General features: G+C 39.7%; 4 protein-coding genes across 4 annotated transcripts; all 4 read right to left on the reverse strand.

The window, feature by feature from the left end:
* Positions 1 to 31392: 31392 nt before the first annotated feature.
* drd5a (dopamine receptor D5a) lies at positions 31393 to 32778 on the reverse strand. The gene has a single exon (XM_030766334.1). The coding sequence runs from the start codon at positions 32776 to 32778 to the stop codon at positions 31393 to 31395; it is 1386 nt and encodes a 461-aa protein (XP_030622194.1).
* Positions 32779 to 38695: 5917 nt separating this feature from the next.
* otop1 (otopetrin 1) lies at positions 38696 to 45126 on the reverse strand. The gene is made up of 6 exons (XM_030766845.1): positions 44757 to 45126; positions 44409 to 44545; positions 43104 to 43162; positions 42388 to 42518; positions 39332 to 40248; positions 38696 to 38866 (listed from the first exon to the last, which is right to left on the reverse strand). Exons 1-6 carry the CDS (start codon positions 45124 to 45126, stop codon positions 38696 to 38698), a joined length of 1785 nt encoding a protein of 594 aa, XP_030622705.1.
* A 2370-nt stretch (positions 45127 to 47496) lies between these two features.
* Positions 47497 to 51812, reverse strand: tmem128 (transmembrane protein 128). Its single transcript, XM_030766445.1, has 5 exons — positions 51695 to 51812; positions 50487 to 50610; positions 48765 to 48926; positions 48135 to 48245; positions 47497 to 47625 (listed from the first exon to the last, which is right to left on the reverse strand). The coding sequence occupies exons 1-4, from the start codon at positions 51810 to 51812 to the stop codon at positions 48146 to 48148; spliced, it is 504 nt and encodes a 167-aa protein (XP_030622305.1). The 3' UTR covers positions 47497 to 47625; positions 48135 to 48145.
* Positions 51813 to 55225: 3413 nt separating this feature from the next.
* lyar (Ly1 antibody reactive homolog (mouse)) lies at positions 55226 to 59374 on the reverse strand. The gene is made up of 8 exons (XM_030766626.1): positions 59253 to 59374; positions 59028 to 59142; positions 58800 to 58907; positions 58525 to 58608; positions 57915 to 58296; positions 57664 to 57732; positions 56002 to 56087; positions 55226 to 55695 (listed from the first exon to the last, which is right to left on the reverse strand). Exons 1-8 carry the CDS (start codon positions 59372 to 59374, stop codon positions 55558 to 55560), a joined length of 1104 nt encoding a protein of 367 aa, XP_030622486.1. The 3' UTR covers positions 55226 to 55557.
* Positions 59375 to 59799: the final 425 nt, after the last annotated feature.

The following is a 59799-nucleotide window of genomic DNA, read 5'->3' on the forward strand; positions in this document are numbered from 1 at the left end:
TTACACATTGCTGAAAACTGGGTAAACCTTTTTTGAAATTCAAAAAACAGCTCAGTCAACACAAACTGGTCAATGGAGTCTAATGTTACCATGATGTATTGTGCAGCTGGTGAATCATCAAATAAACACACAGAGCAGGTTTACTAGGGCTTGAAAACCAAACCATTTGGATTATCTCCTCCTGCCTTAATCTCCTGAAACACATCTATCATAAAAACCATGAATGAAGAAATTCCATTGTGGTATTGTAGAGGTAACTGACATATTTCTCTTAAATCTCCTTGAAACTACATGTTGTCCGAGGGAGCAGTGCCAACTGTTGCATTAGTATGATACAGGCTATGAAATGATTCAAACTGGAAACTGCCCAGGAGATGCAGATGTGTCAGGACAGCTCGATGAATCAAAGGATGCATGGTTATAGTTAAATGTCATATAATTATCACCAGTTTGGTGGGGGTGGGGGGTAACTGTGGAAACACATTTCTATAAAGTATGAATTGGAGTGTGCATTTGTAGAGTGTTAAAAGTGCTAAAAATATAACACCACCACCATGACCAACAACAACAACAACAATAAAAATAGCAATATTAATAAAAATAATAATAGTAATAATAACGCTAATGAAAATAATAATAATAATGCGCACAACATCTTTCAGATTATCTGTAATCTGGTTGTGTACTTTCCCTCTGATGTAGTCACTGAACTCAGCTGGCATTGCTTACATAAACAACGCTGATATATTTAGTATGTCTTCAGGGCCCTGCACTGCAGGACTCCATGTCAGCACAGTACACACAGGTTACTTATGGCTCACACCTTCTATATGGCATAACAGTATCTCAGCATCTCATGATTTTGCATTGGACAGTCAGTACAGATAACTCAATGTGTTTGCCCTCAGAGATTTAACTCTGAAATGATCCAGCTCAGCTGAGCGCACTCCATACCAACCCAGGACTGCTTAATGCATTGTCCCGCAGGGCAGCTGTCAGAGCAGGAACAATATTGTTACTCTCCAAAGTAATGACCCAAAGCCGTACTCCATTACCAAACTTAGTGCTTACTTAATAACACATGTGCACTGAGAATGAAATTACATTTGTGAGCTGCTAGCTTTACAAGCTGTGCCTGATGCCTAAAAAAAAATAATGTACTTTACCTTCATTCCTGGTATCTGAATCAAACTTAATTTCTTAAATGCCACCAAATGAGCCATTATATTGCTGGTCAGGCTATATGGAAAATAACCTGTGCGAAGCAGAGTGAAGGAGGTGGGACTTTGGTTTAGGGGAGGGGGAGGTAAACCTTGTTATGTGGAACTGCGCGCACACACGCACACACACACACACACACACACACACACACACACACACACATACAATTCAAGTTCATCTGTCTAACCTTTCTAATGATCTGAATATTAAATCTACAGTAAATCAGACATTCATGTGTGTGCACATGCACGTGTGTGTGTGCGCGTGTTTGTGTGTGTGTGAGTGTGTGTGTTTAAAAATGGTTGGAGTAAAAGCCTACATGAAACACTTGAGCTGCTCAGGTAGAGCTTTTCCTGCTCCTGGTTTTAGTGAAACTCTCTCTGTGTAAAGACTTGGTCTTGCTTTCGACTGTGTACATTCTATTCCATAATATTAATGAGTGTATCAGGAGATAGCAGCAGTTCTCCCCCAGGGTGTACCTGGTAATGAGGGCCAAATGGGAGCCATTAGGTGAAATGACTGCAGGTGAGGGGCATGGCAGTTAAATTACTCTTTTTTTTTTGTTCGGCTGGCATGAAATATGGTGAGAAAGACAGAAAGATGAGAAGAACAGAATAAACGTTTTTCTTTTGTTCCAGCCGCATTTGCCTCTTATTTCAGTAAAGTGTGTAGCTCAGATATCCTCCCATTTCACTAGGGAAGGTGTTACAAAACATCTCTAAAAACATCTTGGGCTCTGCTGACAGATCTACAGACAGTTACCCTAAGTTCAACAAACTCTTTGAAGTTCAGAAAGGGTTTGAAGTCAGAAGGACCAACAATGGGGGATGGTCAGTTTGAGATCCAGTAAATGTCTAAAAAGTGTCTAAAAGTGTCTGGTGTTTAATATAGTGACATTAAGTTATAAAATGTTATGTTCTGTCAGCAAGGGCCTGGTGCAGTCTATTCTTAAGCACTGAATACTAAGTCTCTCCATAAATGCATCAACTTGTGTTTGCTGATTGTTTTTAAGGATTTGAAGTACACTCTAAGTGTGTGATTTCTGCCAGAGTGAGGCCGCCTGTCGCACAAAATCATTCTCACCAGTGTAGTCATCATTCACGCTCTAGTGATTTTCAGTCAAAAAGGAGCCGATATCATATTCACATATCAGATCCGATTTACCCAGTCCTAAGTGCGTCTCTCTATCGATTTCGGTATAATTTGGCAGCATTAAGAGGATTGAGGGACAGACAGATGAAGTATCTGTTGACAGAATAAAAACCTGCTCTAGAACAGAGCGGACTTGCTCTCTAACACTGCTGTCAGTCATCTGTATGCAGATGGAGAGATTACACAATCAGACAGCTTCCCTTTCCTCTCGCAAGAACTCTTACTGTATTTCTCCTCTCTCTCTCTCTCTCTCTCTCTCTCTCTCTCTCTCTCTCTCTCTCTCATTCTCATTCTGAGGTAGGTAGATTGTAATGGGGATTAACTCAATGACCAATTAAATTAATGATATGGACCCTCATCTGCTTAAGGAATGTAATCTATACAGATCCACTGAACTAAGCTCATCTCTTTTAGACCAAAGTAGTGCAAGTAGTACAGCGTCTTACCTGACCTCAGAATTTGAAAACTATTTTTTAAAGTTTTCGTACAGAATTTTTTTTTTAAATGTACTGTGAACCACATGAATTGTCAAGTGTTATGTCCATATTTCTGAACATCAGTCCCAACTTCTGTGCAGTGTTCTGTGCAAATGTTCAAAATGATTAATGCAGACCCTTTATAGCTAAAAAAAAAAAAAAAAAAGCTTATAAATTATGAGTGAGATCATTTTAACTGAGCAAATTGTTTCAACTGTCATCCTATGACCGGTTCACTGTAGTAGTCTTTCTGGACTGTACTTCTAAAATATTGCATTTTTTAGGTTTTCCATGGAAATTATGTTTAAATATTTCCCCCTTTTTCAGATTTAAGGTTCCCAGCTCATTATACATTTGAAAACTTTTTCATGAAAGTGAATTTCATACGATCTGGAAAGGAATCTAAATCCCACTTGTATTTTATGACCTTAAATAAGAGAACGTTATTAAAACATTACAGATTTATAGAATAATGTTCTATATTGGCATTTCTGGGCACTGTGCATATTTAAAGGCTTGACTGCTGAAGAGAGCAGTGCCCACGCAATGCATCTAATACCATTCCAGTATGTATTGAGACAATACAAATCAAATGTCCTTTTGTGCCACCACCTGCTCCTCTGTGACCTAACTCCGTAACCTCGGAAATTACAGTTGTCATTGCACCTGATTCCAATATGCATCTCGTCCCCCACACAAAGTCCTGCTGTATAATGCCTACACACAGTTGATGACTAGACCTCCCTTGTGGTCTCTTGTTCATGCTATAATATCATCCTGTCCACTTTTTCATTCATTTCCCTCTCTCTCTCTCTCTCTCTCTCTCTCTCTCTCTCTCTCTCTCTCTCTCTCTCTCACTCTCTCTCTCTTTCTGAGCATCAGTAATCTGAACTACAAATCCCATAGCATAATAATCCATCAGTCTCTCAGAAGTTGACTGACTGTGAAGAACTCACCTCATAATCAATGTATGTGTGTTTCAGTAGGCTCTAACGACCACCATGTGGGTTACAGTGTGGATTAATCATCTTCACATCTCCCATGGTGAAGTTCTGTCTGTGTGATCATTAATGTGAAAGAAGTGTCGCTGGATTCTGACAGATATGAGTGAGTGTTGACTTTAATGACACTGTCCAGATCTCAGTCGAAGTCTCCTTCAGGTCTAATGGCACACATGTGCCCCACTCATTCTCTCAGTATCATCTCATCCTGTAACACCTGCTAGCTCCTATCCACCACCATGGTCTGTGACATGTTATCAACCACCAGCAATGCATGTTCCATGTTAATCACTAACATCTGACAGACTTTCCTACCAGTTCAGTGATCCATGTTCTAAGTGCTGTAGCCAGTGAGACCGAGGAGCATGACTTTAAAGTAAATATACTGTCTGTCAGTAGGTTCGCTTAATCTACATTCTTTCAGTATTTAAAATGTCATTAGGTGTTTGTTGATGTGGTGCTGATTGCTTGTAAAGTTTAGGGAGAATTTCATCAAGTTAGGATGGAGTACGAGTCTGTGTAAACATGTATGTAATATTTAGAAAGGATGTTTTAGCGTAACTTCTCTCTGTGTGCAGTTAAAAGATGTTTCTGTATGTGCTGTATGAATTTCTGAACCGTACTCTGTCCTCCATCCTCAGACTGAATGACAGCAAACATTGTGGTATCTGTCACGATTTAGATGTGTCAATTAACTTGAAGCCACTGTCATGATGGTCCTTGAGCTGAACTCTGTTACAGTTTGTCATGCGGACCACCAATTCGTCAGGTCATGATGACTTGGTCAGGAGGGAAAAATAGAAAAGGGTCCTTGAGTTTAGCTCAGATTGAAGAATATAACAAAAAAATATATATTGATTCTACAGCCTTACAAACTACTTACACATTTTTGTTTACTATTTTATTTTACACTCACGCTCACATTCACTGATTCTTTGAGCTTTATGGATCTCTTAATCTAAATTTATCAGAAGAGTTTCACCCTTTTTGCACTTCAATTTCACTTGGATCAAAGAATCTAACAAAATACTTATTGGATCTACAACCTTGTTGTCCTTGCACAGACATGTACCATCACTGCCGTCTCCCATTTTTCAGTCAGACATGGACAATTATGATAAGGTTAACCTGTTGCATGGAACGTAACAGAAAAATGACTTGGACCATGTGAGACACTGGACGTTTCTGGTGTGACTGTTGTCACTTGATAGATTGGAATTGGACTGTGTCAACTGTGTGTTCAAAACTGGCGAAAACTGGACCAGAAATGATGTGTGTGTTCATGCTGCATTACACACGTGTGATTTGTGTCACGTGTGAGGGGGAAAAATCAGAATTGACTCATTTTTTTAGTTGCAGTGTGAATGCTAATCGTGGAGAAAGGATTTTGTATTGTAAATTCCCTTGAGTTCCTCGTCCTCAGTGTGAAACCCCACTGTGTCATACATGCAAATACAAATACGGCTGTTTTCCTACATTTCTATACATAAATTTCACACCCAGTAGGGAATGGACTATTCCAAGGACCCAGCACTGACAGAGGGCCCTCACAGAACACTATTAATAACACCATTAAGATATGGGAGGCCCAATACTATATTCTTTCATAGGGGCCCAAAATTTCTAGCGACGCCCCTGCTTCAGTCATGCAGTGTTGTGAAAAAGTATTTGTCGCCTTCTTCCACATCGACGTGAAAGATTGATATTGAATTATAGGAAGAGTATGGTTGCGGTCATCACAGCTAAAGGTGGTGCCGCCAGTTCAAGTGTAAAAGGTAATTAAGGGGGCAATTATTTTTGCTTATTAAACTTTGTTTACTAAATAAATGAAATAATAACAAAATAAATGTGCAATTTGTTCAGTCAGGTTTCCTTGAACTAGTATTAGATTGTGTCCAAAGTCCTGAAAGGATCCAGTGTGACAAATATGCAATGACAGAGGAAATCAAGAGGGCGTCAGATCATTTTTCACAGCACTATAGATGCAAAAATGCTGAATCACTAAATGTACATGTGAGCTAACATGGCTAAATGGTCACATGGTATTGACTCAGCTGATTGTGTCACCTTATAAAGTTATCCAACATTACTGGGAGGTCTCACTCTGAATCTTCACTCCAGAAAACCATTCCCAAAGACTTACCATCATCCTTATCGTTTCTCTCTCTCTCTCTCTCTCTCTCTCTCTCTCTCTCTCTCTGTTTCTTACCTAAAGGGAAGATATGTGAAACTTTTATGAAATGCTTCAGTCCCTTTTTCATTATGATCCTACTATTTATCACTGTCCAGCCTAGCACCCCCCCCCCCCCCACCCCCAGTTTTACCTAAGGATCAGATTGAAGTTTAGAATTTCGCTTGTGCTGATTCCATCAGTCCTCTGAACATATGAAAGAGATTACTCTTTTTTTTTTTCATGCTTAATATTTTATGGTCAGTCATTGATCCTTTGAACTTTATCTATGCTTTAATGTAGATGTTCAGAAGAGCTCCTCTCTTTTGGCACTTAACACATTTGTGCCAGTGCTCGCTGTGGAGAAGAACTTGAAGTAGAAGAGACAGTGTAATAAAGCGAATAGAACCTGAAGCAGAAGAGATGGGGTAAGAAAGTGAAAAAAGTGAAAAAAAAAGCCTAAGACCTCTGAGATAGAAGACTAGGAGCCATTGCTTTGGTCTGACTGATATGGAGGTCAGGTCAACAATCCATCTTTTAAAGTGAAAGATGTTTGTTCAGTGCCATCGATTGAAGATTTATGATTTAAGCTGAAGATGTGCATACCTCAGGTGGATGACCTCAGGCAAACACTGCTCTCATTTACTCTTTTATTTCTTTTCCCTGAGAAACTTAAACTTAAACTTGATTATCCTGTATTCTTTAACATCTCTTGCCTCATTTTTTTCTGTCTTGTGCTCGTTCCCCTAATTTTTCTCTCACTTTTCCTCGTTACCTGGCATCTCTGACCCCCTCTCTCTCTCTCTCTCTCTCTCTCTCTCTCTCTCTCCTATTCACTGGCTCGCTCTCACCTAAGGGTGAGAAGGAATGAGGTGAATCATCCAATCACGTCTGATGTTGCTTAGAGAGATGACGTTGAATACTGATGAACGTAGGGCTGAAGTGGCCCATGCTGCCTGCTCTTGTCCACAGGGTCTCTTTGCAATGATACATCCCACATATGTAGTCAAGCTATAATGTCCTGCAGTTTGGTGAAGTATGATATGTCCACTCATTCACACAGAACTGAAATCTACAGCATTCTTTGGAGCGACCAGGCACACAGATAAACTAAGAAATAAGAAATGAACATTGATATGTGTGTACGGTAAAGAAAGAATGAAAGAAAGAAAGGAGTATTTATACAGAACAGAACTAGAATAGACTAACCATAGACCAAAGATTTCATTAACAAAGTGAATTAAGAAACCAGGGAGTGTTTAAACAAACCTAACGGAATATCCAGGAGAGGGGGGAGTAGTAGAGGTAGAGGTGCTTTATTTGTCACACACACACACACACACACTGAGCAGTGAAATGAAGCCTCTGCATTTAACCCGTCCTAACACCAGTGAGCACACACACACTAGAGCAGTGAGACACACACACTAGAGCAGTGAGACACACACTATGAGCGAGGAGCAGTGGGCAGCTAACACCGCCGGCGCCCAGGGACCGACTCCAGGTCCTTATGCCAGCGCCTTGGTCAAGGTCACTTACAGGAGTACTAATCCTAGCATGCATGTCTTTGTGGAGAGAGAGAACCAGGGCGCGATACCCGTTCAAAGTGGTTCCCCATTGTTTTCAACGTCAAAATTACTCTCTGCAGCACTCAAAATATGAGGGTAATGACTAACTATTCATAAATGTGACTGTACATAATTATATTTGTGGCACCACAAAGAACATTATTGATCAAATGCAGTAATAATTACTCATACATCAGAGTGGACTAGGCTATGTTAACAGTGCTCAAAATCAATATTAGAAAGCAATTATTATTACATTACACTGTTGAATGGAAAACATTGCGTATCCACAGAAGAGTCAAAAATGAGTTGAACAATAGCCAGTTTACAAAACAAAGGTTTATATTGGCACCACATCACAAACTGTCAAAGGTTCATCTTGGCCAGTGTGTTATCATGAAGCATGACTGTCCCCAACAGACATAAACATTAAAGTGTCTGTTTACAGAGTTAACAGCATGATATTTACTGAAGCTCAAAACAGTAAACAGCAAGCTGTCAAAAGACTTTAATCAGAGACCAGACACATTGAGATGTTCTGTCCTGTCCACCCTATTGCAACTGGGACATTAAAGCCACACTTAGAATTACACAACTACACTGTGCAATGTTATTTATTTGTTGCCGTTGTTGTTGTTTGTTTGTTAGTTTGTTTGTTTGTTTGTTTTTTAACAAAGCAGTAAGACGGTCATATTTTGCATGCAAAACAGAAAAAATATTGAAAATATATTGAGCCAAACATGGTAGGATTATGTTTCATAAATAAATCATCTGACCACTGTGCATCTGCTTTTTTTTCTAAAATTACAATATGCTGCAAACACAATCTGAATAATATGCATCATATATAGTGAAAAGTGTTTTATTCATGATGAGTGCAGTTTAATGCATAAGCATACCTGACATTCTGTGTCTATCCATTACAGAATACAATCTGGACTGTCCACAAATAGTATGATTCTGTGTCTATCTATAACAGAACACAACTTAGATTCTACACAAATAATAATCTTGACCTCGTTACTCTGGCTTGGATTTACAAATTTTTATCATTTGTAAATCACTGTCATAAATCCATTGAGACAGCATACACTGGAAGCAAAGTATTTTACTGACGAAACCAGAGTACACAAACCAGAACAAAAGAGACTGGAATAGAGCTGAACAAGACCAAGAATCATTCAGAAGCAAGGAAACCATGGCTCAGTCGTTCATGAAAACAGAGTGAAGACTTTGCCAGGGACAAATGAAACGGAAGGGTAGATATACACAGAGAGTGGAAAGGGTAATCAAGAGAAACTGAGTGTAGACAAGGCTGATTTGACCTTGGAAACATCTCTCATAGACTGTCAGAGGAGACGGTGAATACAGAGGTGTGACAACCACATAGCTAGCTAAACTTAGCTCCTGTAACCAGTCTGCAACATGGGAATAAATGTGTGTTTGTGATTACGAAAACGACTGGCTTAACTAATGCCACAATATCACACAAGACCAATTCAAAAAAAAGAAAAACTCTGTTCAGCTGTCAGACATAATAATACCTGATTGATTTGGTCTGTATGATAAATTAAAATAGTTCATACTGTTGTCACAACTATTTGAACGTCCATGTTTGCAAAAGGCGGTAGCCCAAATGTTACTGAAGGAGCTGGCTTGTAGAGGGAAAATAGACAGATTACCAAGGGTTTATTTTAAAACTTCAAAGTGAAGACATGGTCAGCTAATGCCTTAAATGTCAGACAAAGATATAGTTTTAAGAGAATTTGAGAAGTAGGAACTGAAAGCAAGACACACTATAGTAACCTACATCAACATTTACAATCACCCTGACGTTGATAAAACTAAAGTACCAGCAAATCATATCACAAAGCCCAGTGAAATAGTCTGTGTGATATTCAAATTATTTAGAGACAGTCCCTTCTATTACTGTTGATCCAGCACATAAAAGATTTTGAATGCTCTCATGTTTCATCAGAGAGGTACAGGACAAGTTGTAGGCTCTCTTCATACTAACACGATCCCATCAGAGAACATGTTTTATTTGACATACATGTTCAGATGGTCCTTTCAAGCTCACAGGCTTGGCATGAGATACGCTGCCCTCAGGCCAACTGGCATAGTCCAGTTAATCGGTGCAGTCCAGTTCATATCAGACGCAGGACTGGAAAGTGACGCGTAATGATGTGTGTGACCAAAAATAAATAGGTAACTAGAACACACATGAAGCTCATTAGCATTTTATTCGAGTTTTGAGTTTGGCTGAATAAAGTTTAGATACCGAATGTGATGTGCTTCGTTCAACGCTTTGGGAGCAGGCACGTAGAGAGGATCAGACGGGGTCGGCGAGCTGATGGGAAAAGTCTGGGCTGACATTCAGATCCAGATGTGGCAGAGATGCTGAGGGAGGATGGGGATGACGTCATCAACGTAAATGTGCCTTTTTATGGTGACTGCAGAAAGAGGGATTTCAGCCCAAAGTAGGGTATGGGTGAAGTGGGTGGGCATACTATGAGACGGTTTGACTGGGCTTGTCACTGATTTTGACGTTTTGTCTTTGTACCATCATGTATTTGCATACAAAGACAAAAATAAGGTATTAAAAAATATGACTGAAGAGAAGTACACTCCCATGCAGAAATCACATTCTGAAGACACTGCAAAGAATATAACATGTTCCAGATAAGTACTGGAACAATAGGCTGCTAAATGCATGTGGTGCAGATCAGCTAATTACCAGTGCTGAAGATTAATAGCGTCCAGACTAATAAGATACAGATACATACAATGTTGTAGTGTACAAAGAGCAAAGTGATTAAAGTAATAAATAAAAGGTAAGTCCCAGTTTAAGAGCAATCCTGATATATTCAAGTGATCAGATATATTTAGTGTTCTGGTAGTCCTGATGTGCAAAGAGCAGAGTGTTAAGAGTCCGGTAGCACCTCCTGTATTGCTTCTGTACACACCAGGGTTGAATAAGTGTGTTGTTAAAGGTTCTCTTTAGCTGAGCTACCATGTTGTTTAGGGGGGTGGGAGGCATTGTCCAGGATCACCAGCAGTTTTGCCCGCATTCTGTCCTCCACCAGCTCCTCCAGTGTGACCAGCTGGGATCCAATGACAGACCCAGCCCTCTTTATGAGCTTACTCAGTCTGTTGGCATCCCTTGTTGTGACGCCTTCTCCCTAGCACACTACAGCATAGAAGAACAACAAACTGATAAACCATGTGGAGCGTCTTGTTGCGTACATTGAAGGACCTGAGCCCTCTCAGGAAGTAAAGCCGGCTCAGGCCCTTCTTGTAGATGGCCTCGGAGTTGGTGGACCATTCCAGCTCGTCATCCAGTTGAACGCCCAGGTACTTGTAGGACTTGACGATCTCCTCATCACTCCCACTGATGCAGACCGGAGAAGGTGGGGTCTTCTTCTTCCTGAAATCCACCACGATCTCCTTTGTTTTGACCACATTCAGCTGCAGGTGGTTTTCCCCACACCACTTAACAAAGCGGTCCACCAGACCCCTGTACTCCCCCTCCTGCCCACTCTTCACACACCCCACAATGACAGTGTCATCAGAGAATTTCTGCAGATGACAGGATTCGGAGTTGTACTTGAGGTCCGACGTGTAGATGGCGAACAGGAAGGGAGATAGCACAGCTCCCTGAGGGGCCCCGATGTTACTCACCAGAAGCGAAGACACACAGCTCTGTAATCTCACAAGCTGTGGTCCACCTGTCAGGTAGCCCTCAATCCATGCGACCATGGGGGCATCCACCTGCATGTCCTCCAGGTTATTCTTCAGCATAAATGGAAAAGAAAAACTGTGAAAAGTGTAATCTTAAATTGAGGTATTTTCATTTTTAAACCAGTGAAATATGGCCATATTTGAAAAGAATATTAAGTAGCATATTAAGCCCCTATACATATGGGATGCTTGGCATGTAACAGATTGTCTAATAGATATTCAGTAGCATTATAAAATGAGTAATAGTGCTTGAGTGGTATAACGTTATAAAGAATGTTTGAGTGACATTGTTAAAAGTATAGTTATAAATTCAATAACGTCTTAAAGATAATGATCTCATAATGCATAAAAAATAATGTCATAGTGTATTAATGTTATATTAATCTGTGAGAACTGTATGAACGGCTCTTTAAGCTTTCTGAAGTCTGTACTGTGCTGTGAACTGTTTGGTGAAACAGTTTGTTCTCTAGAGAATGTGATCTTCAGTCTATTGCTGAGGTTAAAACCATGCCTCTCATTGCACACACGCTCAGTGTCCTCTGAACTTATAAATTAGATGAGAACAAAAACAACAGATTTAGTATTTACCAGATGAGAAAAATAGGGGAAAGATATACGGAGGAGAAAAGGATGAAAGTAACAGGTGGTACATTTTGAAATTTATTTTGTCTGGCACATTGTTTCTCTTGCCCCATGGGGAAAAGTGCAACCGTGCAAAAGCGGCTTTACCCAGATTGCTTTTCACGTTCTTTTTCAACTTCACGTATTCTGCTTTCCTGCTTCATGCTGAGGTCTTGTTTCCTCTAGTGCTTTTTGTGTGGCCAACATCATTCCAAAAATTGTTGGGGTTTTTTTTTGTATCTTCTTTAAAATTTAAAAATTAAAAGTGTAAAAGTTAAGCGCGCGCGTGTGTGTGTGCGTGTGTGTGCACGCAGCACGCATGTGTGCTGTGTCTTAATTCTTTTATCTCTGCATACACAAACACAAGCTCATAAAAATTCTAGATGACAAGTTGACAATACTCAGGGGTAGCAACACTGTGCTGATTTCACTAATGAAATGATAATGCTATCGAACACATGTTTTAATATCTCTCTCAGCAGGAGACAGTTCCTCTCTCGCTCTCCCTCTCTCTCTCTCTCTCTCTGTGCATGCATGTCTGTGTGTGTGTGTGTGTGTGTGTGTGAGTGTGTGTGTGTGTGTGTGTGTGTTTGTGTGCTGCTTAGTGCTCTGAGGTCTTTAATCACTTCACTGTTGAGGTAGTCAGACTCTTTGACTCAGCAGGAGTTTAAAACAAACCTCACAGGCATTCAGACACCGTGTGTTTGAATGCCTGTAACAACTCCTTAACATCTCTTTTAATCCTCAGACAGTCCCTTTTTCAGTACTGACTGAGATTTTTTTGTTTTTTAGGCATTAAATTACATCATTTTCTCTATTATGGCACTGATCTGGCCAAAACCAAGACACCAAAAATGAACTGCTCTAAATCGCTGCTTGTGTTTTGCCTCTCATAGAATACTGTTCATCTGTACAACTGTTTCTAGTGGAATAAAAAGTAAAAGAAGGTCGTAATGTATCCTGAAGTATAAGTTCCATACTGGTTTAATCATGTTCAGTTCAGGGATTTGGAGGCAATGAAAGGTATTTTACTATTACTTCATTGAAAGCAAAGATGAATGAGGGCAGTGTGTAGATGGGGTGTCATCATCTTGTAATGTAGGAATATCAGGAAGAAATACCACAGAGTGTACGTGGAGGCCTAAAATCATTTTTTACTCCTTGGCTACAGGGTAATAATCTGACTCAATGACTCTCATGAGATGGGTGCCCACACTATAAAATACCCAGCACTTTATTTAACAAGTGGGAGCAGGCAGAGTGGGTAAAAGGGTTCTTCTGGGCTCCTCTGGTTTTCTTCAAACATAAACCTATTCAGATGTTGGAAAAACTTGTGAAAGGAAACTTATCTGACCATATCACTTTCTTTCACTGCTTAGAAGTCCAAGGTTTGATCTCAGTTTTAATTTTTGCACTGGTTTTGGTTACAAAAGGTTTACAAATGGCAGTTTCAGCATAATTACCAGCAGTGTGCAGGCCATGTATTTTCATTCTGCTGGTCATTTCTGGGCTTTTTTTCCCCAGCCCTGTTAATTCGCTGAAATCATAAATTTAGTTTCAATACAGCCAAATACATCACAGAGGACGTCCTGGACTTCTCCCTCCCCTTGAAAAGGAATGTTTAAATGTGACTTCCTGTGTGCTAGATTCAGATAAGTTCCGTAAATAGGTTTAATTGGCCAAAGGATGTTTTAAAACATTGTTTTGTAAACCAAACCATGTGGAAGTATATCTATTGAGGAAGGTCATTTTTAACACCACATTAGCACAACATTTTTACTTACCCGTCTTCACATACATGCTGTAAACACGTATCAAACAAAAGAGTTTGATATTAGCTTTTCACCTAATAGGCAAAAGCTTATCCATCTTTTTGGTATTATATTCATGTATTAAAACAACTCCCAGAGATGAAAGTGGTGGTATGTTTAGCATGTGATGGGTGAGTTATACATAATAACAACTGACATACAGTACTTAGATAGAAACACGGAGAATATTGGTTAATTATACTGATTCTTATCTGAAAGCTAGTTTAACAGTAGCAAATATGGTACGTCAACATTAACTCTGTCGAAACATTGTGTGCTTAAAGGTTAATGGATATCAGGGTTTTCTTGTGCTCTTTCTCTTAGCTTGTTTGGGTTTGTTACTCTGGAGTTTATCAGCTGTAGAAAATAGAAAGCTAAAGTAGGCTGTGAAATGCACCCCCTTTTGTTTTATGTCCTCTTAGTCCCGTCCTTCCCAAAACCCCTTAGTCAGAAGTGGTGATTAATCAGCACAGGGGGGAAAGTTTTGAGCTCTCACATTGAGTTTTATTGGGTCCTGTAGGGTCAGTATCCTGCACCAAGTATCTCTAATCCATGACTTATCCAATCTCTTTATTAGCTATTTAGGATCTATAACAAATCAGTACTTGTGATCCAGATCGACACAAGACAGGGAGGTGGAGTAGAGAGAGCAAACATCCTTTGTCTCTATCCCTAATTATTGTCTGCTGGGGTCTGTGGACAGAGAGAGCGAGAGAGAGAGAGAGAGAGAGAGAGAGAGAGTCAATATGGTTGTACAGGCCGTCCTAATCAGAGGAGAAGCATACACACAACAGCAGTTATAATTAATCCAGTGACTCTGACGGTGTCCAATAAAAATGAACTACGGTTCACTTGAGATGCTGAAACTGCCATGATAGGAGTTTTACCCTCCAGTTGTCTTGATTGAATTCATAGACTTTATTGAACTTGTGTACCCTTTTTGGTTACTCTTGAATATCAGGGCTTTGTTACGGAGAGAAAGAGAGTCATAAATAACTCCCATTCTCACCCTGCCAACGTACAAACATGACCAACACCATACAGGCCTCATCTCCACTACACTCAGTCTTCCCAGCTGATCATTTCCCTATGCTGAACATGTTAAACATAAGTTAGTTACTATTAAGAAATTAATTTAATGTTTTAATTCGAGCTGTCAAACGATTAAAATAATTAACCGCATGAGTTTGTGTAGTTAATTGTGATTAATCTCACATTTTTTATCTGCTCAAATTTTACCCTAATGAAAGATTATTCAAGTGCAATATGTCTTTAAGCGAGTGGGCAAAATATGCCTCATCCAAATGTATCTATTATTTTCCAGCAATTCACAGAATTCACAGAAGTTAAGACAACTCAAAATCAAGCTGCCAACATTATTAGTCTTCTCAATACAAACAATCACATTCATTAACTCCACCCAACAGCAGGATGGACATTCTGGATTTTATGCATTTTGACCGATTCCAAAATTTTAAATACTACTCTTAAATATTGCAGATATGCTTTTCCTATTCCTTTGCACCGAGCCAGTTGCTTAGATGCACAAGTCTGGTTACATTTTCAGATGATGAGGCAGCTCACTTACTGTACAATATGCCCAGAGATGGAAAACAATCTCTCAGAAGGCACTGATGTGATACGGGACTTAGTCAGCTAGCCAGCTAACCCAGCTTAGCTTGAACTACAGGCGATTCAAAGGGTCATATTAGGATTTGCGTTAACGGTGTTAAAAAAAATAATTGACGTAAAAAAAAAATTGTGTTAACGTGTTAACTTTGACAGCCCTAGTTTTAATGGATGCAATGACTACCATTTGCTCAAAAGTCAATATTAATATTTTTTTACACTTGACGCTCTTCAGAGTATGGTTTAAGACAGGAGGAAGAAAAACAACACAAGTTGTTTTAGGTCAACATCTCTTAACGGTGATCTTCAAGGAACTGGCAGGATTCCACTGTTAGTTCTCTTTTTACCATATACCTAAGATCACTGAGATGTGCAGTGTGTAAAGAGCAAGGGTCACGGACACAGAGAGAGAGAGCTGTGATCTACAGAAAGTGAGTGTGTATACGTGTACGTGTGTGTATACGTGTGTTAGGGGACTGTGAGGATTTGGGGATAGCAAGATGTACCTCGCTTACATATGATGTATCTGTATGCTAACGGCACCAAGTAAAACTGAAATGATGGCAAACAGAGAAAATTTTATAATGGAAAATCAACAGCCACAAATTTGCTTTATATCTGTTGCCCTGCTGCCTGGGACTCTGTGAGCCTCATTCCGTTTGTGCAGGTTTATTTTCTGCCAGTGTGACTTTGAGTGGTACTGACATTGTTATCGTGTCTAAGGAGCAGTAACTGGATGCAGAAGAGCTGTAGTCGGTACATGGATGTCTCTCGTGTCCTGACTAATGGGAGCAGCTCTAAATACAGACAGAGGGAGTGGAGTGTTTAAAACAGGATGGGCACAGGTGGGCCTCCCTCTGATATCCCTACAGGCCAGTGCTTGAACCTCTTTTGCTCCTCTTTCTTTCCTCCTTACAACGTATATAGGACAGTGTAGTCTGGAGGAGAGGAGAGGAGAAGAGAGGAGACAGTTTGGTCTCCTGCATGTTTTGAGAAAATCTGCTCAGAAATAATTGGGATGTGGGCTGGTGGTTTTCTTAAATAGCATAACTAGTAACTAGGGCTGAAAAATTACAAGACCCAGCTGCGTGTTTGTGTGTGTGTGTGTGTGTGTGTGTGTGTGTGTGTGTGTGTGTGTGTGTGTGTGTGTGTTTGTGTGTGTGTGTGTGTGTGAGAAATATACTGGAGTACAAATACAGTTTCAGTATGAAAATATATTGCGCATTCCAGTGATATTCTGCTGTCTCAATGTACATGAAACAAAATGGAGTTCAAAAGGACTGTTGATTCCTTATTGTACCCAGATGTATCGACTGTCTGGTCTTAAGCAAAATAATCCTTTTTTTGAAATCAAAGTAATTCCAAATCACAAATGATGCTCTTATTTATGATATTAATTTCTCTTTGAAGTTTTTGTCCTTACCTAAATTTTCTCTTTTAGTTTTATTATTTTTTTTTTTTATTTGACATAGATTCTTGAAAAACAGCTGTATTTGAGAAGGGCTGTGGACTAATTATCTATGAGTCACGAGTCAGCTGGTTTACAGCCTCAGATCATATGAATGGGCAGAGCACTCAAATAACAAACACACTCAACGTCAACACAGTCAGACAGTGTGGGAGTATTTTACAAAGAGAGCTCATTAATCCCAGCCTTTCTTATTTAATTAATTTCGAGATCCAATATCACTACTGTTTTTAACATGGAGTTTATTCGACAGCCCAACTATAAACCAGTTCTTGTTAAATCCTAACCATAACCTTAAATCCTATACCTAGTACGGATTTTGAACTCTTACTTTAAAAACTAAACCTAATGCTAAACCCTTACACATGCTAAAGCAGGAGCTTTGGTGCACTTTGAATACATTCAGTTCTCAGCCTAAATTTCATGAAGTTGGTAATCACTTTTTAATGTGTAGTCGCTGCTGTCTCTCCTTTCACAAAACCCAGAGGGTAATTCTGCTATGAAATAGTGTGCATAGCTTGCCAATCAAAAGACTGGAAGAAAAAAAAAACCTCACTGGTATCTTTTGATTTACGGTAATGCCATGTATATGTGGGAATCAAAAATACATATATGCATTAATAAATACATAAATATAGAGATTTGGATAGGGTCAGAAGTGTGGTATTTTTGCCTGTGTGCTTAAATTAATTTTTTATTCTTTCCTTTGCTTTTCTATTTATTTATTTTGTCTTGATTCTAGGGTTTGATTGTTATGTATGTTTGTTTGTTTGTCTGTCTGTCTGTCTGTCTGTTTGTCTGCTTGTTTGTTTTTGGCCTCTAACTTTGAGTTCTCCATAACCATGCTTACCACTCATTTTGCAGTCTCTAATATCTTGTATGTTGTTCACAGGAGTTTGCATCAATGGTCTCGTTTAGTCACTGGACAGATCATGTGATTGTATTATAAATATGTCAATAACATTTGTTCTTGCCCCTTCCAGGCACATTCTGCTGACTAAACTGTAGACTAGCAATTCAACAGCTTGCACATTTAATCCATTGATAGCGGGTACAATCAGATTATCATCTAAAGAGATTTAGGGCGATATACCTGAGAGACTGGTGCTAACAATACCCATGCTATAAACCCAAACCATATCTTATGTCTAGCTACACACGGCTACACATCTCACACCTGCACTCAAAATACATCTCTCCTCAAATCTAATTCTACCCACGGGAAAGCATGTATTTCATAAATCACCTTCTTACAAAAACTACAACCTGAGATCATTTCAGCTATACCTGCATACAACCCAACACATAATATATTCACTTACTCAGTGTCACAGATATGTCCACAGAGAGGAACTTGGAACAGCCCAAGCTAAATGAATATGTACCAAACCAGAGTGGGATCTAACAAGATTGCCTGATGATCCTGACCACATCTGCTAAAATTCAGGTACAGGGTTCACATCATGACTCCTCCCAGTTCCCATCATTCTACCCAATAGATCAGTGGCAGCAGACGGTGTGGGAACACATGATTAGCTATTTCCATCCAGTCTGTGTCTCTGATTTCTTTGAATTTGTCTGCTAGAGCTGTTTGATAAATCATCTGATTGTATGAAACCTGGACATGAAGTTGAACAAATGCCAGCACTCACAGATGACCCCAGGACTTCAACCACAGAACATCAAAGTCAATACGATATCTAATCGACATACATCGTGCAATATAGACATCAAAAGCACATCAAAGTTATTCTACGTCAGATAGTAATTACAAGGAGGGTTTGGAAAATGTAACTGACCTTCAGAGCTTCCTTTCCACAAAGTCTGCCTTTGATTTGACACTCCTTGAACGTGTTGTTCACGTTTAGTAGGAGTTGAATTAACAGCGTGTTTTTATGCTACGCTAAAAAGGTGTGTATCGTTTCAGCAATCACGTGTTTGCCAGACTAATACCATGTGTGGCATAATCTCTTTATAATGATTCATCTCTCTCAAGTTTCAGTTCCATGCTGCTGCAAAAACTATAAAGCTGTCTCAGTTTTAATAATTGGCTATCGAAGGCAAATATATTCAGTATCATAAAGCAGATTATATATGATATATATTTATATGTATGGATAATTTCTTTTATGTGCAATAAGTGATTTGTTTGACTTTATTGACCTGGGCCAGATGTACAGCACTGAGGCTCCACTTACTGTATTTATTTTACATATATTCTTCACTCCTACAACTTTTCAGCATTTCATAGCCCAGAAAGGCTCAAGGAGGTTATGAAATATGCATAAGATAAGAAAAGTAGCTAATCGAACTTAAAATGCTGATAGGAGAGCAGGGTGATATCAGCAGTGATTTTCTGTCAATCTGTGACTCAGCATCAAATAAGGAATATATGTGTTAGTTATGTATTTCTCAGCTGCGAAAAAAAGAGTTAGTGAGAGAAGGAGAGAGAGAGAGAGAGAGAGAGAGAGAGAGAGAGAGAGAGAGAGAAGAAGAAATGTCCTTCTCTATTACCAGTCCATTTAAAGCACCCAGCGTGAAGGAAAAAGTATGAGCGAGAGAGAGGGGGGGGGGGGGGGGCTGAAAACATGAAAGGAGAAACAGGCACACTGCTCCTCTGAACCTCACATTTCCTCTGTCTCTTCACACTGTTTGATTTTCAAGCTAACTTTCATCAAATTTTGGAAAGATCAAGGCTTAAAGTTAGAATAAAGAGTATAATAGCTTATTCTTCTTATGAATTAATTTTATTGCTATTCATCACTGAGATCATTGAAGGGAATAATATGATTTATCAGACCCTCCAGTCCTCTTTGTCAGACAAATGTTGAACAGTTCATAAAATATGTAGTAATGAAAATGTTTCATAAAGAGAGACATTCCATGCACAATGATGATTTCTTCTGTATCATTCACTGATTTTTGTCAGAAAGAAATCTACATATCAGCCATAGATATCAAATAACCCTGTTATCAAAGCCGTGTCATAGTACCCATATCCACATATTTTATTTACTCTCACACTCACACACACACACACACACACACACACACACACACACACACAGAGTTTAGTTTTGTATTGTATTTTCTATTGTATTTTGTATTGCATTTTCAATGCAGTGATATGCTGTGGGATGTCATTTCATAGTTGTGAATTCTGCCTAAAGGGTGAAAAAGCATGAACCTCTCTATCCACAGTTCTCCACTGATCCTGAGAAGCCTACATTGATAGTGAGAGACCTTTGCACCAACAGACTCTGCTGAGGTAAATTAAACTTCAGGTCTAGCAAACTCCTTTGTTATTATATTGACACTTGTCTGACAGAAAGCCTTCCTTACAAACCTACACTCTACACATCACTCAAGCCATTGCGCCACACTTTAATGGTGCTAAATGTTTGATCACAGGATACACACACAGAGAGAGAGAGAGAGAGAGAGAGAGAGAAAGAGAGAGAGAGAGAGAGAGAGAGTAAAAACAGAGAAGGAGGAGTGAAAGAAGAGATGTCTGATTGACCTGGCTGTACAATAGGGTAGTATGTGACACATAGCCTGTCATGTGATGGGAAAAGAAAGAGAGACTAGACTTGAACAGAGAGAAGAGAAGAGAAGAGAAGAGAAGAGAAGAGAAGAGAAGAGAAGAGAAGAGAAGAGAAGAGAAGAGAAGAGAAGAGAAGAGAAATCCCCTGTCTGTTGGTCTGTCTGTGTTAAACTATGTACAGATCTATTTATTGAAGTAGAAATGTGTATGTAATCATACATATATTTATATAGGCATGTGTGAGTAAACATTTTCCAGTAACTGCCTGTAATTTGTCTTCTCTTGCAATTTCTCATTTAATGAATTACATCAGACAACATTTTCAATAAGTTGATTCAATGTGGAAAGGATTTATTTAGCCTTTCATTTAAAGCAAAATCAATCAATCAATCAATAAATATATACATAAATAAAACTTTATGTTGTATTGTACTCTTCATATTACAGCTTCACCATGCCTGGGCTGTTCCATGTTGTGTTGTAGGAGAAATGATGATTTGTAGACTTACAGATCTGTTCTGGACTCAGAGTAGTGCTCTGAAACTCAAAAGTACTCCCATACAACTCAGACAATAGAGGAAAAAACTGTAGGCCAGACTGGTACTGTTTATGCAATGATAGACCTTTCTTCTACAGCAAAAAGTACCCTGTTATGCCCCCCCCCCTTCCCAACAAGGGTATCCACTCATTTCCCAAGAGCTGTACTGCTCATTTTTCAAAGTCTGTACAACTCTATCTGGGCTGTGGTGAGACTATCTGTATTGTTTACACGCTACACATCTTCAGATGCCGTTTCAGGGGCTCCCTTTTTACAGGGCCACAACATAAGATTCAGTTTCACAAAGGAAGAACAAAAAGCCTTCAGTTACCTGAAGCAGAGTCCGGTCCTGCTCTCTACAGCTCACATTCCCACACCTGATACTGGAGGACTAGAGATCAGCTATGCAAGTTAACCAACCAGTCAGAAGCACCAATCACATAGAACACTCGAGGATTCATAGGACTGACATTCTAGAATAGGGACCATCCTACAGCTGATCGGAAAACAGTCCTTAGCTTGACCAGCATGACTATAAAAAACTGACAAATACCTGTCAGACAGGGCAGACTGAATAGCATGAAATAAACAGATTACAGACTGTATCAACAAATAAATGAACAATTCAGTTCCATTATGAACATCTGCTTTAAGGAGATATTCAGAATGTGTTGATTGGCTGGGAAATGAATGTCACAGCCATTGGCATCAGGTATCGAGACTGAAGACATACCAGTTTTTGTGGAACAAATGCGATTTTGAGTAATTCTTCATATTATGAAGAACGTATTTTATCTACCTGACTGTTTAAGTTTAGGGATGAAGAATGGATTTAATTTCTTCTCATTTAAAGCAATGTTCTGTTGTTGGTGCTGCAGAGTTGTAGTGATATGAGCTGTGTCATGAAGGATTGTAAAATGAAGCAGATCTGTTTGTTTTTGTGTAATCTTTATTTTTAGCTTTTGTTTTGTGCACATTTCCCACTGTAACCTGCATTATCAAAAAGCAAGCTATTTTTCAGTCTCTTTAATAACTTACAACATTTAATTCAAACGAACTTAAGCTTCAGTTTAAGGGGTATCCTGCCAAACATCTGTAACAAAAATCTGCTCATGGTGTGTTTAGATAAAACAACCTTTTTTCCTTTTTTAAACTTCATTTTATATAAGCTTATTTGTTAATAATTCTAATAGGATCACCTCAGAGAAGGTAAGGAGTGCAGAGGGGGTATATTCACACAACAACCAGAGGACTACATTCTTAAATAAACATACAATCGCTCCTGAAACCATTTCACACCCAAAACACTCACTGCACTGGTCAGACCAGGTGATGCACCCTGGGTGCTTGACAGAGAACTAAAACCACAGAGTTTTAAAACTACAAACAAACTTCCAAAAGCAACAAGACAAATCCTGATTTATTGGCAGGATAACAGTGGATTTTATGCCAGGTCAAATGTTCATGGAGGTGTGTGACTAACTAAACAGGTCATAAAAAGTTTCCATGTGTAGAGTATAATTTCACAGGAAGCAAGGTATCTGATACCTTCCTGCCTGACTGATAGCCCTGTTCTCTGTTATGCTGTCAATAATTAGATCCCACGGCTGTTCACAACACCTACTTCTACTCTCTCTCTCTCTCACACACACACACACACACACACAAAGGCAGACACACACAGACACACACACATGCAGGCACACACACACACACACACAGACACACACACACACACACACACACACACACACACACACACAGGTACACACACGCACGGAAATCTAAAGCTGTGCTGAAGGACCACAACCATTTTAAGACACTATAAAGGTAATCTGAGCAAACTACACTTCAGACCATGAAGTACGACCAAGTCTAGTTCTGGATAGCAGGTCAGTGACTGCTTAGCTAATGGATAATAGTGTAGAAGACCATTTTACTGATGCATCTTATTCTAAGCCAGCGATAAATTAAACTCCGCTTTCCCAACTGAAGTAAACAAAAGAACAAGCCACTGTACTTGAGAACTGGAAGTCTAAAGTGTCTTAATGGGAAAGCACTTTCCCAGCTTTGCTTTCCCAATAATGACAATGTATCTGATCAGCTTGTCTCAGCTGTTAGCGGAGCCTGACATTTTTCATGACTGTGCAAAACTGGAGAAAGGCCTTACTTAGTTATTTTAAGTTAATGAGACATGTATATTTAGAAAGAATAGCATTATGAATCGTGGATGAAAACTGCAATATCATTTCTTTTCTAGGTTAGGTTACATGCTGATTTGGCAGATATTTGCTGGTAATTTGATGATACCAAAACATTTAGTGGCATGCTGAATCGTTCTCTTTTTAGTGACACACTGAAATAGATAACAGATGAAACATTACATGTAAGAAAATTCATACATGCAAGAGAACAAAAGGAGGTCATAAAGGTGTGAACCTTTGCGTAATTCGGGACTATAAACAGTGCTGAAGAGGCACATCTGTATCCCTTCCCCAGATCTGTTTTCAAAGGAAAAGACGGTTTCTTTCTTATGAACAAAACAGAATGAAACAGGCATTGTTCCCTGAGGGAGCACCTCAACAAGCAAATCATATTAATCTTTTCCTAGTTCTGAATCACTGTGCTTTACTCTAAAATTACTGAGCAGAGACAGAACAAAGATCATATCACACATTCTTTCTCTTAATGTTCGCTGTGCGTTGTGTTAACCAACACTGTAGCACAGCTGTGTGCACACAAAAAAAATCCCACAAAAAAACAAAAACAGCATTCTCTGTGCTCCTCCCCCACACACACACAAACACAAACGCAAATACAAACACAAATACAAGCACAAACACAAGCACAGACACACACTTATGAGACATGCCTGTCACTGATGGGCTTTTCCACTGAAAAGAGCCATAGAATGAAGACCAATGTGAAAAGAAGAATACTGGAAAAACCCGATCAATGCCTCTGTCATCACCATGACAACAAATGTGCAGAAGGTGACAGATCACCTTATTCATGACCTTATGCCTTTCTTTTTGACCTCAGACCCTTCACCTGTCAGGCTTCAGCTTTCCCAGATCAGACTGCTTATAAGACAATCCCATATCCATTAACACGTTGCTTCTTACCAGTCCAAACCGCAAAGTGTGATTATTCTTGATTATTATAATTAGTATTATTATTGTTAGTAGTAGTAGTAGTGGTAGTAGTAGTAATAGTAGTAATGTTGTTGATATTGTTGTTGTTGTTGTTGTTGTTGTTGTTAACACTATCAGAATAGTTAACTGACATGCTGCTTTGGATTTGGAGGACTGAAATGCATAACTACTTTCTTAAGACAGTAAATTACCTTGAAACACCCAGTTTTCTAAAAAACAGAATTTTAAAGCTGATTATACTTGAATGACCTGAGACATGAGAACCTAAATCGCAACCTGATTTTCATGGTTTGGCCCCTGTATGTGCTTCACTTATGAAGCACTGAGAGGCCGAAAGGCCAGAAATGTGTGACCTTTTGCCCTCTGTGCATAAGGAGGCACGGGGTGATGTATGCAATAGTTCTTTTCTGCTGTTCATTAAAAAAAAAAGAGAAAAAGATCATAGTCATGTATTTTTAGAAACCATGCATTTTTCAGTGAAGTTTAAGTTTAATCATTCAAGCATAGACACTGGGAGAAGCCGATAGAGAGGCTGAGAGAATGGGCGATAAGTAGAGCAGGGGAAGGGAATTAGAAAGAGAGAGAATGGAGAGATAAGTCAGAATGAGACAGAGAGGAAAGGTTGGGCCGATGTGTCAGACCTCAGCAGAACAGAGTTTAGAAATGGAGCAAAAGCAGTTCTTGTCTCATTGAGATACTTTGATATGAACCAGGCTGTTTTGTGCAGACTAAATGAATTTTGGGGGGAAAAAAAAGAACCATTTTCTGTATTTTGTTGAAGAAGAATGGAAATGAGACCCATTTACTTTATACGACCATAACGAGACTAGAATGCATCCTGACTTCTGAGAGGCTGAGAATATTGTTGATCATCATCATCATCATCATTACAACCTGAAAAATCACCTTGTTTTTATGGCACCTGAAATGCCAGAGAGCTGTAAATAAATAAAAAATAACTTTTAACAGTTACATAAATAATCATTCGACATAAAAGAGATTATGCAGCTTATAACAACACTCTGAGCTCCTGCATGAAAGGCAACATTCAAAAACGCACACATAACCTCACATACATACATACACATGCATACACACACACACACACACACACACACACACGTACATTCTATTCAATGACAGCTTGGATATTTTTATACTCCATTTCAAATGCTACCTCTTTTTTATTCATCTTCTCACTTCTTCCCTTTTCCTTTCCACAAGACTGGCACGTTTCTCCCAGGCCAAGCAATAAAATGTATGCGGGTCTGTCAAAAGCCTCAGCGGGGCCAAAGAAGCAGGTTTTACAAAGCAGCTTTTCACTCTGTTACTCACACATGTGATCAGCCAGACCCAGCCATTGACTCCTTTCACCTCAATCATGCATCAGGGCAATGGGTCGAAGCAGCGACCAGCTCTCTCCTCTCTACATCAGTTTAACAGAGAGAGACAGAAGGAGAGAGACATGGCCAGATGTCCATCATACATTCTCAATCAAGACCAAAGAGAGAGATAGTGGAAGGAGAAAGAGAAAGCAAGTGAGCAAGAGAGAGAGAGAGAGAAAGGCTATAACCTTCACTGACTCCACATTTACACAACAAATGTCCTAAGGTGTATTTCTTTTTTTCTGTCTTTTTAATAGATTTTCTGTCTCTGTAGTGCATATAGTAGCCTAATGACTACACTTCAGGAGCCTGGTACCAGACGGACAGGCATGGACACCCCCTTTTTGGGTCTTGGTTGCTGTCCAGGCTTCTTCTATTTCAGCCAAAAGGAGGTTTTCAATGCCACTGTCACCCTAGGCTTGTTCACTGGAAGTATCAGGCCTGGTAGCCTTTTAAACTACTCCATGATAATGCCTACAGGAAAATGGAATTGAATTAAACTGAGAGAAAAAAAGAGGGAGAGAGAGAGAGAGAGAGAGGGATGGTGCTGCAGGCTTTTCCTCTGTGTTCTGGTAAAGATGTATTATTTTACCACCCACAGCAGGCGGGTAACTAGATATTCTCTCCCTCTGTACCTCTCCTTCTCCCTCTCTCCTCACTTCTCTGCTCTGAATGCTGACAGTGACAATAACAGAATTTCTCCCAGGAAAACACTTTCTCATACCCATCAACACACACAGCACTTTTCTCTAGGCATGGGTAGCACTGAGATTAGCCATATCACACAATACATTTTGGCTCTTGTGACACAAAATTTGAGTAATGATTGTATACAGTAACTCCTAGGTTAAACTCCATAATTTATTATCCTAATCATCATAATGTCACACATTAAACACTGCAATGGCCCTGCCTGCCCAGAGACTAAGTACTGAGGTAAGTACTCTTCAGCTACACTCAGTGTGTACGTAATTACTCTTGATAGAATTTCATAAATTTCTGTAGCACACACACACACACACACACACACACGTACTCACGCATTCGCACACGTGCACGCGCACACACACACACACACACACATACTTTAAAGGAACAATCTTCAGCACATGTTTTGCAAAGGCCAAAAGAAATGCACAGAATACCCCATGAGAATACTGAAGGATATCAGGTGTGGTTCTCTATCTTACCCAAAAATGCATTTCTGTTTCCAGGGCAAGTGAACTTAGACCACTGTGTTTTGGAATTGTATGGAGAAAAAATGACTGAAGAGTTTCATTTGTCTGTTGCACAGAGTTCAGTGTACGATGTGCTCACTAAGCACTCACGGTGAAAACATAGTGTTTCTGTAGAACTTCTACATCTTTAAAACCATGGTGTTGAATGTACCATATATTAAAGGATTATGTTAAAAAAATCAGAACCAATCTGTGTGTGTGTGTGTGTGTGTGTGAGTGTAGGGGGGGGGGTTGATTCTTGACTGATAAATTTGGGAATTGAAACAGATCAAAAGGCAAAAATCAGAGAGACATTCTTAAATATTTTTGGTCTGTTTTTTGGGAGTATCCTTTGTTTTGAGAGATCTGTAAAGTAGTGTATGATGACAGAAGGCTGACTGAAGAAGATTGCGTTTCTTACCTTTCTTTGCAAGCATTAAACTGTAAAATATGACTGTGCCATGAAAAACACTATACTGCCAGATACCTCCAAACCCAGCTCTCCAGATGAATTAACATCAAATATTCTCCTCAAATCACCCCACATACAGAAATGGCCTACTCCTGCTTACTACCTTTCTCTGCTGTGTGTAGTCACGTGTTTTACTCTTATTCTACCCTTATTTCTTAGGCTTTCTCTTAGTAATATGATGTTTCCTGTAACATGGTTGTCACATGTTTAAGTTTGGGACACTGGGGTCAGAATGATTTACTAATGAGGAGAGAACCCTTTTGACCCACTGCATTTTGACCATAATGCACGTTTTTTTTTTTCATTTATGTTTGTTTTTCTTCCAACATATTCATTTTGACATGAATGTTGCATCTCATTTTTTTTCTGGAACTAAATAGATATTGAAACATTTGATCATAGATCACCATCAAGACTAATATAAGACTCTAAAACTGTTTCTCAAAGAGTATGTTTGAATCATACTTGTAACCGTGAGTCTCTGGGAGTCTGGATGTTTGATATGTGAGATGCAGGTTTGTAAAAAAAAAAAAATACTAAGTCAAAACTTTAGTTTTACAAATGATAATGAATTTTCCGCTTAGAGCTGCTTCCTTGAGGTTTATTTGCTTGCAGGCATGAGTTGGGCATGGGTCGATAGATGTTTTTTAAATGCGATATACGTTTTGAGAAATGCATCCAACAATCGAGAAAAACTGCTCTCATTATGACAAATGCAACCCCCACATCGCTGTCTGTCTGAATTCTGGTTGGTCTAGTTTCCTTGTCCTAAATTCCTGCTAGACGGACAAATGTTTCTTCGAGGGACAGTGCGATGTGTTTAGAAAGCAAGGGGACATATCCACACACTAGCAGTGGGTGATTACCGACCTTAGCAAAGTGGTTAGAGAGGCATTTAGGATCGGCGCGGCCAGATCTAAATTTAGGTTTGTTTAGTCTGAGGTTTATAATGCTCGCGACTGAATAATTTTTCTCTGCTCGCACGATATAGAAATAGCACGGTCGATAATAAACATAGGTTATGGGTTCTGACCCTGAATTAATAATACAGAAATCCTTATTCTGAATTGATGTCATAAGGACTGAGACGTGAGCGTGACATGTTTTTTTTTTTATGGTTGTTACGGCGCCTGTGCTGCAAATGGCCTTTTCAAGGTCACCATGCTTCTGCTATCATCAGTTGCTAATGTATAGGCTACCTAAACCTCGTTCATTACACTCTTTCATTTGTGACCAGGTAAATATGTTATTTTGAGCAGGCTTTACATCAATTACCTATGAATTACCTTGTCTTTACAAGTTCAGAGTGAGTTGCTCAGTGAATTTGTTTTGTTAAGTTATATTAATTCTGACTTAACCCCAATCAATTAAATATAACACTGGAGGATGAACAATATTGGGCTGTTGAATCAAGCTTGTGACAAATGCATCAATTAAAATTAAATTATTGATTAAATGATTGCTAGACTAATGGATAGGAATAGAATTGCAAATACTGATTGATTGTGAACAGGATTAGTCAATAGATGCTGTCTTGTGGATGCATCAATAGCCTATGTAGGGGTGGGGTGTTTCCTCAGACCAGGCTAATAAATCAACAGCATTATCATACAGGACCTGCAAATCGACATTGTACTGAGCTTGTAAAGGACAAACAAATTCATATTTTGTTTCTTTTCTTTTGTTCACAATTTATGTGAATATAAGTAAACTCATTCATTTATTCCTCTCGTGCCACTGTTAACTTCGGTGTTATGAATGATGGTCTTAGCCCTCTGGTCTCCCAGGGGTGCTGAGTGATAGTGTTAGGGTAATAAGAGAGTGATAATTACTACAGGAACAGGTAGTGTTTAGGTTTAGTGCACAGGTTTAATGTTCTGAGTTAGGAGTGGCTGACAGACAGTGTCAGCTGTATATCAGATTTTGGCTCACTGAAAGAATAGAGCAAGGTGATGAGCGAGAGAGAGAGAGAGAGAGAGACTATGGAGGAACGTTTTGATAAATGATGTATGAAATCCCACCCCTCTTTTCTTCTCCTTCCGCTTTTCTCACCTTTACTTGCCTCACTACCAGCCAACGTTAGATGGATGAAAAGAACAGAGAGAGAATAATCAAACAGTCCTTCCTCTCTCCACCCCACAGCATAGACTGATGAACACAAATGTGCACCTGGCACTGACAAACCTCTTTTTGTCTGTTTGTGAATATCTTTTCATCTCAGTCTTGTGCACCTCCCAGATTTCTGTGAAGACTGTTACACAGTACTGTAAGGACATAAAAGCACGGACATGTGCATATGACTGATGCATAAAATATGAGTGCAAAATGCAGCCTGACAGTTGTGATTAAAATGAAGAATCACCTTCAAGACAGGCTGTGCAGATTAATAAAGTAAAGTATGTAATGCAAGCAAGAATGTAACTTTTAAGATCTTAAGATCTTTTTAAAGATCTTACATTTGCTGTGGGAAAAAAGAAAGAATATGCATAACGCTTAACTGTAAGCTGAGTGAAAATCTTTTACTCTGTCTGGAGGCAGCGTTCAGAGGTCGTTCTGATGAGAACGGTTGGGTTCGACTGGGCCAGAAATCATACAGGCAGAAGACTCAAACGTTCTTCGTGTCATAACCTTTGTGTTAGTCGTCTCTGCAACCATGGACTGTTTGTGTTGCCTTGGGTGTGCAGACTTGGTCTTCTCCTGATCCAGGAACAGCTCTGATGGCTAATTTAGAGTACTTTAGATCAAAATATCACTTTTACAAGCTAAGTAAAAGATAAGTACCTGTAATTTCATATTCTCTGAAGACTCAGTCTCATAAAACTGCATTAATATATGATAACATTGTTAAGTGATAATTATTAAGTCATTGTTAATTAATAATACAAGGCATTATAATAATTACTAATATCAGAATTAATAATATGATCAACGAACAGAAAATGTGCTCTCTATGAAGAGCGTTTTATTCTTTTTTTTAAAAAAAAAATGGTGCACATCACTTTTTAAAGGACAGCATACATTCATATTGTGTCTTAAAAAACATGGATGTGATGTCTGAGGATCATTTTACATCCAGCTATAGAGTAAACAGGAGACATTCTCTCATCTCATGACTCTGGAAATTTGGCTGTCACAGTCAGTGGAATCAGTCAAATCGCCATCTAGGAGTTATTTCAAGGTAAGAACATGATGATGAAAACAAGATCGGTGAACTGTTCATTTCGCTGTACTTTTGAAATACAATGACGGTGCAATACATTGTCAAGATGAACATAACTTAGTATCAAGCAGTTACTAGTATTCAACATTTCACAAGATTTCACTCATTTTCATCTTAGGCCTGTTAACATTCATTAAGAATAAACGCACTAACGTTCTTTAGTGGAAAAAAAGAAACACGTCCAACCACTCCTGGACTGTACACAAAAATGGCAATGACATGCTCAGATTTTCCAGGATTTGTGAGGGCTCCATCCCTTTACTTATGAGACGGTATTCTGTTTGAATGGTCTCGGTACTGAGAGTTGAGAATGACACGCCCTACACGTCAATGACTGAGTAACAGGACGAATGTATAGGTTCTGTAAGCTGAGCTGGGAACGCCAGTGTGCGCGCGTGTGTGTGTATGAGACAGGGAGATGGAGAAAGAGAGAGAGAGAGAGAGAGAGAGAGAGAGAGAGAGTGGGCACTTGAATGTTTTGGCATCCTCAAGATACTAGTAAATATCACCCGAATCAGCGCCGAACTTAACCTGTAGTGTAGAAATGATATTGCACTTTTCACCCACTGTTCGTAAGGCTAATCATTTTAAAATACGTGTTTCAGTAATTTAAACTAACCAAGTAAGGCCTTTCTCCAGTTTTACGGAATTGTAACGAATATCAGTCTCACGCTAAGTCTGACTCATGATGCTTCGATCTCTGTGTAGAGCATGATTTTTCACAGTTACGCACAAACTTTGGAGCATCCCAAGGGATACGAAATAATATGCTACGCACGGAAAACTATTATGAGGAAAAACAATAGTGCATATACTTTCTGGACGAACTCTTATACATACACGTAATAATCACCTCCATAACATAAATAACACAGAATTTCTCTGATGTCTACTTGCAGGAATTACCGACATCATTTTAGCCAATAGGTAACATCACATTTCAAAGGTCTGGTCAGTACACCACGTCCTTTCCTGGCGGATGATACGGGATCGACGTCCCGCGTCAGTGTAAGCCGTTTGGAGTGAATGGTGTCAACCTGTCCAAACAAATATCCGCGTCGCAGTCCTCCAGGTCACACACTGAATCTGTTGCGACATCGTTATTATGTGAAAACTGAGAAATCCGGTCAAAAGTATCTTCGTTATCGATACAGTCGACCACATTTGGGATCATATTGACGTATGCGTTCACTATCTCTTTGTGGAACAGAGTGTCTTGGTTGTATGACACGAGTTCATTGCTGATATTAACTGTTTCCACCGGTGTGTTTGAACAGAAATGTCGACATCCCAAAAGGCTTGCAAACGCTTTTCTGAACTCTGCGTTGAACGCGTATATAATGGGATTAAGAGAAGAATTGGTCCATCCAAACCACACAAACACATCAAAAGTTGTCTCGCTCACACACGGGAGACCCGCTTGTTGGTCGCTCGGTGGTTTGTCACAAAATGGGACCATACAGTTCAAAATGAAAAATGGCAGCCAGCAGCAAACAAAAACACCCATGATAACCGAGAGAGTTTTTAAAACTTTGGTTTCCCTGTTAATTGACGTTTTCAAACTGTTGTGATGTTGGCACTCTAATCGGTTGGTTCTGCAGCTTTGCGCGTGCTCCGCCGCGCGCTCCAGCGACGCTATCCTCCTGATCTGAATCTGGGCGATCCGGTAGATCCTCGTGTATGTCACAATCATTATAGCTACAGGAATGTAGAAGCTGATCAAAGACGAAGAGATGGCGTACTCGCGGTTCAAACTAGAATCACAGTTTTCTTCCACTGATTCTGCTACAGTAGTGTTGTTCTTTCCAACTATATGAATTCTAGCCTTGTGCCAGTTGAGCTGGACAGGAATGAATGAGATTAAAACGGACAGAGTCCACGTCACACTGATCATCACGAAGGCCACTCTTTGTGTCATCTTTCTCTCGTACCGGAACGGACTGGAAATGGCCCAGTACCTGTCCACACTGATGATACACAAGTTTAGAATGGAAGCGGTGGAACACATGATGTCAAAAGCCACCCAGACGTTACAGAAGGCACCAAACGGCCAGTAACCCGCCACCTCCGCCACCGCTTTCCATGGCATGACCAGAACGGCCACGAATAAATCCGACACGGCCAGAGAAACAATAAAGATGTTGGTCACTTTCGAACGCAGGTGTCGGAACCGGATAACCGCGGCGCACACCAAAATGTTGCCCAGTAACGTCCATAGGATGAGCAGGGAGAGCAAGAACCCAGTCAGCGTGCGGATTGCCAAATCCTTTCGGGCTTCAGGTGTCGTTTCCGGCTCGCTCCCGTTCCACATCGTTGTTCCTCCTCCAAGTGAGAATGGAACGGTGTTACTCGAGAGTACGGGAGAGAGACAGCGTGCAGGGGTCGCCATACGTTCTCCCCGCGTCAAGTGAGGGCATAGGTTGCTGCATGACGCTCGTGCCGACAAGCACATGGACAGGTCTGGCGCGTTCTGCTGTAAGCCTGCATTGTTTTGTTTGAAATAAACAAAAAAGTTCAATCAAAAATCAACCATAACTCTGTTCAGAGTAAATCAGTGTTTGTTCTATGGAGACGTCCTGTTGAGACAGACCCGGACGCAGAAGTAGGACGAAAACCTCTAGAATGAAGCGGATGACTTGTATCCGGATGCATGATATTACTTTGCATGTCTTCTGACCTCCTTCCCGAAAGTAAGGCAGCGGGACTGAAAATGTTGGTCTGCGCTATTTTCAGTTCGTGAGCACTTTGAGCGCGCGGGAGAATGGGGGGGTTGTCCAAGCGCACCACACACGCACATACACACACACACACACAAAGAGAGAGAGAGAGAGAGAGAGAGAGAGAGAGAGGGAGAGAGAGAGTCACCTCCCCTCGGAAGCCCCCCCACTCCCCCGAGGAGTCATGTCATGTGAAAGAGAAAGAGGATGTAAAACAGAACAAAAAGCTCCCGTTTAAAAAAAAATCACATCCACACGATTACACGATCTATTGTCATTGATGTTACATATGAAGTTAGTATTATACACACACACACACAAATATGTATTTTGTACAGTTTCTGTCAACGCCTTGACAATAAAGATGTCCATTAGGTGAGTTCATCCCTTTACTCAGTCGTGTCAGTAAATCGACCGATTAACATTGTTTAAGTAATTGTACTGTTATATGATTACTTGGAAAAAATATTAATGTTTCTGAATGTAGCACTCCCACTTCATGAAGCAGTACGTCACTGAGCAGAAAAACTCAATCCGTTGCGTTTATTCTCCCTCCGGGCTCTTTTTTTTTTTTTTTTTTGGGAGCTGACCGTGGTCCTGAAAAACGCGGCATAGCCAGACAAAGCCTAACATCATTTGACAGACCAGCTCACTAAGTAGCCATTTAAACCTTATTTATAGGTCTAACATTTAATGTTTGTTGGTGTTTAATAAAATCTGCTGATCTAATAAATCGGAGACTCTCTATAATAAAGCCATGGAATAATAACAACAACAATATGATATTGATTAATATGATAAGATTAGACTCTTAGAACTGAGGCATGTAGGGTTTGGCATGTAGGGTTTAACTGTTTCTATTCATCACTGTTATGTGGATCTGATGGATGCAGAATCTGTGTATGCTCAGTCCTCTATGCAAAAAGTACCCATGTAAAGAAACGTTTACATCAATGTTGGTTTGCAGAGCGTTTAGAACGCATGGTTTATGAGATATTCTTAAGTGTCGGGGCTCTTGATGATAAATCAGTGGTTAACATACTGTGTATGTCGTCTCTGCCAAACAAACGTCGTGGATTCAGAACTATACAGTTCTGAAACGCAGAAAAATCAAAGTCACCAAGTAAATATTGAAGTAATTCAAGTAAGTCTTTATTGGCGGATTTGACTGCGTAGAAAGTTCCGATGTTTTTTAAGGTTCGCTGCATCGGAGACTGGGTCCTTTTCAGAAAAATCAACAGCTATCTGTCGCCACCTTGTGGCCTTTAACCCCACTAAAAATTACAGTGAAATAGAGGAAAATGTAACGATTCAAATAACAGTGAAGCAAATGAGTCAAATGAAAAATGGAGGTCGTTTTAAGAAAGGTGTGCGATACAAAACCATCATGGAAGGAATACAGAAAAAACACATAAAACGAGCAATGGGGGATCAAGAGAACAACATACACAGATAGCAAAAAGTCTAAAAAAAAAGTTTAAAACGGCTCTGCACTGTGATCGAGAATTAGATGAAGAATAATTCAAAATTAATGGACAGCATCAATAACAGCTGTTAGTATGAATACATCCAAACATTAACGCGAATTAAGTACTGCTGGTTGTTTTCAGACATTAGGCTATGTACCTGAGATCTGCACGGGGACAAGGGTAATACCGTGGTGTTCCGCGTAATCCGCGGGTATGGGGCCAAAACGAAAAGAATTTCCCTGGTGAGAGCGGGAATTGGGGTGAACTTCACACTATTACGATGGGAAGGGTACATTGCCATCGCGGTAACGGTAATAAAAGGACCCCTTGAAGTCATATTTGGTATGCAAAGCAATACCGTCCTAAGCATCATCGGTGGTCAACAGTAGTGACAATCATGGAGACACTTAATGCGGATATTGGACCACACATTCGTAGGTAAAGCGATTGTCTAGACTTTGAGTTGGGGATGGGCGCTGATATAGCCCACAAGGTTAGTCGTGTAGCCCACACACACGTGCACCCGTGTAGGACGCAACATACGAAATTAAAATGGAACTTAAATAAATATATATACATATATTCAGTCTTATAGTTTATATGTGGGCTACTTATATGTGGTCTATGTTATATGACAGGTCCTGTCATAAAAAAAACTGTGAGAGATGTGCTGCATTGGCAAATCTGGAAACGGACAGAGAGGTATCTTTGCATCCCCGCGACTTCTGTTCCTTCTGACCGAGTGTGCTTAAGTGAGAGGCTTGGTAGTAAACATAGACCGAAACTGTCTACAACCAGAAAATGCAGACATGCTAAAATTTAAAAAAAAAAAAAAAAAGGGAAATAAACGGATGCTGGCTAATCTCCGGCGAAGTTTGGTACAACACTGACTTTTTGTTAATTTATTGATTTCGTTTGCTTCCAGAAAGAATCACTGGCAATGTATTTATACAGGTTTGCATTTGTAATTTAGAGCTCAACTATACTGCATTAGAAAAGAGGCAGGGTCGCTTTTTAAAGTGAACTTTCAGTATATGCTACAGAATGATTTACATTGTCAGAGTTAAAAAACCAACAACAACAACCACAACAAGTCTCTGCTTCAAGTATGTCTCTGGTTTAAAACTAGGAGTTCATAAAATGACAAAAAAAATGTCGTTTAGCAACTGCGATTTATGGTTGTTGTTGTTGTTTTGTAATGTCCCAAGTATGATACAAGGCAATTTCTATACTTTCGATATCCTAAGTTCTTTGAACTAAAAAATAGCAAAGAATGTATGACTTCAATTTGATAATTATTAAATTGTTTTTAAAGAGTTATTATTACTGTAACGCCACGGTTAACTTCTTAATCGGCCCAACATTCCAAAGTATACTAAAGATAGCCCAAATACCAATCCCTAGTTTGGGTGGAACAAACCTAGAACCAGTTTTTAGAAAGCATTCACTTTGATAAAAAATTATGAATATACTGTCATATACGCAAAATGCACTAATGAATAATTAGTAAATGTGTAAGGACACGTTTATGGTTTGTGCAGTTCTGTGAAATATATTAGCAGGCTATGCATATATATTGATAGGCTTCTAAGAGTGATTATGAAAAATACCTGAAGACAAAGATGAATTATAGGATGTAAAAGGTGACATATCTCTATATAATGGGACAGTGTGGGGGATGTGTGGTGATGCGGGGTGGACAGCCTTGTGGCACACTCAGATGGGGTGAGGACAGTGATGGAACACGCGGGAATGGGGACAGAATTTTGTTCCTGTGCAGTTTCTATTTTGTACATGTAACATCACTGTTCTAGTTTTTACAACCATTTACAACCACGTTTTCACAAGAACTCTCACTTTGACCCAATTTAATCACATTTATCACACCTTAGACCATTTTACTTTGATCAAAATATGAAAAGGAAAGTCTTAACAGTGAAGTGAGAAGTAAATAGCCTATTTTACAGAGAGAGAAAATATAAGAACATGAGTCTGCAATAAGAGTTCATGAACGAGACCCAAATATATGACACCACAGTACAATGGAGTACAATGCCGCCTACAAAGAATAATTTGATCTTTTCAAATTATTTCTACATTCATTGCACAACATAAGAGATTGTACAATATGAGTAATTATGTATATTTCCACTTTATTGAGACAAAATGTCTAATTCCAAAAATCACATTCAGGCTCTTTTTAGACATAATGCGATAAAATAAGCACTGACCCCAGACTTACAGATGGCTCGTGTTCAGATGAAAAAATCAATATAGCACCAGATTAAGAATGGAGTACATGCAGTTCTTCATGTACATTGACAATATCTCAAATTGATTATATAATTCTTCAAGCAAACAGAGAGCTTTCAATGTAAGCATAAATGTTCCGAGAATTCAGAATATAAAGATTAGGCAAAGAGAACATTTGGTTTAGCCATAGTTTTTAAAGACAATGAGAACTCAGAGCATAAACTTGTTTTTTTTTTCTGCAGATTGAGACTGCATAGACAGAAATCTTGAAGCGTAAGAATATATTGGATTTCACTAGCCTGCAAGGTAGCCTCACTTCACCCATCTCTCACAAGAGAGTAAGCCAGCACCTCCTCTTAAAGAATTTATTTGTTTGACCAGTCAAACCGCAACCTGTGCTTTGAAAAAGACATTCACATGCACACACACACACACACACACACACACACACACACACACACACACACACACATACACACGGCTACTGTGATCCGGCATTTGAGCTGTGCAAAGAGGCTGAGAACTTTCCGGTTAAGGTAGAGGAACAGAGCTCAAATGGCACTTAAATTTACTTGAGTTTTCCATGGATCTATGTCACAGAGGGGTTTTACAAGGACAGCATAACCAACAGAGAGAACTACATCCGCCATTCAACAGAGACCTGGGGATTAAATCAACTTCTTTGTTTCTAAAAAGAAAAAAAAAAATCATCTCACTTCCAAAGTGTTTTCTTGTAAGAGTATACAGGAATTTGGCTGCTGTTAAACAATTCTGAATAGAAAGCTCTGTCTTAAATAAGGAATGGACTTACGAAAAAGTGAAGGAGCTTTCTAAAGCAAACCAAACAGGCTTTGTATAGCCATGAGACTCCCAAAGTGTGGAAGACATCAGGCACTGTACATTCACATGCAACCCAAGGTCACATAATAACAGCAGTTTGTCAGTCAACAGCAATGACTTAATGTCTACAGGCTGGTAAGGGAGCTCAGTATTGAGTCAATTACAGATATTGTTCACATATACAGCGGATAATATTCTATAATTTAGCCCCAAACAAAGATCATAAAACTAGTGCCATTTGCATTACTGTATATCAGACTCCAGAATCTTTAGTTATATATAAAAAAAATTCAAGTGTTTGGAAAAAGACTTTGAGATACAGATTAGTCTTATATAAGAGAACATTGTCCACATGATCACAAACATCCCATAGCACATACATAATATAACAATCTTGTTTTAGGCTCTTAAAGGATAAGGCTAATTAATTAACAGTAGTAGTAGAGCGACATAAAAGCTTTTCATGTAAAGTGAATGAAAAAAAATCATTCATGTGCTTTTCCATCTGAGTTTATCATTCATGTGCTTTTCCATCTCAGTGTAAATGTGATAGTCCTAGAACAGTGGAATCAAGGGCTATCGGTTGTCCACCAAATGATTTGCTTGTGAGTGATTTCAGCACAGAATGTAATTGAATTGGAAAAGTGTTGCAAAATTACAATGACAGATAAAAGGGCATATCAGTTAGAAATTCAAGTAATGTTGCTTTACTACATATATAAACTAGTACCAGGATGACTGAGAAGGACTTTGATACAGCTGTTACTGAAGAAAGAGAGAGCACCCAGAAAGCTAGTTTTCAGCTATGGTATTATAAGGAGCTTACATTGACTTTTTTTTAACTACAAAGACATGGACAAGAATTGAGTCTTTTTTTTGTAGCAGACCAAAGAGTAAGCGGTGATAAATAGGAACACACAAACAGATCAGCTTTGAGGGTTACTTTTGCAGATGACTGTATTGTTCACACCAGAGCTTTATCTTCAGGAACGTGGACGCCTGTGTGCGCTGCCTTACCCCTTGACATTCAAACTTTACGGAAAACTTCAAAGAGTGACGCCATGGAATGCATACGGTAGAAAAGGTTGAGCGGAATGGCAAAGTTCAGCACGGTGGTCCAGACGGTAAACCCAAAGGTCTCCTGTTCCAAACCATTCTCAAACTGCGGCCGGCAACCAAACGCAGGCAGGATCCACAGCTAGAATGACAAAGCACATAGCAGACGGTCTTCCAACAATTAACTGTACAAAGTGAGAGTTTACGGTTGTCAGAGAAATTAGACATATAACAGGAAGATACAAATAAAAAGAAACAGAAGCAAGTTAAAAGTGATAAATGAAACTGACCTATCAATAGACTGCAATGTTTATGCAGGGAAGGTCTCCACCCTGTAGCCTGGTGCGCTGCTTAATTATAGTGACCCTACTCTAATGAAGGCATTGCGGCTTACGCCGTTCCAGATTGCCACCCCACCTTTGATATGGCTGATTATACAATTGGAATTTGCCATGTCAAAAACAGTGTTTTAGCTTGATGAGGGGGAGAGTGTGAGAAAGAGCCGGGGAGAGAGAGCAAAAGAGAGGGGAGAGAAATAGAGAAAGACAAGAGAAAGAAAACAAGAGCAGAAAAGAAGGAGAAATAATAGACGATTAACGTGGCTTACTGAGATGTTGCACATGAAGAGAAAGACAGTGATGTTCTTCAGTATCTCTCTCTTCCTGCTGGATCTTCTGATCATGATGCTTGACACCACTGGGAGGGGCACTTCTGAGTGTTTCCGTGGACAACCATACACTTGTCCACTGTCGCTCTGTTCACTCTCCAATGTTCCACAGCACCTATCCTGACCATCAAATGCCTGGTTGGTTATGCCATTGTATGGTGGTACCATGCTGCCTCCCACAGAGAAGATCTCTGGGGCTGGTGGAGTTTGTGCCCTGAGGTCTCTTTCCCCGGGCTCAAGCCTGCAGCGGTAGAGTGATTCCACAATGAAGAGGTTCTGAATGTATTTCTCCAGAATCAGAAGCAGTGAGTAGGCCAGGCTGGTCCAGCGGTAGCGTGGGTTGGTCTGACTCGCCACCACCGCCACTATGCTACACCAGGACATAATCCACGCTCCCACTGAAGATCCAAGTAGGACCTCTGCATCTAGCTGTCTGGATGGGTTCTCGGTGGTGTCCAGGGGCAAACCTTCAACCCGGTAAACCAGTAAACCTATACCACCAGCCACACACATGGCTACCAGCATAACCACTCCATAACAGTAGAACATGGAGATGGCAGCAACTCTTGTCTCCAGGGATTCTTCGATGTGGATGCTATAGACTACTAAAACCCCAATGGTGCTTGCAAGAGCCAACAATCCCAGGATGGGACCAAACACTAGGGCAGTGGTGGGGGTTGTGGGTTTCTTACGGTTAGCACGGTGATCGATGGTGCGCCCGATGTTCCTCCACATGACGAAGAGCATGGCAGAAACAAAGATGTGGTACTCAATGTTGAAGGGGAAGAGATAGTAAAGACTGGTGGAGAAGACTGTACAGGCACTGGTGGTACAGTTACAGGGTGGACCCAGGTTTTCTGAGGGCAAACAGCAAATGAGTCATCAGCTTAAGACCACACACACACACACACACACACATACTCACACACACACACAAACACAACACATACACACTCACACAAACACACACACACACACACACTCGCAAACACACACACACACACACACACACACACACATATACACACTCACAAACACACACACAAACACACACACACACACACACACACTCACAAACACGCACACATACACATACACAAACACATACACATACACACACACACATACACACACACACACGCTCACAAACACACACACACACAAACACACACACAACAAAAGTGGCCATGATCTTATGTACAAAGGTTACAGAGCAGAGGAGGGCAGTCCTGCCAGAGTAGCTCAGGGTATGCAAGGTTTTTTTCCCCCACCCCCATATAAAGACACCTGAGTCAATAATGAACTTCAAATGAGTTCTCTTCTACCACCTTGTTTATCATGTGTGTTTGATTAGGGCTGAAACAAAGTCCTGAAGGGGTATAGGGTCCCAGGAGGAGAACTACTGCCTCATATCCGGAATTAGGAACAGGTGGATTGGAGGGCCTCAAGAAATAAAGCAAATGACTGATCTATTAATGAACATACTGTTTTTTACTGAGAAATTATTTAAAAGCAAGGTTCACAGAATTTGAGCTGGGCTACTTAAAATCCCATGGGTGAACTTAGATATGGGCTGACTTTGGTACTCTCAGAAAGTTTTAACTAGATAAAACCTTGCATTTAATAACAATAATAATCATAATAATAACAACAACAACAACAATAATAATAATAATAATAATAATAATAATAATAATAATAATAATAATAATAAGTTTATTTAGAGCCCAATATCATTATTTATAGTCTCAAAGGGCATTACATGTCTATAACAAAGTCAATTCATCAATCTTATATGTACAGATGGCACAATGGCTCAATTACATCTCAGTCATTAAAGTGAATTAGGAACAACACATTCTACATCAAATTATATAGCCAAGTTACTGGATTAATATAACAATATTAAAAAAAAAAAAAAAAAAAAAAGACTATATTAACTGCCCCACTTGGCTCTGTTCAGTATTTCAGTGTGCATTCTCACGACTGTGACTCTTACCATAACTAAATATTGTCCTATTCTGGCTTTTGCTCTCAGTAACCACAACATTAAGTTACATTCTATTAATTTATCTATATGCTGCATTGCAGTACTGATCAGACAATATCTAAAGGTTTTGAATGAAATGGGTTAACTGACACAGTGTCACTTCTGATCTTTTTTTTCCCCTCGCACAGACATACTTAAACACAACTACACACACAACTCCCTCAGTTTCCTCAAATGCAAGCTCACTTGTTAACTTTAGGGTGCTGCCCTCTAGTGGCCACTGTGATAAAAATTCACCACCTCTCCTTTCTCCTCTACACCTCTACATCTCTACTGCCTTTAATTAAAGCTACAGAGATAGCAGAGAGAGGACAGAGAGAGAGAGAGAGAGAGGGAGGGGGAGAAAAAGAGAGAGGACAGAGAGAGAGAGAGGGAGGGGGAGAGAGAGAGAGAGAGAGAGAGAGAGAGAGAGAGCTGTAGCTGGTGCAGTCAGGCTCGTAGTTGGCCGGATATGAGTGGGAGTGCTTTAGGGTTTAAGGTGTATCAGTTACAGTAATTGCAGCCCCCATGGGAGCCCCAGAGGGTCAGAGGAGAGCCGTCTGGGGTTGAAGAGGGAGGAGAGGGGTGCTTGGCCTGGTGTGTTGCCTGAAATGAAACCTTAGAGATGGGCGTTGCATATAAACAAGCTCTCCAACCCCACCTCACCCCTCCAACCTACCCCATTCCCCAGATTACTGCCCTGCTCTCAACCTCTCTTTCACCCAAGCAAGAGAGTCCTCAAGTGGACTATTGTCCAGTTCCTTTTGAAGCATACTGACACACATAGAATAATAAATGCATTCTCTCTAACTGACCTACACAAACAATTAGTCACTTACACATATAAGCACACACATACACAGACTCACACACACATACATGCACACGCGCACACACACACACACACACACACACACACACACACAAGCACGCACACACTCAGACACTGATTTCACATATGACTTACCTGTGGTGATATTCTGGTATCCCAGATCTGACAGGCGTTTCATATGTTTGTTGAAGAAGTGTTCAGCCTCCGTCATCACTCCATAACACCATAGCAACAGGTTAGTAAACACAGCATGGATCACACCAAACCTGGTCACAAACAACAGTAATACAGCATGAATCACACTGAACCTGATCACAAACAATAGTAATACAGCATGAATCACACTGAACCTGATCACAAACAACAGTAATACAGCATGAATCACACTGAACCTGATCACAAACAACAGTAATACAGCATGAATCACACTGAACCTGATCACAAACAACAGTACTACAGCTTGGAAACACACAGCAGACCATCATTTCTGAAACCCAATCATTCTAGATCTGATGTCAGTAATAGGGACAGAATCAACTACTCTAGATCTGATCATAACAGTTAAAGATAACACCAAACTAGATCAAAACAGACAATAAGAATGTTGCCAGAATGTCTTAACTAAATTGGCCCTTAGTAAACTAGCCTGAATTGCACATTAATGTTTAATAGAAGTGGTTCTGAAATAATATAAACTATCCCTGAAACAGGATATTATTTTCTGTTTGCAAAGTAATATGGATTGTGTAGAATGTTTAAATAACTCAAATTGACATTGTAGAAATGTTATCAAAATTTTTCAGATTATTAGCAGTTATTGTATTCCCAAACCCAGATTATAGTGGCAGTACCTCTCAAATGTCTCATATCTCTTGATGACATCCTTGATGTGGAACCAGAGGAAATGTACCTACAATTTTGATAATATTAAATGAAACATTAAAAAAGTAATGTAATACAAATGATCGCCACCAGCATCCTAATTATCATAATCATGAGGAACAAAATAATTAAGGGGAAAAGAAGAGAGCAGTGTACATCCTAATACTTTGTTTAGTTATGACAAATTCATTTGAATTAGATGTTAAATACTTTGTAAAATCAATATGTATCACACACTGTAAATATGTGTGTACAATATAACAGTCACTGAGAAGAACACTGAAAGTGACTGGAAGAGGAATGTTACATCACGGGGTTAAACACAGTGGGGCTCAGTGTTACAGAAGGGTTCAGAATAAGCCTGTCTGAAAACTCAATACAAACAAGAGTAAATGAATGTACTTCAGTGTTATTATGATAGTTTACCTATTTTTGCTACATTAAAAGAGAGAGAGAGAGGGAGAGAGTGGGGGGGGAGAGAGGGAAGAGAGATATATGAACAGAAGTAGAGATAGAGAGGTTAAAGAATGACACTTTAATAAGCTAATTAAAAGAATAGTGGTTTGTCCACAGTCCTCAGTAGACCTCTGTGTTTAAGAGAGTGAAACTGAGAGAGAGAGAGATAGAGATAGAGAGAGAGAGAGAGAGAGAGAGAGAGAGAGAGAGAGAGAAATTGCTCAAAATTGACAGCAAGTACAACTGTAAGTTCTGATATCTTAACCGGAATGAATTATCTTTGTTCCAAACACCATCACTCCAGGTATCTGACAACTCATTTATCTCAGAACTCAAGAAATCGCGTTTTTTGTCTTGCTTTCATCTACTATGATACTGAGTTAACCTTCTTAATTAGCCGGATAACATGAAGACAGAGTTGACTAATGGGAGAGGAGGAATGAACATTGTCATTGAACAATTTTGACTTTAGGCTTCATGTTACTCATGTAATTGAAAAATCCTGAATTGTTACATAGTCTCTGATTTAGTGATGGACTTTATTTTGTAACTGGATATAAATCTTTTTTTTCGTTAGTGTTGACAAGTTATCAAAGTGCACACAGAGAGACATGTGATCTTAAAGGAACCTGAATCGTTCCTTGAGTGGCCACTGACAAGACTTATTGAGTTCTTTCTTCTCAGACTTGACAGAAACAAAGCCTGCTTTATTCCCGCAGCAGACCACCCTTAAACGCGTTCCACAGACACGGGAGTCAAACAGGGGATCATAAGGAACGTATTTACCGGTTATATTCTATCGTTGTTCGTTTTCTTACCTGTGATATAGTGTGGAGAGCGTGGATGACCGGGTAGACTCCCATCACTGCGGATACGCACGCTTTAAATCCCACATAATAGCCGATGCGGAAAGCATCCATGATTAGCGAGAGGAGCGCAAGCATTGTTAGCCCTCCTAATTAGGAAAACAATGTCAGTGATTACACGGGATATTAATTTGCTTCATATTTTTAGCTGTAAATGTGAACAACACGTTTAATGAAAACAAAGACCTGTGGTATGTTCTGTAATTAGATTTACACGACTTTATAGCCTGGGCTGTTTCTTATACTCCATCATCTCTCTCTAAATTACATTTTAGAGCCATCCTTGTAAAACAGTTCTACCTCTTATCCAGCTTGTTCCGGCGTGAGCATCCTTCTCTGGCCGCAGATCCCTGTGGCGCTCCCGTCTGATGGTATAACATACCATCCAAAGGAGCTGTAGGAGCATGAGTGTGGTGATAAAGGACAGCAGATGTTCTTCCCGCACGGCGGTGGCATGGTACGACAGGGGAAGCATCAATGACACGCCGAGCAAAAGGATATTGGTCCCGTACTGCGCGCTGAGCACTTCGGCATTCTTCTGTGGGTAGCTCTCGGTCAAATTGACTTTTAATTTGGTGAACAATTTCTTCTCTTTGTCGGAATTAAACGAAGACGTGCTGTGGCAGTACTTATTCAAGCACGTTATATCCAAACCGCTGTGTTCCACCATGGCCCCAAAGTTTGGTAAAGCCCAACAGCTCGTAAAGCGGTTATTGCAAGTGCAAAAAGTGCATCAATGCACATGTGCCTTTAGCGGTTTGTATGAAATCCTGAGAGACACAGTAAGTGCCATTCCACGTAAGGAGCAATGAAGTAATAAAGACAGGAGAGACAAAAAATCTCAGTAGACTCGCATATCTTTTACTTATATTTAAACCCTCATGGATTTATGCGCGCTCATACATCGACGTTATCTGTAACATTGTACTGAGGTTACTTAAAATCTCCTCCTATATAGAGCCTGCTGAGTCACTCAGATTAGGAAGAATAGATTGAGTTTCAGCAGTCTGCAACCTCGGTACACATCACTGAACTTGCCATAAGTTTTTGCGAAATCGATGAGCTGGTGATGCCAACTATTCATCCATTCGTGCAGTGGGAGAAAATGCGCTTTTGATAGCAGGAAAAACTACATGCCAGTATCTACAGTTACAGAAGTTTAGTCTCCGTGCGTAATATTCTCAGTGTGCCAAGGCGCCGTCTCTTATTCCGTCTTCTCCGAGACCTGGTTTAAAGCGTAGACTAGAGATCAGGTAGACTGTATGTTCATGTCACACACAGAGAGAAAACCAGTCTAAACCCGTGTTATTCGTGATGGACGACAAAGAGGAATGCATGTTCACTCGAAGTAATCACCTGATAACCTGATCCATCTCTCTCTGACACCTCTGCCGATGCGTAAAAAGCGCGCCTGAGACGAATCAAAGGATCTATAGAAACAGTTAATAGAGAGTTCACTGGTCTTGGATGAAAAAAGTAAAGAAACTAAAATCATCGCTCCATTCATATTCATCCCAACCTCAGCTGTGACGGTAATGAACTAACTGAGCTGTATGGCCGGGCAACAGAAAAAGAGGACAGAATCAGATTTCGGTGTTCACCCATACAATAGCTCTTTCAACAAAACGTCTTTGTTAACCTCAGTCTCATCTTTGATGTGCAACAAAGCAATGTGCTGAATAGCGGTTAGGTGTACATCCAAGATAATGAACATCTTTAAAAGTTATTTCATCAATGCTAAAAACTAACTGAAAACAGCAGAGTTTTTCCATTAACTTTTTACGCGCTTTTTGCGCAGAATGAAAAGGGTGAGCGATAGATCTATATTGCCAGTGATCGTCTCACTGAAAGAGTTAACGAATTTATTCGAGGCCAGAAACAATAGAAATGTGTGCTAAATTGCAGAGTAAATCATAATGAAGTGAAATCGATACAAGTAAGGTTCTCACAATGGGACCCATTATATTTCAAAGCTCTTCTCTCCAAGGGCTCTCTGCGCTTTGACCTAGTTTAACACTCAAATAAACTGATTCACCCTGGCAACTAATAATCAGGCACTAATGTCCCTTCTATGTACCCTTCACAGTCAACAATTATGCGTTAGTTGTACTGATATTAGAGAGAGAGGGAGTGTTTGACCCTCTCAAAGACAAACTTTTGTTTATGATCAAAGTAACTGCAATTCCAAAGTACTGCTTGCGTCATAAATCATTTGGTTCATCGGATCACGTTTCCGGTTATATCACCCCAATTGGTTCCTTAGGAAAGATCTATTTATATAACTGTGTATATTATGTCGAAAAGCACATTAAAACCTGTAACCAAATGTCATCAACGTTCTGTTGTGCCGTAAAACAAACGATGCATTCAGAATTGTATATATTCGTTAATTCAGGAAGATTTCTTGATAATTACATCAAGGTTGTTGTCTATCTCTCCGCGTCAAATGTTTTGATTAGGTTTGAGATTGTACGCTTTCATCTTATCGACCGTTAAACAATCTCTTCAGTGGACATTTACACCCATTAGAACGGACAATGCGGGTGCGAATGTTTTTTATTCAAATATTGTTGGACATATGAGAGAACACAAATTGTTTAACGATTTAATGATAGCTATTTACATTTTACTCTACCGACAGATCTTAAGTCCTACTCGATAGCAATGATAATTTCACTTTTAAAATAGTATCTATGTCGCGAATAAAAACTAAAGAGCCGTCTAAAACTGTTAAAGTAAACTGGCTTAACAACCAGTCAAGAGAGGCCTTACACCTCTGAGCGGAATCTCTGCAACACTGTTATCAACGATAGATCGTCAATTTATATAACATGTCTGAAAAATAACGAGCTTTGAAAATCTACGTGGAAAAGACATTAGACACTTCAGGCATGTGGAAAAATGTTAAAATTTAATTCAAAACATATAAATCACTTCAAGGTAGACAAACTTATAACAAGGACATTCAGAATCAGTTTCAATTAAATGTTCATGTTAAATAAATATTTGGTCAAAACAAAACAAAACCAAAAAAAAAAAAAACTGTGTCAATGGCAAGCACTTGAAGTAGAAAAATTTTGGTTTATGTCTGTATGTATTTTACACGTGTAAGAGGCTTCAGTGTGTACAAACTATCCTCTGGAAGAGACTGTAGATCTTCAACAAGACTCTGAAAAGGAGAAATGGGTTTAGATGTTTAATTTTAATACACAGGCATTTTTTTCAATACATACATTTGTACAGATGCACAAAACAACCGCTTTATGCATTAACACCCTGCAACATACAGGACGGAAAACCGTAACTACTCGATATGTCAACTACACACGTAAAACAGAGGTGTCAGTAAGAGAGTTCACATCTCTTATTCAGCTTTTTAACTGAACTAAAAAAGGTATCCTTTCAGAAATAAGTTGTTAAATCATTCACACAACCATCCCAACTTACTGATTCTATTCTAATGATGTGAAATTTTTTTTTTTTTAAAAATAAGTTCAGAAGTAGTGGGTTAAGTTATGGGTTATGAAGGCATTACATGGATATGTCCTGTGCTCCGTACCCGACCCAGCCATGTCAAAGATTTTCATTGTTCAGATGACGTGTGTTGCTCTGTACATATGACAATAAAACTCTTTGACTTGACTTTTCACCTTGATTTATATGATAAAACACTTTTACCTTTCCTTTGTTCAGCCAATGAGAGATATGAGCATGACTACGCCCATGAACTGAGTGAAGAGGATGACGGGCGTGAAGAAGGACCAGACGGGCCAGAGAGCAATGTTAAAACTGCCACAGACAAAGAGGAGGTGTTACGACACTTTAGATCGTTCCTTTTCATGGACATACCTAATGTGTACTATCAATCATGGGGCTGGTATAATGGCTAATTCTACATGCCGACATGATCGTTCTTTAGTCTCAAGACAAAGTAGTTATATTGTTATACCTCACAAAACATTGTAATAATCTTTTGGGTTTTTTGCTTTGCCTAATGAATCGCATTGGACATTCCCTTGGCTGTGTTAGTTCGAGTAACAAAATAACACCAATTAAAATACATAGCTAAAAACAAAAAGAGCACAACGTGGTCAGGATTGGAAGAAGGCGGTCATGCCAAAGAAAACCTTGTTTGGTCGAACTGTTTTAAGGTCAGAACCAATGGTGAGAAGATGCAAAAAAAAAACTTTTATCACTGTGTCACTGATGTTTCTGCTGTTGTTATATGGCATTTGTTTTATTATGAGGCTTTAAAAGAGTCAGGCTGGGAGGCACTGGAGTGATTTCTGAGTGTACGGAGGGACTGACCTGCAGGAAGCAGCGATGAAAGCTGCTGTGGTTACTGGGGGAATAGCAGGATATTCCTGCTCGTAGTGTTTAATACCTCTGTACCACTCCAGATACACTATACAAAACGCTGCCAGAGACAAACACACTCCCAGCAACACCAAACCAACGTTGAACCACCAACTGCTCATAAAACAAAGAGACAATACACATTAGTCTGACGACACACTGTGTTCAGGTAAACATTATGATCACAGAAAGCAGTTAACGCATACATTGGTAACTATTGTGCAAATATATAGAGAGGATTTCTATTTTGTGCTATGGTCACTGATTCTAATTCAAATCTCTGGTTCCCAATCCAATCCAATGCAACTATGTTGTTTATAACAATCATAAATTGGACTGGTTAACTTGAGAAGTCATAAAAAAAAAAGTCACAATATTGTTCTCTTTATGTAACACTCTACATGTTTCAGACAGGTCAGTCACGAGGCTGCTGAGTCACTCATTCAAGTTTGGCCCTCAATCTCAAAGTACGTTTGAGAAGCCAAGATAACTCAAAACATTCAATCTGTTAATTAACACATAATTAAGTAATCACTTGTTAATTAACAATTCTCAAAAATATTGACTTTTACTCAGTTTGGTGGTTGATTTCCATTTTTGAGCTATTCTAACTTATCCAGGTATGCTGTCCTACTGGCTTTAGTCTGTGTCAGTGAGAATACATCACTCACTAAACTGCACTTAAAAATATGCAGTTGGTCAGGACAACAGAGGGTTGAATGGTTCTGATGCTAATGTAGATGATTTGTGCTTTATTTATCCTTGCAAAACCTTGGCCCAGGTCATTTGCGGTATAGCTTGGCTGCAGTTTGGGCGATTGAGCCAGCACCTGCTAGCTCTATGATAAAGAGATACCACAGAGTGTGTCTGTGAAAAGAACCTGTTTTGCAGCAGCATACTGAATCATCTGCCCAAATCGCCTGCTTATCGTAACTAGAGTACCGTAATCTCTCTTGTAATCCATCCCAAACGCACACAAGACGGTATGTCAGAAGTGGAGTGAGTTCTGAGTGACCCACAGGACAAACATAATTAGGGTCTTAGTAGAGCGAAACCAGACTGGAATGGCTCCAGCAAATTGGCTCTGTCAGCCAGGGTTATTCTCTCCACTCAATCATGGATACGTTTTCACTATTCAGCAAAACCGGCCCATTCAGTGCAATGCTGCTAACAGTTCTCTGGTGGACACAGATGGACACACACAGTTAGTCTGAGAGAGGTGTCTTTTTCTTACTGTACCACTGCACACGTCTGTTTAACACCATTTATTGGGAAATAGATGAGATAAACCATTTCGGTACGCTAGACAGTAATATTAACTACTGTGTAAATAATATGCGGGATGATTTTGCCAGACGTTGATCACATCAATACTGGAACAAATGCAGATCCATGTTTTACTTGACTGTTAATAATGAAAAGCATGTCAGTTGAATTTTGCATTTTTGCACTTTAAATAAATGAACGTACAAAGAAAAACACTCAACATTCTAGCAGTGATTAAGAAAAAAGGGCCTGGTAGACATACAAACCAACAAACAAATAAGTAATTATATAAACAAGAGACTTGACAGGGCTAAGCTAATCCATCCCAGCAGGCTCCCTTAATCAGCCTACATAAACTACCATTCACCTAAGGGTTGCATTAAGTGCTCCACAGGCACAGGGAATTACCTCTTAATATCTTCGTTTTCCATGATCTCAACAAAGAAGTCCACGTAGTATGTCAGCCCCACGGACGCCAGGATCCAGAAGACGGAATGGCGGTTGATACGGGGGAGAGGCTTAACATCCTTATCTTGCTCCGTTTCTACAATGTTAACATCAGATTCACAATATAAGTACAGTCAGCGTGCGTCCATTCAGGGAGAGATTCAAGGAGAGGAGGAAGAGAGGGCAGGAACGGGGGCTGTATAACTCCAAATAAATTAAATGGATTAATTCATCAGTTACATTTTGTTTGTAACTGGACAGAAAACTAACTGGAGTACATGTTGGTAAATATTTATGGGTGGTTTCAGGCACCTGAATGTCTGAACAATTTGACCATCTCAAAACAACAATCTAGTCAGATGAATCATCATACAAAGTTTCATACCGTAACAGAAAAGTATGATTTTACTCTGAGTTGATAAATTGAATGCACTCTAAGGTCATTGAGTTGACCACTAAACTAGGCCATTGTCCTTACCTCAGCCAACAATAATCACAGTCACAATTTACTGAAGTCTTCCTTTAGAAGCAGAGCTAAGGTTTCAATTCACTCCAGTGATTAAAATCGTACCCAATATCTGTTACAATCAGTGATAATTTTTATCCCCTTAACATTATAGGTACAGCTTACATCTTCTACGAAAACGAGATGTATTTTTGTCCTAAAACTAGTCAGTCATCAGATAGCTCTCGGTCGGCAGCAGACTATGGGGTCCGTGGAAGATCTCTGCATGCCATTGTGTGTCTATCAGAAACTCAGGGAGCGATCAAGAGCTGGTGGCATTTAGCCAAGTCAGTAACTCCAGACAGAACAAACTATTCACTGTTCACTCCTATAAAGAGACTAAAAGACCATGGGCCGAGATGGCACCGCTGTCTTCGTTGCTTATCCGCTAAACACGATAAGATAGCGTGTAACGGTGATTTAATCATGTATACAGATGTGACTTAATTGTGCTTGGTGAACGGTGGGAAGAGCATACACGCTAATACTGCAGTAAATGTTGTATTAAACAATAAAGGCTTACTTAATTTAACATCCGAGCGACTACAACTTCCAGTTGCTCCTACGAAATGCACATGCATAATCTGAAACATTATGGAAGTTTCTGTGTTTGTGTGTATGTGCAACTCCAACTTTCAAAATAACCTTAAATATGTTTAGCTACTGTACTTACTCTTCTCATCGATGCCTTCCTCTGAAATGGAATGTAACAGAAGTTCGGCATCTTTTTTAAACCTATTTCTCAACGTCACTAAATCATTTTCCTGAAGAAAATCTGCCATGGTTCAGACTTCCACCAGAACACAACTGTCTTCCGTGTGAGTATACGTCGGGTATTGATGACGTTTTGCTGAAGTGGCAATTTGATTGGCTGTACTCAGGGACCAGTGTTGTGAATACTCACGATTTAACTTACTTTTGTGCTGATAAAAGTAACTTCACAAAATCGTTACCGTAGCCAATAGATGAGAAACTGTAAAACTACTGTCGGACCAGCGCAAAAAGCCAACATCTATCAAGTGTGCCGTTTATCTCTCTGTGAAACACTTTAGCAATCTTAAACAAAAAATTTGATCACACACAGAGAGAGAGAGAGAGAGAGAGAGAGAGAGAGAGATTCTCTCTCTCAAACCTGTTACACCTGAGTGTTCTGTTGAGCAAGCTTTGCTCTGGGCAAGTTTCCCACCACAGTGACAGGGTCACCTGCTCAGAGGGCATTGGGTCCTCAACCAGTTCTCTTCCCCAAGACATGCCCTGGAGGAGTTCTGGAATGTAGTGTATCAATATATAAAAGCTGTGAGTGCCATGGAATCTCACACACACACACACACACACACACACACACAAGTTAATACAGTTATAGCAATAGTTCTCAGAGTACAGTAGAAATGTGTGAACAGACACACAGATCCCATTTTCATTTAGAGTTCAGGCAAAGGTCAGCAGGTAGGAGTTTAGTTGAAGGTGGGTGTGTTAGTGTCAGGGTGATCACTGTCCATTGTCTTGTGTATTTATGTGGAAATGTAATGAACCCAATGAGAAAGCATGTACATAAACATTATCAGAGCTCTAATCTTACTGGCTTAACAGCCAAACATTGTATAAAGAGAGTGTTCCCATCTTTATGTTGGGTATTCAGATAGATCCATTTTGATACCTATTCTCACACTCAACATAAAAAGTCGTATCAGTGAACATGTTTGAAGGAACCAGCACAAACCCATTCTGCTTGTCCCAATCACAACAGCAATCATGACTCAAGTTAACAAAACATAATTGTGGCTCTTTACATGAGATAATCTCCCCTTTATACAGCTCATTGAGGAAAACTGTAAATGTGGTGTTATGCAGCCCCAAGGACCTTTCATCCATAGACAGACAACAATAGGTTTCAGCTTTCAACCTTCAGTAAACAAACAGGAATATCATTTTCTCTTTCAAGCAAAGGCTGTCACCTTCAGCGAAACAAGAGCGGCCGCATGAACAGAAAACAATATAGTTTTGTTAAAACGGCAGGTGAAGGGAGTTATTTGAAACGTATACTTTTACATACACTCTCTCCCCTTCAACGCTGCAGTGAGCAGCTCGCATGGTGACCCAGCTGTAGGGTTCAGCTAACTTAGACTCAACCTCTGAGACAGTCCTCCGTCCAGGAGAGGGTTGGTTAAGTGAAGGGAGGGGGGTTGAGGGTTTGGGAGGGAATTTGAAGTGGAGTGGGGGGTACAGTGAGAGTGTTTTTTGGTTCAGGTGGAGTAGGAAAGACTATCCCTTTCCTTTTCCCAGAATCCTCCCTGATTCTGATCACAGTTCAGGGTGATTCTGACCCCAGCTAACACACCCTGCTTTATGCCTGAGTGATTCCAGCTCAAACACATGCCAGCCTTTGGGAGGCCACAGACAGGTTACAGAGTTTCCTCAGTTATGTGTGTGTGTGTGTGTGCTGGACTGTTCCCAAAAGTCAGTTCAGTGTCTACTGAAAAATAAAAGCAGATCACAAGGATTTTTTTCTTTTTTTTTACAATTTTTGCTCTTTCCACTTGATTTTTATCCTCAACTGAATAAATGAACAAATAGCTAAATAAATACAACTTAGATTTGTATTTATGATACCTTGATATCTACCTGTTTAATGTATTGCCACATGAAAATCTAAGGCTGGATGTTTGTGTGACTTTATGAATCAGATGTGTGGTAGAACTGGACATGAACAAACATGAGATGTAGCAGAGGACCTGAAGATGAAAAGATTCTAACCAATTCAAATCATCTTTGCACATCATACATTATTTCCACTCTGAGCTGTGTTCATAATCCCTTCTACTGTATGTCTAACACTGATTGTCATCGAGTCACACAGCATCTATTTACATGATTCTTGTAAGTAAACCGAGAATCCACAAATGACTCCTTTTCTGTCACGGACAATGAAACTACCGGCTCATTATTAACCCAGGGCAGCATGACATCATTAACAAAAACACTGAACGTGAAGCTTTTCCTCCCAATCCTGCCGTCCAGTGGGTGTAGTGCTTAACCTTTCTTTGTGAACGTTTGCAAAAGAAAAAAAAACTCATCCGTGGCTCGTAAGATGTTAATGTGACGCATAAGCTCATAACCGTGTCAGAGAAGCTGAGTAAAAGGTTAAACCTTAACGCTGTGAAAATGTCAAAAGCAAAAAAAAAACAAAAAAAAAACCTTTGCGCACCTAAAACATCCCCTGACTGAATGTTGTGTTTTAATCGTTCTTTTAAAGGCCTAAAGCAGAGGTAAAACTTTTTCAGCACAGGAGACACAGACTGAGTGGATATTTGACCTAGGATTTAAGTTATGGCTTTCTCACCATTTCCATCCCAATCAAGGGCCAGAAAACACGGTTTTAATACTTGCAAACATGACTGACAGGTCTGCTAATACCATGAGCGGACACTCTACAATTCCAGCTAAGAGCCGGGCCGGGAGGAGGATCACTTCTAAAGCATGGAGGATTAACGCTGCTTCAGAACGCTGCAGTGATTTCCTGCAACGGCTCCCCTGAGTGCGAGTGTGTGTGTGTCTGACTTAACAACAAGCGTCTCATTCTCCCGCTCTGAAACCGAACAGCAGTAAGACTTCACCTTGGGGGTCTGGACCGGGCCTCGGAGTGTGAGAGGCTTCTGTGTATCTAGCCAACTGAACCCTGGTCCGGGAGTCCAGGAATGTACATTAGACCCGTTCCACATGAGAGTCAAATTCACCTGGGCTCTCCTCCCACACCACAGCCCTCCCCACTCTTAGTCAACTAATCCCAGAAGATAAGAACCCTGTTTCTCAGCTGGACTCCACAATAAAAAGTGTGTGTGTGTGTGTGCGTGTGTGTGTGTGAAGGGGATAAAAGTAGGAGAAAACACTGCCATCTCCATCTGGGCTGTCTGATCAAAAGTTTGATTATTAACGAGACATCAAAAGTCAATCAAAATACCATCTTTATCTCATTAAAACAGTCATTAAGAAATAAAATTCCAAAGACACGACTAAGACAAATTGGAAAACTAAATAATGAACTTGGAGGACAATGGGACAATGAGGGCTTTTGAATATATTCTTGTTACTGATATGTAATTCATCCAATCCAACTGTTGGCGCTATTGATCTTATTCATTCCCAGCTTCATTCATTTGAAAAAGGACGGCAATCAAAGGGATTAACTGGGTGAATAAACTGAATCTGCCAAAAAGGTACTTTTTGTGAGCTCTAAGCTTAGTTTGAATTGACTTATGCAATGACTTTGTGCATTAAAGCACAAGCCAAAAGCTGAAAGCACAACAGGTGTTGTGCTGTACTTGATCGCATTTATACCCTATCATTTGCTGAACTGTCACAATGGATGAACTCTTACATGGAAGAGATCAAGGCTGTAGGTCTCTGAAGTATTTATTCACACCAGATGAGACAAAGTGTGCGGGCAATGGTGAAGACTGCGTGCGTTACATAGGTCCACTGAGTGGCCAAAAATAAGACCAAAAACAAAACAAAAAAAAAAAGAGAGGATCATTTGACCAGTCGGACTTTGTCTTTGATAATCTTAAATTTGGGATTATTGTTGAGTTTCTTGTTGAAAAGAGAGAGAAGCTCCTCTTCAGACCTGTAGTTATCATCTCCACTGAATGAATAGTATGCTGCCAGCACCTGCAACGAGTCAGCCAAAGAAACACAAATGAAGAAAAAGTGTGACAGTTATGACCAAACACACATGACGTCTGACGTTACAGTGTCTAAGGTTTCCCTGATATGTTCACACAATTTTCCCTGAACAGAACAAATACGTAAATAGACACGCGGAAGAAAATTTTCCACATGAACTCTAAGCAGACTGACGCTGAGCGAGGTAGTGAAGTTCATTTTCTGACAAAGTACTTGATAAAGCAGAAGTCTGTGAACTGGGCTAACAGGGAATGCCTTGGTGTTTTGAAGAGCGTAAGAAAAATCTTCTACCTTTTTCCTGAGTTTCTTCACGGCAAATCCTTCCTCAGGGGCCTGGCGTAAGACCGCTTTAATTGTCCCCTTCCAGTTAAACTTTCCTGTCAGAGAAACAGCAAAATCAGGGACAGTCTACAAAGAGTTTAAAGTGCCCAGAGTAAGTTCTAGCCATACAGACCGCACAAAATCCTTTAAAGGGGTTGAGCTAACCCCCTCCCAAAAAACCACCCTAACAGATCCTCCAGAACCCTTCACCATGAACCCTTCAACCCTGAGAAACAAGCAGTCTGGCCTGCAGGAGTCTTTTGACCTGCGTCACACACCGACTTATCCAAGTGTTGAAAACAGGATGAAGGATGACTCATCCAATCATATGACTTGAATGACTTTCCTTTTTCTAAACACTGACCCTGTGTACACACATAGGTGTATTTTAATGCTCAAAGCGTGAACTTTAACGTAACCAAATTAAGACATAATCTCTCACTCTTGGAGGGCTGGGGGCTGCAATTTACTGAAACTTCCCAGTCAAACATGCGATTAGGATTTACAGGTGACTGAGTTAAGAGCTGTTCATCGGTTTTGAAGATTTAAAAAGCTCAGGCATCAGAGTGGAAGAATATATGATTTTGACCCCAGTTGACCCTAGGTGAATCCAACACTGTCAGATCAGCATCTTTTTTGCCCCTGCTCCTCACAAAAACCATCAGCGAGTTGAACATCAGTAAGGTTCCTGCCACCCTGGCCTCTGTAACAGTCACGAGAATCTCTCTCTCTAGCCTTGGCAGACAGAACACTGTATGACAGGTTCTGCCCTGCAGTTTTTATACAGGACATTAAGATGACTGCTTTATTCATGCAGGGCCCACACCTGGGTGGAAACAACTACTTTCAGTGTAGCTTGTATCCCTTATGATCTCAAATGCATCTTTCATGGTTATCTGTACACAAACAAATATAATACACTCATTTGTAGCTTAGTTTTGAAAAATGTAAATAAAAAGTATATTAAATAAAAATAGACACCAAATTGCCCGAGCAGCAGAAAATCTAACAGGTCTACTATATAGGAGAGCGCATCTATATTCTCTATTACATTTTTCACTCAGACACAAACGTCTCTTTCACTGTGCACTGTGTAGCATAGCCACAGGAAACATAATCTTTCACACTCCAGCAGTTCCAAGACATTCCATGAAAAATGTGAGATAGTATATCGTGCAAAGCAGTCTTTTCTGTACATGTCAGCCTATGGCAAAATACAGAAATTACAGCACTTCAACATCAGGCAGCAATTTTATATCAAACTAAGTTGGAAAAAAATGAATTGAGGACAAAACATACAGCAGCAGCACCCCCTGATGCACAAGTTTATAACTGCACAAGTTTACAGGTCGGCTCTGAATCACCACTCTCACTCCACATCAGACTACAAGTAACTACTTGTTTTCAAATCAATATGATAATCTATAGCAAAACATCCAGTAAGCAACCAAAGAAACAAAACAGTATGTGTTATGTTGCTATTTCTTACTTTTCCATTGTATTACTGTAGCACCAGACTAAGTACTGCTCATTAGTTCACCCACACCGATATACTGTGCAAAAGCGCCAGTTACTCGATACAAAAGTGACTGCTTAATTAACTGAATGTTAAGACTGTGACTGAAAAAGTACCTTTGGTGTTGGTTTCACCTTCTACCTCTGCTTGTTCCTCCTCTTTCGGCTGCTCGGGGGTTTGGCTCTCTGAGGGGAAGGAAATGGTCTAAGTAACTCATTTTTCAAAGAGTAAGACAAGGAATCACCTCATTTACACATGCAATTAACAATGTGGGTGACCACCAAAAAAAGCTTTTATGACTTCACATTATTCCCTTTCAATGGGATGACGGGACAATTCTGCAAGATCTCTGACAGTGTTGAGTTACCTTCTGAATTTTCCTCTTTTCTCTTTTTTTGTTTTTTTGATGTCTTTTTCTCTGAGGCATGACCATTCTGGTTTTCCTCTACACCCTCCACTTCTTCCTCCTCTTCTTCTCTTTTCCTCTTCTTCTTTTTCTGTTGCTTTTTGGAGTTATCTTCCACTCCGTTCTGTGCTGGTTGTGATTCATCTCCATTTGCATTCTCATTCATTTCCCTGGTTTTTTTCTTTTTCTGTCGTTCCTCTTTTCGCTCTTGTTTGTTTTTCTTTTTCGCCTTCACGGGGTTTTCCTCCTCTGTGTTCTGCTCGGATGGACCTGTTCCGTTCTTTTGTGGGACAGAGACAGGACTCTGCTCCGGCTGTTGTTGCTCACTGCCTTTCTCTGGAACCTTCCCAAATTTACATCATTAGTGAAACACACTGGATACTGAATTGTTACTGAAGAACTTAAATACTTTCTGTATCTAAATAGTATGAAAACTCTGTTTTTAGGCTGGTTCAGTGCAACTGGCACCGAGAAAAGGCGGCAGTAAACATTCTGTGGCCGGCAAACACATCAGCAGGGTGTGTCCTCTGAGCGTGTTAAGATCAGTGAGGACAGAGAAAATTCCACTCACATTGCTGGTGGCCGCAGAGAAGATCTCCCACACCTGATCATGCAAAGAGGCGTTATGGATTTTCAAACTGTTCTTCATCCAATTCTACAAACAGAGAAACAGAACAAGGGAGAGGGGGGGAAAAAAGAGAGAGAACCATCAGCCTCCAAATGATTACAGATATAGTTATATACTGGACATTAAAATGCTGGCATACTTTGAGCATTTTAAAAAGGAAGAAAAGAAAAAAAAACAAACAATGAGATATTTTATCCAATATGACATTCTTAGATTACCTGAAACTTGGCTTTCTTCCTAGGAACATTGTCATATGAGCTGACCTGTTTCAGCACATCCTTCAGTTTGGGATTTATGCCTGGCTTATTCATAGCATCATGAATTTTCTATGATGACAAACAACAGGGACACAATTTTAGATCAGACTAGGAATACGATGATTTAAATTAAATCACTACTCATATTAAATAAAGACTTGAAATGTGCGAGAGAGATTTCAGACTGACTTGGATCCATTGTTGCTGTTTGACATCACCCTTGTTTGTTTTGGCTTCATAGCCTTTGCCTCCATATTTCTGATCCTCACTGATGCATTTGTTGTGGTTCTTATAATCATCTCCCCTGTTTAAAAGAAAAGCAAAACACTGTGTTAACTTTGAACCAAACATGTTTAAGTGATATATACTACAATACGAAATAGATTCAAATACCACATACCACACAACACTCACCAAAAGTCTTTACCACAGTCTATGCAGGATAAGACTTGGCATCCCCGGCAAATAGTCACATGTTTGTCAACCTGGGCTTTTTTCAAAGATTCTCCACACGCGTTGCACGTGAAGAACACCATTTTAAACCACAGACAAAAATTATGCTGCTACTCTCCTCCTTAGAGCACCAGACAAGGTTAGAACGTCATATAAAATAAAAACTAACTTTAAAGACTGAGCACAAATCTGTTAAGACACAGACAACAAAGAATTTATTTATTTATTCTGTGAATAAATGAATTACCTTAGTTTACTTCTAAAAAGCTGCTGAAATGATATGTTTTAGTTAATGCTGTTAACTAAACAAACAGATTAAATAAATTCTATTGTAAAGTTACAAGAGATCCGGTGAGTGCGAATCTCCGTTCAAATCTGAGAGCATGCGACCTATGAGGGTAACAGTATTTTCTTTCCGGTCGGAAACACGATATGAACTGTTGAGTTGCTATCACATTGAAAATATTTTGAAATAGTTTAAAAATCACTCGTTCATTGTAATATTGGC

This window comes from Chanos chanos, chromosome 2 (genome assembly GCF_902362185.1).
Source record: "Chanos chanos chromosome 2, fChaCha1.1, whole genome shotgun sequence".
NCBI classification, from domain to species: Eukaryota; Metazoa; Chordata; class Actinopteri; order Gonorynchiformes; family Chanidae; genus Chanos; species Chanos chanos.

Bases quoted from the DNA above. Each gene is read 5' to 3' on its own strand.
- drd5a (XM_030766334.1), bottom strand. From the start codon at position 32,778: ATGGCGACCCCTGCACGCTGTCTCTCTCCCGTACTCTCGAGTAACACC.
- otop1 (XM_030766845.1), bottom strand. From the start codon at position 45,126: ATGGTGGAACACAGCGGTTTGGATATAACGTGCTTGAATAAGTACTGC. The intron at 44,546-44,756 runs GTAGAACTGTTT...TTTCCTAATTAG, and splicing joins CGGAACAAGCTGGATAAGAG to GAGGGCTAACAATGCTTGCG. The intron at 42,519-43,103 runs GTACTGCCACTA...GTTTGTGACCAG, and splicing joins AGATATGAGACATTTGAGAG to GTTTGGTGTGATCCATGCTG.
- tmem128 (XM_030766445.1), bottom strand. From the start codon at position 51,812: ATGGCAGATTTTCTTCAGGAAAATGATTTAGTGACGTTGAGAAATAGG. The intron at 50,611-51,694 runs GTAGCTAAACAT...AAACGGAGCAAG, and splicing joins CGATGAGAAGAGTAAGTACA to ATAAGGATGTTAAGCCTCTC. The intron at 48,246-48,764 runs GTCAGTCCCTCC...TGTCTGTGGCAG, and splicing joins TTCATCGCTGCTTCCTGCAG to TTTTAACATTGCTCTCTGGC.
- lyar (XM_030766626.1), bottom strand. From the start codon at position 59,374: ATGGTGTTCTTCACGTGCAACGCGTGTGGAGAATCTTTGAAAAAAGCC. The intron at 58,908-59,027 runs GTCAGTCTGAAA...TTGTCATCATAG, and splicing joins AACAGCAACAATGGATCCAA to AAAATTCATGATGCTATGAA. The intron at 57,733-57,914 runs GTAACTCAACAC...CCTTCCCCTCAG, and splicing joins AAAAGAGGAAAATTCAGAAG to AGAGCCAAACCCCCGAGCAG.